This window comes from Parambassis ranga, chromosome 17 (genome assembly GCF_900634625.1).
Source record: "Parambassis ranga chromosome 17, fParRan2.1, whole genome shotgun sequence".
Lineage (NCBI taxonomy): Eukaryota > Metazoa > Chordata > Actinopteri > Ambassidae > Parambassis > Parambassis ranga.
In genome coordinates, this window is record NC_041037.1 from 1,395,126 (window position 1) to 1,456,073 (window position 60,948).

The 60,948-nt window shown below is 42.5% G+C and overlaps 1 protein-coding gene across 1 annotated transcript; it reads left to right on the plus strand.

The window, feature by feature from the left end:
• Nucleotides 1–14,316: 14,316 nt before the first annotated feature.
• On the plus strand, nucleotides 14,317–60,723 carry LOC114449619 (contactin-associated protein-like 4). Its single transcript, XM_028427428.1, has 24 exons — nucleotides 14,317–14,335; nucleotides 14,713–14,823; nucleotides 22,332–22,525; nucleotides 24,588–24,735; nucleotides 26,445–26,651; nucleotides 30,212–30,387; nucleotides 30,470–30,610; nucleotides 32,308–32,566; nucleotides 32,999–33,136; nucleotides 33,351–33,522; nucleotides 37,792–37,898; nucleotides 39,328–39,447; nucleotides 39,965–40,165; nucleotides 41,168–41,330; nucleotides 42,339–42,466; nucleotides 42,909–43,079; nucleotides 45,399–45,617; nucleotides 50,791–51,030; nucleotides 52,058–52,282; nucleotides 53,697–53,830; nucleotides 55,650–55,737; nucleotides 57,907–58,125; nucleotides 58,895–58,966; nucleotides 59,587–60,723. The coding sequence occupies exons 1-24, from the start codon at nucleotides 14,317–14,319 to the stop codon at nucleotides 59,781–59,783; spliced, it is 3,849 nt and encodes a 1,282-aa protein (XP_028283229.1). The 3' UTR covers nucleotides 59,784–60,723.
• The last annotated feature ends 225 nt before the right edge of the window (nucleotides 60,724–60,948 follow it).

The window sequence follows — 60,948 nt, forward strand, 5'->3', positions numbered from 1 at the left end:
ATGAGGGAGACACGTGGTTAAAGTCTCCAGAGATGAGGAAGAGGGCCTGTGGGTGCTGTGTCTGCAGCCTGCTGGTGACTGAGAGCAGGGTGTCACAAGCTGTGTCGGCGTTAGCAGAGGGAGGGACGTACACCATATAACACCATGACATATAAACGTGACATTTCATGTACAGTAACTGCACATTTTAAATTGATCATATGTTATTTGGTGCCGTTTTGTGTGCGCTGGTGTGCATTTTGCACCACATGTGTGTGATCTCAGGCCAGTGTGCCAGTGGTTTATACAGTTCTGTCTCTTCTTGCTTCCTTTCTTCACCCCTTGTAGGTCTTGGCACGGATTATTATAGAAGAAATGTCTATAAAAAGCATGCTTTCACCTCTGACCTTAGTGTAAAGGTGACTGTGTGCAGCACTGGGCTGCACTGAGCACCAGCAAACCAGCAAATGTTTGTAAGTCTGATCAGAAGTATCAGGTAGCATAACTTTGCAGTCGCAGACCTTTTTTCATCTGGTGGTCATTGTGGGCAAAGTTGAGAGCAAAACGGGGTCAAGTTCCGATCAATAGAGGAGCTGTCATTTATTCACGTCTCTGGCAGGCTCTGCATTGGAGGGAGTGAAATAGTTTTCGTCTGCTAGTTCATTAATCACATTCCTCATCATCTGGCTGTTGACGATTGATGGGTGCTTTCCTGACATCATCTTCAGGTATGTTCTTGGCCTCACCCCGTCCTTCTTCCTCCTCTCTCTCTCTCTCTCTTTCTCTCTCAGCCTCATCATTCTTTCTTGAGGTTTTTATCTCCTCTCAGAGCTGATTCAGAGCCACTGGAGTGTGCACTATAATCATAGCCTAATGACAGATAATCTCAAGAACACTAAATGACTTTAATCTTAGCGTAATGACAGATAATACCACGACACTCTCACTATGTGGATGCTGATTTGCATTTTCCCCTGGGTGTTTAAATGATGGTGACTCGGGTTCCTGTGGCCTCGAGAGAAGTTTAAAACTTCAAGCTGTTATTAGTTTCACTTTCTGCATTGTGACATGTTAAGTCTCGTCTGGCACCCGACTTAATAATTGAAAGTTTTTTGTTAATGTTCAGTACAACACCTCAACATCCTCTCCTCGCCTTAATGTCAGACATTGGTTTTTAAAAGCTATTCAGGAGTCGGGTGTTTTGTCAGAGTCGGCTGGGAAACTCATTCATATTCAGACTTTGCCACCTGCTCCACATCCACCGGAGACCACATTAAACAAAAAGTCTGTCATGACAAGCGGCAGATTGTGGTTTCTTTGTCTTGGTACTGTTGTTCCTGCTAATTACTTCAAATTAAAGACAGCATGTTTTGCTTGTTGTCACTAAATTTTGTATTTTGTAAGTTTCCTTGGGCAGAATTGCACATTTTGGAGACGCAGAAGTTGTGCGTGTGCAGGCGGATTATTAGTGGAGTTTGATTAAGTCTTATAGTCTGTAAAATGTGCTATGTTTCTTACAGGAAAGTGGTGTAGATTCATCATATTTCAGGTGTGGCACAGTCTGGTCTCAGGGGAAATTACTGCTTTGCAATGAGCTTTTCTTTTAGACTGAGAAGAATATAAACATTTAAATGTGGAACTTTAGGCGTATAAATGTGGTGAAACCTGAAGGAAGTGAGGCAGAAAGGGAACAGAGCAGAGCACAGATCTCATATTTCTTCTTTAGAGCAGTTTTATGGAAATGTGTGCAGGCAGTGTGCAGCCATGAATGGGATCTGATGAAGGCAAGGTTAGAGAGCAAATGAGAAAGCACAGTCATGAATCTGGATTTAATAACCCAGGAACAGGTAGTTACTGTAAGCTGACGGGACCATGGTCCGACCGCTGCATGTGTTCAAGGCCGTCTTTCAGGCAAAGATTCCTGCAGCCGTAGCGGAAGGGTCGTCATCATTTCAGATCACCTCTTGTAGCTTCACATTGTGGATCCACTTCATCTGTTGAGCTCACTGTTGAAGGATGAGAGTGAGGGACTCCCTGTGGTGTTTTCCTCTGTAAAAACTGCTCAAAATGTTCATTTGAGTTCATTTTATTCTGAAAATCAACAATGAAAATGATTTTTTTAAACATTCAGTCATAATTCAGATGCTAATGACTCATCAACACAACACTGCAGGATGACTTGTGATCTGCTGACGTGCTGATGCTCCATTTGTTCACATTTATCTGCTGTTTTATTCATGGAGTTGTGGTGCGTTCAGACAGATACTCAGCAGCTGCTCGTTCACTCATATTTAAAAAGTGACAAACAAATGACAGAAACTATGAAATATTGAAAGGAGCTGGAACTTCCGTTAGGTTTGGTGAACCAGGAGGTTCAGCACATTCTCTGTTTCTGCTCTTTATTTGTTAGGAAACTGACAGGAAACAGGCATCATCAAATGGATTTTCCATCCATTTTAACACAGCCATGCAATTTTTAATGTATTTGACTGAGACGTTTGAATTGAAAAAGTCTTTGATGCTTACACCACATTTTTCTAGTTTTTTTTTAATTCACCAAAGTTGACATAAAATTATGACTGAAAGTGTCAAAGGTTTACTTTGATAATCAAGTTCAAGAAGTCCAGAAGAAGAACCATGGCAAAGGAATCTAAATGAGCATGCAAGGCAAAAATCAATAAATAAATAAAGATAGATAGGTTAAAACAAGCAAAATCAGTGCTGGGACTTAAAACAGAGAAGCAGCAAAGAGGCGAACAAGGAGGCTAAATACACAAAGAAGAGACAATGAGACACAGGTGAGTGACATCAGGGCGGGGCTAACAATCACACAGGTGACAAACATGAGGAGGAGAGGAAGAGAAATAAGCCTAAACATGAGGGTGTGATAATAAAACTAGAGAACATTTGTTTTCAGTCATAAGACGTTTGTGCACAGAACAACAGAATAAACGATTTGAGTGTTCTACATTGTTGTAGCAACATTTAGGTTCTAGTCTTGGAAGCCTCACAGAAATGATGGCGGACAGCCGTCTGACAGGTGTGCTGTGGATTCGATGATGAAGCACTGACGGGTGGGGGTGTCACTGAGTTCTGCAGACTGCTGTAAGAATTCTAATGTCATTTTCATTCTTCTTCCTCACATTTAAATAAAAAGTTTCACCTTGAGAATCTAAACGAGGCGTTCTCTTTACTACACTTCACATGGCCGGGGCATTATTCCACATCTTCTGCAAGGTTAATTATTTAATGTCTCTTACACGTGCAGGACAACTTCATACCTCACCGTCCAGCCTCTAATGTGCCCTCGTTACAAAAATAGATGCTGATCACACTGTGGCTGTTGTGTATTTTTTATGACCGGCCTGCTGCTCTGATTTTCTGCACCGATGGTCAGTTTGTGTTGAGGAGGACGGAGCTGCGCCAGTGGTCATTAAAGACAGCAGGATGAGGCTGAATTTCAATACAACAAGACAGCGGTGAATTACAGCCGAGCAGGTGAAGCTGAGGCGGGACGGTCGGTGTGCATAAACTTCAGTCTGTACTCCAGTACTATTCCTTTTGTGTTTCTCAATGCTGCAGTGACATTTTCCACTGCATTTCCCATTTTATCCCTCACTGACTTCTGCTGCGGGAGGCCACCATCTGCTTGTCGTGATGCAGACATGAGTTAGAAAAAGGAGGAGGAGGATGGCAGGTATGAAAACACTAAGGAAGGAGGACGAGGTACAGGCAGCAGCGGGGCTGAGGGTGAAGGGAGGAACATGGAGGTGAAAGAGGAGGCGTTAGTGGGTGAAAGAGGAGGCATTAGTGGGAGGAGAGGGTGGTTTGAATTCAGCAGTTTCCTCCTGCCTGTTCCACTGCAGTGACATTCTCAGCTTCCTCCATAATTTCACCCCCCGCTGGCTTTGCAGAGCGTGTGTTTTCATGTTCAGCTCTCAGCTTTGCGAAGCCCTGCAAGTTGTGAGTTTTTGCAAGAGTGCATTGGTATAAATATTAATGGCCGACAAAAAAAGAACAATTATTATTATTACTTCATCATGAAGCGGACTGAAGCGCTGTTTCAGCTGTTCTTTCAAGATGTAAAGGTGTGAATCTTCATGCTGAACTCCACCAGATCTTTGATCTTTATGCAGCCCAAAACAAGGCCAGCAGCAAACTGCAGTGCAGTTATTTCTACAAGATCTTAGACCTTCAGTAATGTCCACAGCATCACCCTAAAGAGTGTCCGTCCAATATGTCACTAAATCACCACCAGCACCATCAGTCGGAGAAAACATGGCGTTCTGGCCATCTGTCATTATAAACATAATTCTGAAAAACAGTTATGGCGGAGGGCTGTACCTCCAGAGTGCTGTGCTGGTCCTCAGGGAGCAGAGTGTAGCTGCAGGAGGTTTTCAAGCTTTGTGCGGTCATATCACAGCTGTGTGATGGATTTTATCCCTGCATACCAGCCAAGGAAAAAAAAATTGAATTTCTGTGAAACGCATTATCAACACAAAGATAAAACACTTCAACCTCCAGAAAAAAAGATTACATTCAAGGCAGGCTGAGGACAAATGTGTGTAATACTGGACTGGAGCGATGCCACCTACAGTCCTCCGCTTCTCATAACTATCATCATCATCAGGACCAGCGTTTTTCTGGCAGGCAGTTTATCAGTTTGCTTCTTTTATACCAGAGTCTGGGTGAAACAAGACTCTTATACTTAAACACGCGTGATAAGGCGAGCAGGATTTTCTGTCTTTTTTCTAACCAGTCCTTGGCTGAGTTCAACACAGACACATGAACAGGACTTAAAGTCCAACATCTTGGAGGACAGCCTGTCCCCAGCATGTCCCACATTTCTGAGCTTTTGAGTAATTGGTGTGTGTCAGCATTTTTTCATCCCCCGTCTCTCCCAATTACACTGTCCTGTAAACGTTCTGCATCGATGCTTGTCTTTACAGCTTTGCCTAACTTAAAGGACAGAAGCTCTTCTCTTTGTTAGTCAAAGTAATCTAAGTAGCCTTTACGTTCCCACCCTCAGGAAAGCTGAGAGTTTCAGAGGCGGAGGAACTCAAATTATCTGCAGTTTTTTTTTTTTTAAAGAGCACTTGTCTTTTAATGTCTCCTCGGGGAAGATGGCTGTAAAGTGAAACTAAGTAGATGCTGAGGCTGCAGCTCCTGCTGTGGTTTATTGAAGTTGTGAAGAGGCTGTATGCAAATGCACACAATGGACTAAAGGATGGAGTCAGTCTCCATGAATATTGCTGCAGCCTTTTTTTTTTAAACACGAGAAAGAGCAGTGAACTAAATATAGAGTTTTCTTAAGAGTGTTCAGTAAGATGTTACAGGAGTTTAGCACTAGCTGCATTAGCATCTTTGTTTTAAGGAGACCGGCTATATTGGCCACGACTTTGAATATCTATTTCTACATTCTGCCGCTTACCTGAGGTCAGGTCGCTGGGGCAGCAGCCCTAGCCACTTCCTCCAGCTCCCGCTGGGAGGTACTAAGGCGTTCCCACACCAGCTGAGAACCATAATCTCTCCACTGCATCCTGGGTCTGCCACAGGGTCTCCACCCAGTTGAACTTTGCCAGGGAGGCGTCCAGAGGCCACACCTTCACACCTCAACTGACTCCTCTCAATGTGAACATAAGATAAGATAAGATAAGATAAGATAAGATAAGATAAGATAAGATAAAACTTTATTAATCCCGAAGGAAATTCTTGTGCCAGAGGTATTAAGTTACATTAAATGCAGTTAAGTACAGAGTATAAGTGTCACTATAATCCAAAAAGAGTACAGTACGCGGTATGAGCACAATATATGATACATGGATACAATATGGAGATGTAAGGTGCTAAGTAAACATAAATATAGACCAGTGGAGGGAATGACAGTGATGCCTGACATGATTATCTAGCACTTCTCCCTACAGAAAGGGGAGGAGTTATACAGTCTGATGGCCACTGGCAGGAAGGACCTCCTGTGGCGTTCTGTGCTGCTCCTCGTAGTCTCAGTCTACCACTGAATGTGCTCCTGTAGGACAGCAGTGTGTCGTGCAGGGGGTGAGACGTGTTGTTACAAATACTGGAGGAGCATCAGCTCTACACTTAGCCCCTCCCAGATGACCTAGCTCATTTCTACTGCTTGTATTTGTGATATCCTTCTTTCTGTCACCACCAAATGCCTTCAAATCCACAAAGCACATGTGTTCGAGCAAACTCCCACAAACACCCTAAGGACCCTGGTGTGGAGAAAGAGCTAGTCCAGTCTTACATGACACAGACTAACCAGGGTTCACATCCTCCCTAACATATGATAATTTCACCTCACATTAGCTTATTTAGCAATTTTTAGCAATAACCTGTACTTAGTCTGTCTTTACTGCCTGTTTTTCAGTTGGATCAGTGGCACAAAACAGTCCTTAAATTAGAGTGGCGCTTTTTTAATTTTATGAGTCCACTGTGTCCCATTTAATGTCCCACTTTAAAATATTTTTGTTAAGATGCCTGCACGCTGGGAATATTTGCCTGAATGACAAATTACCTTTTTTTCTGCAGAGATGTGTTGATGTTTTCAATTAAGAGGCAAATATATTCAAATCATTACTTACTGCAGCTAACGGATTAGTAGATATTTTATTATACACATCTCCCCCTGGAGTCATTAGTACGAGTGATGTTGCCTGCAGCACTCGCTCTGATCTACATAATTCTGGCATTATGATTCACAGTGAATGTTGATCCGAACTCTGGTGAAAGTCTTGATTCTCAGCAGCTTATGCAAGTTGAACCTGGCAGTTTAAAGATGAAGAGATGTCGTCGTCTTGATCACTGGGTTTTTGGTTGGTGTCTGCCTCCCACACTCACTCAGCGTGACGGCGCTCGGGAAGGAGGATGATGTTCTCTCCTCTAAAAGGCGGCAGCAGATTAGTGTAATGCAGTGGTGTGTAAGCATTAGGGGGCTGTTTGTGTGGGCTGCTCCCTGTACACATGCATTAATGTGCGTTTATGAGCCCTCTGATGCTGACAGGTTTTTTTTGACGGCAAAGGAGAACAGCTATTATTAAACTTAGTCTCTCTCAAGAGGACTGTTTCTTCTCTGCAGCAGGAAGATGAGCATCTTACCAAGTTATTTTGTCATTACTGCATAATGAAGAGGCATGATATCTATAAAGGAGCACCTCCTCTAACACATCAACCTATCATTCCAGACTTCAAGGTGGGGCAGAAGTTTGGACCAATCAGCGTCTTTCTGGTAATATTAGTAGAGGTTTATGTGTGGCCACCGTGAGAGGTGAAGTAAGAACATAATCCACTGTGAGTTAACCCTGACATGTATGACAGATGGATGTATGTCAGCATTTGGCCTGTAGGACCCCGAGAACAACAGGCAATTTATAGTCTGCTGATGTCAGGTTTGGTAAGAGGGGACTCAGGTGCAGGCAGGGGGTTCAGCACACTAGGTGAATTTTATTGTAAAAGAAGAACAACACAAAAACACAATTCCAAAAACACAAGTCTAACAAGAAAACCCAACTAAGAAACAATCCAAGAAACGTACAAGATCCCAGGGAAACAGAACAAACCAGCAAACAAAAGAGAATATACTCGCAAAAATAACAAGATGATCCGGCACAAACAAAGGGACTCACAGGACTTAAACAGACTCTGGAACAAGACACATGTGAAACACATCAGGGCGAGGCAAACAATCACAAAGGGGGGCGGGAACACAAGGGAAGTAATACACATGGACAAACACAAGGGAGACAGGACTTTCAAAATAAAACAGGAAACAGGGCAGAACCAAAAACTGGAATCCAGCAGCTGAAACATCAGTCGGACATACTCAGATGCTGTATTGATGACTGACTGTATTCAATATTTAGCATCTTTCATATCAGGTACATGCAAATGTACCTGATGCAAACTCTTAAGTGGGAGTTTTGAGGATCACTGTCGAGTCCAGCTGCTTTTAGATTAAGAAGACAATCATTAGTTTCACTCCTGTTTCCACACTGAAGGCAGCCATGTTGCTGCTTGTTTGGCTACTCGGTCTGAGTGAGGCAGTGCTCTAAATATGATATATCTGTTATCATCTGCATTAAAACCAAAAGGTCAAAGGTCAACTGACTTGACATCATAATCCTGTGGCTGGGCATAGATACATAAAGCACAAAAGCAGTACAGTTTAACCCTGAGCCTCGATGGCCCCGGCTCATTTTATGAGGTGCCACAGAACACATTTTCATTGAGTTCACACTGTGCACACATTTATTATTACATTTTTGGTCCACTGGAACTTCAGGTAATAAAAGTGTGGCTGAGAGTAAACATATTTTAATAACATTTTTCATACCTGGAACCAACGTCTGGCCCTAAACAAACATTTTTGGAAAAATATAATTGTAAAGCAGACAGTGAAGGAGAGAGAGAGCTGTGTGTAAATGAGACGATTTCACATTCGTTTTGATTCGAGTTCATTCACCTCCAACTCTGCAGAGCCTACACTTCTTTTTCTCCCAGCTCATCCATATTTTGTGTTTCCTGCTCAAAATGCAGCATAGAAATCAAAGTTAGGGTTTTAAATATGTAAAAAGATTCCTTCAGTGTCGGTAGGTGCACACTGTGAAAACAAACTGCACTCGGTGACTGATTGAGTCGTTCGCAGCTGTAGGTGGTAGGGTAGGTGCCATATGCTGGTCTGAAGCCCGATCAGACTTTCTCATCTTGTGCTATTAATTATGTGTCAAAGCAATGCTAATTAAACCAGGAGAAGAGTGCTCCTGCCATGTCCGTACCTTCAGGGTATTAGTTAGCACAGTACTCCGCTCTGCATTTCAATTAATCAATTAACAAGTCGGGCCACAGGCAGCTTCAGAGCTGATACTGGCTGCCGATGAATAATGCAGCAGTTTTAATCAGCTTGTTCTATCTATCATGGCCAGAATATAAATCTGTGTGTAAAGCTAATAGAAAAAAAAAAAAGATAGAGCTGCTGCGGTATTTATTTTTTATTCAATCTTCATCTTTACAGTCAATGCATGTTGTCACCGACTCTTTAATGAGATCATTATTTTTGTTTTCCTCAATTTTCCAGCCAACTAACCACGAAGGAAACGTCACGTATGTCAATCGATTTATTTTTAGACCGGGATTTTAATATGCTGACAAATGACATGCTGCTCTTTAGTGTCATTAAGGTGAAACTGAACATCTGAGTATGAAACTGAACATTTTAAAAGGCTCCAGCAAAGATTCAGAATTCCCCACTTTTCAAATAAATCCTCACAAATTTTAGGTTTGGGTCACGGAGAAGGATTTTTTTAATTGATTATTACCTCCCTCAGATATGACACACAATCATGTTGGATGTCCGAGTGAGGCAGAGTGGACGTGACCCATCGTCACCTCGGCTGATAGAGTCTGGGGTTGAGCTTAGGCATTAAAGATTAATTAATGTTAGATAATAAAAATAGAGTTAGGCTGAGGTAAAACACACAAATGTATAACTTTAAACATATTTTACAAGGAAAAGCCTTCCTGTCTGTCATTGCGGACATTTACCTTCAGTTACGATGGAGATGAATGCCATCCCCAATAGCACACTTGACATATGTGTGCTGATGTGTATAAAGTGATTGTTTCCAGGGACTAGAAATATTGATCTCGTGTTTTCCCGGTGATGACAGACTGATTCAGTTCCAGGCTGAGCTAAAAATAGTTGCATTGTTGTTGCATTATACGTTAAATTCCTGATTTCCTGTGGGGCTCGTGGGATAGTTTAATTAAAGAAAAAAAGACTGTTGTACATGATTGTACATTAGATTATTTAGTAATCAAGACTTAGTGTGGACTTCATTAATTTATAATAGGAATCGTTTGGGACCTTATCAATAGATCTGTGAAGTCAAAAACATTCCTCTTCTCCGCACAGACTCAGCCTCAGTGGGTCTAACTGAAGGTAGACAGGGTGCAGCTTAGTAAAATGAACATTGACATTTTCTGCTTGAGGATGATTGTTAGTCTTGTGGAGCACAAACAGCCATAGCTGGAGCCTCGTTAACCCACGTACTGCGACATGCTCTGAACAGATAAACATCCTGGCTCCGTCCGCGCCGAGAAGCCCTGAACTCCTGGTGTGTGGGGCTCATACAGAGCTCTGAAGTACGGGACCTTCTGTTTGCCGAGCTGATGGATGGAGCTCATCGGTATTCAGGGTCTCCGGCTCTGTCATTGACTCTGTGGGCACTTTGTTATTCAGTAAAACAGTAAAGAAGTGGACAATGCAGGTGAATGAGCCGTGGTCTCCCTGCCTGACTCTCCACTGCCTGCTATTAGTGTGCCTGTCATGTCAGTCGTGATTAATTGTGCTTGACATTGCCAAGGCCTCAGCACTCTGGAGACTTTTTTTTGTTTAAAAAAAAAAGGATCTTTTGAGACTTTTTACTGCTGTCAGAATCACAGTTTATTCACCCTGAATGATAAAACTGACACAGTGGATGGATGGATGGGCTGCAGGAGAGAGCCCGGACTCTTTAACTGCGTCTAAATCCTCCTCCGGCAGCATTAAACTTTGATTTGATGGGTGGATATTTTATTGAGAGGGAAAGTATTGTCCCATCACTCATAAGTCAACATAACGACATTCGGCTCTTGTCTGTGGAGTTGTTCATTACGCTGGGATTTTCCTCCTTTTATTATTGTCACCTCAGGCAGAAAGAACATGCCTTTTCCAGTGAACGGTGTTATTTCGAGCCTCTGTGTCTTGTGTTGTCTTTTTTTTTCCCAGTATCTCTTAAGTGCTCTTATTTCTTGAAGCCCTTGACTCCTGACTGTCATTCTCCATAATATCAAGTGTGAGCTTTTATGTGTATTATGGTTCAGACACATTTAACTGTGTACATCTGAAAGCCCGAAATGTAAATGTCAGGAGAAGACTGCTGTTTTCTGAGCTGACCCTCGATTATAAGGCGCGCTTGTTTTCCAGGAAGGTACAGCAGATTAATATTCAGGAAGCCTGTCCGTCCAACACAGCCAGGGTCAGCGTTGGGGTTCATTGGCTGCAGAGGCCGGCAGGTATTCAACATTTAGCTCCGTTTTCCTCTGAGCTGTCTGTGTTTGTGCTCCACTGGTCACACTGTCAGGGACGTCGGCTCTTAAATGCCAACGCTCCGCTGAGGAAAACTGGCCCGGCGTTTCTGAACTCTCTCTCTCGCTGCTGAGTGTTGTGCTCTCACCGCACATTATCTCCTCAGGGATTACAGCACTTTGTGTTGGAGAGCCGTCTCTCTCATTTCAACTCTTCAGACTACTGCAATTCACCTGCTTTTCACACTGAGTAACAAGTGTCTGCCAGAGCGAGGCCTGCAGGGATAAAGACAGAGAGAGGAACAAAGAGCTGGAGGCCTTCTGATGGCTGTTGGGATATTTAATCTGTGGGAGCCTTCAAACCACTCTGTTATGAACATAAAGTGCACTTCACTTACTGTTCTGTTCAGTATAACAAACTGTGCTCACTGAATATCAGATAATGTCACAACAAATGAGAAGATTGTCAGTGAGTCTGTGCCACTGAAACAGGGCTTTCTAGTGTTATCAAGCTGCTTGACTCGTGCATCTTTCTAAATAATCAATAAACCACAGCCACATCCACACATACTATAATTAGTATGCAGCATGCAACTCATTTATAATTTACATTTTATTTAAATCACAATCTCACAACCTAGTCTGTAAAAAGAAGTGTGAAGAGAGTGTTAGGGTCACGGTTGTTAGCACCCAAATGCAGACACGAAGGCAGACAGAGGTGAACCGAAATTGAGTTTTAATAAGAATAACCAAAATCCAAAAAAACCAAACCAGACAACTAAGGAGATCTAAAAGGGAGGAAGGAAACACACGGGAGGGCTCTGTACACAGAGGAACACAGGAGACAACACCGTGGACAAGCAGACGAGCCGACAAGAACAAAGGGGAGCACAGGACTTAAAGACACAGACAAGACACAGGTGAACACAATCAGGTGGAGCAGGCCATCACACAAGGCGGGAAACAACAGGAAGTAAAACACATGGGAAACACAAGGAAGACGAGACTATCAAAATAAAACAGGAAACAAAACTAATCCACAGGAAACATGAGAAACTACTACAGAGCCAGAGACACTGAAAAACACCATGAAAAACACCAAACCCAGAATAACCGGAAAACACAGGGTTAACTCAGAGACAGGGAAACAATAACAAAGAACTCAGGATCATGGCAGAGAGGCCAGAAATCGATCCATGTTTAAATTTTTCTGTGTATCAGCCCTGCTACTGCTCTCTCCAGTTTTATGTTATTTCTGTTTTGATAGCAAGTCCTAACAAATGAAGTCCTCATGCAACACCTGACCTCTGGTTGGAAAATCTTCTCTGCCGCCTCTGGCCAATGTAGAAAAGTGAAGTCAAAATATCCTGCACGTGGAACCAGAGTCAGAGCAGCAGAGGTCGTGAGGTCCATCCAAACACTCATCTACTCTGACACCAGGTCAGCATCCTGGCTGCTCTGTTGGCTGCTGACCACAACTTTACCTCCTCACCTGGTCATAGACCACTTTAAGCTGGGTCTGGGTCTCATCCTCACTTCATGGGTTTTTTCATGTTGTCTATCTTTATGCAGTCTATGGTTAACATGAATTGTGAATGTAAAGTTATGTTTTGTTGGAAATCCAGTGAACGGAGTGAGATTCTTCTTTTAAATGATCGGCCCAGGGTGAATCGAGAGGCTTGTGTTGAGATGAAGTACGCAGATGTTGACAAAGTAATCGAAGCTAAAGCTTTGTTGTCAGACTCGTGGGCTCGGATCAGACTGCAGTGTGAATCAGAGTAATTGGCTCTTGTCTCGGTGGTGGAGAACAGCATCCATTAACAGAGAGAGGCTTTAGATAGCAGCGCTGTTAGTTTGGCTTTAGCTTACAGTGTGAAGCATGAGAGGAAATCTATGAATATTTATAAAGCTGAGGTTCATGAATCTGCGTGTAGCCGAGCTGAGATACAGTTACAGAAGCACTCATGCAACAATATTCATTTCTTTAATGGTGTTTTATATTATTTATCTATGTCTGCAGTCATTCTGCCCTGATTAACAACCACATGTGAAAAATACACAACACATGCACACTAAAGACAAAATTAAAAAGATAATTATAGCACATGCATAATGTATAATATATGGTGTTTTTATTGCAGTCGATTACCCATAAACCAAAGGTGCGAGGGTTTCCTCTGACAGCACTGATTCATCTCCATCAGTACCCAGCCTGTAATGAGTCAGTCGGGACGCCATTCATCTCCACAACATGACATGATTACAACATTCATTTATCCACTCACTCCTCCAACTGGACATTATTACACTGTTCATTCATCTAATATGGTGCCATTACAGCTGAAAGACCTCTTCCCACCTGGGGAACATTACACCTGAATGATTGGTTGTAATATTCAGTAGGAGTCAATGGGAACGATGAGGTGTTTGCTTCTCTGAGTGTTACCAGATGGATTTAAACACCTCTTACTGGATGAACTCTTAAAACACACCATGGTCAGGCTGACGCCGTTCCTTTGATCATGCACAGGTGATCATTTGGAGATAGAAGGCAGCGCGCTTCCTGCTGCTTTTAACAAGCATTCGAGCTAAGAGTCGGAGAATTAGCCATCTCAAGCTGCGTCTGATGTTGCATGACTCGCATTAGGTTTGTCCTGTTGCTCTCGGAAGCAGTCAGCTGTGTTTTTCTCTCAGCAGAGGATGTGGTTATACAGTTTTTGATTTGTTGACACAGCGACTGGAGACTTCTTTTCACTCACTCGTTGATGATTGTTGGTTTGCACTCATTTGAATATCCAGCTTGTAAAATGTCTTGGTGAATTCCCAATGGTCACTTTTCAATGAACACTGATGTGTTTAACATCTAAACTTTAACTATTACAGCCTGTGTTCATTTCATGCCTATGATGCCAATGAAGCCAATCGTTATATTTACAGGTTAAGTCTGGGCACTCGTATTGTGCCGAGTTAAAAAACCTGACAGTCCAGGTCTATTTGCAGACACCCACCATAGGCATGCATGGAGCCTGTGACAGTCAGCCAGAGTTTGGAAGGATACACCATGGATGCAGCCCCTGAAACGCTCATATGAGCCTGTATATATATATAAAATTATTGAGTGGTTGGCAGCATAGACTGTATATAAAGGAGAGATGACATGACAGCTCTGGCTGCAGTATTAACCCTGCCTCCTCCATGTTAGTGGAACAAACACAGACCTAACAAAAACCTCTCTGAAATTAGTTCTTTCTCAAGATGGTTGGTGACTTGATAGGTAGAGTTATCAATCACACATCTGTTTTTTATTGATACGCTCATAATTTACTTTGGCTAAAACAAAAAGAGGAGACAGCTTGGCAGCCAATGGAGCAGCCAAGCTGTGCAAAAAGCTGAGGGAGTGGTGTGGTTGACACAGAAGCAGGTGGGTGTTTGGGAGGAACAGCCATGATGTGGCTTCACATCTTAACGTCTACCATGCAGACTCTGGTTCCAAAATGGTGTCTTTTTGTCTACACGGCAGCACCACAGCTTACATGTTTGGCAGAAGAACACAATCTCAGGGCAAAGCCACAAGCAAAGCTAAGTGATTTCCAAACCACTGTATGTGATGTTCTAACTGTGTTTTCTCTCTGCTTTGTTATTTGTTGACAGAGGTGTGTGACAGCCCGCTGGTGTCCAACCTTCCACCATCATCCTTCAGAAGCTCCTCCCAGCTGTCCAGCAGCCATGCACCAGGTTTCGCCAAACTCAACCGGAGAGACGGTGAGACAGAATTCATACATGAGTGTGAGAGTGAGCAGATAATATTAGAAAGATGGAGGAGTTCCCCGATTGTGTGACACAGTCAGAAGCTGAGAATATTGACATTTACTCATCCAGCTAATGTGGATGAAGGATGTGGTGCTTGTGAGGAGCTGCTCTGCTGCAGCGGAGGTTTGAAGGTATGAAACACTTCATTAAGCACAAATCAGCACAAAGTTTCTCCTGGATTCACTCAGACAGACGACTCACAGGTGACACGGGAGCAGGAATAATTGAGAAGAGACGAAATAAAGTGAGAAGAAGCGACAACAGTCGCTTTGCCTTTATACTCTGTAGGTTCTCTATGTTTTGAAGGCTCAAACGAGAGATAAAAGTGACAAAATGAAGACTGCAGTTTGTTGTGGAGCTTTTATTTCTTTGCTGCTTTGTCTCCACATCAAAGCTCAGAGTCATGAACAGGGTTTAATCTGGATATGAATGATTTTCACCACCTGGAAAAAACGAACGAGAAGCAGAGCATGAAGACATTTAGCCGCCAGCTGCTAAACGCTGCTCTATGATTAGATCTGAGCCTCTGTGGTGCCCATGTTCAAAGTTTGTCACACACATTTTTATGTATTCTAGATTTCCTGAAAGGGTGTAAATGATGATGATTCAGTTTTATGCTGCTGGCCCAGTTCCACACTGTCATAGCAAAACTCATTTTATTTATTTATCTGCTTTTAATGTCTTTCAGCTCATTGGTTTTTTCCTCCCTGTGAAACGTGGATGGATTATTTAGTGGGGAAACATAAAAAGGGGCTTTCTCCTGAAAGGGACACAAAACAACTTAAGAAGAAGACGTAAATATCACCTGAAACAGACACCATTACAGTAAATTCTTATAGCAATAATAAATAAACAATAAAAGTGAAATCAGTACAAATGACACGGTATCATGACTTTTAGTCAAAACTGGTATCAATACACATAAAACAAAGAGACAAGCTGATCAGATTAATCAGTAGGAATCACGTCAGGATGACAGCAGACTTTTAGAAACCTCGCTGCAGTTCCTGGTGGATCAGGAGGATGGCGGATCAGTAGTGTCATGTTCCCTGCCCAGCTGCATTAACAGTGTAAAGCCTGCTGGATCCCAGCTGTTTGCTGTGAGAATCGATGAATAAATGAATGCCTCCATCTCATTTATAAGTCCTGCTGCTAATACTCCGCCTGTTCTCAGAGGAGCTACTTCACGTTGACTTCATTTACTCACTAAATGAGCAGAGATTATCAGAGCTCCGGAACACCACCTACAACATGCAGGTATTATTAAATGTGGGCTTAAGTATCCGAGACTTCATCTCAGAACAGAATCCTGCTGTTTTAGCTTGAATGTTTTTGCCAGATGAGGGTGGTTTGATTTGATTTGACGCAAGGGAGACATTGGCGACGTCTGAAAGCACCCACTCACTCCCTGCTGACCTGACAGTACAGTGACCTCGTCTGGAAAGTGAAAAATACATTTTACTCTCCTTGTTTTCTTGGTTACATTCATTGTACCATTTTCACATTGCTGGCAGCTGCATGATGTCGGTTTTTATGCAGTGACCATTGTTTGTTTCCTAATATACTGAGTGCACTATAAAGAGGTTTATTGATTGTCACTAACTACAATAGGATTAGGGGGTATTTTTGGACTGCTTTTGATGCAGAAGGAGATGAATGTGCGGGCAGAACGTCCACAGCAGCTTCACCTCTGTGCCGACTGTGCCCCAATGTCAACCACCATCATCACACGTTCCGGTTTTCTTCGCCTGGCACCGGCATCTTCCTCCAACACCTCCTCTTCGTGTGCCTGCAGTTTGTGGAAGTGTGCTGAGACTAATAGTGTGCTGAGCAGATAAAAGCTGAAGCAGCCACAAACTCCTCTCTTTGTGGAAGTTCTTATTATTTGCCACATTGTTTTATCACACAGAGCTCAGCTGAGCAGCGAGCGGTGCGTTTATGTCTGATATACAGCATCCAAAGCACATTCAATATTTTGCATTCACATCAGTTTTACATCTGAAGCTCTGGAAGCGGCTGAGAGGAGATGAATGTCTTTCTTTCCAGCAGCCATGTGATGAATCACTCACTGCTTTGGTGTCCCTCTACCTGACTGTGGATATCCTTCATTTTGATTTCCTGTTCTTACTCTTTATCCTTCATTTCTCCCACAGCTTCTTTTTACCCTGCTGCTGTTTGGTTCTCTCCTTCTCAGTCTGTCTGTCTTCTTTGTTTTAAATGATTTTCTTCTGTCTCCTTTTTTCCTGTCTGGCCCGTTTGGTCTGTTGTAATCATCTATTTAATCTGTAAAAAGCAATTTAGTCGCCTATGTTTTCATGCCAAGTGTTAATAACAGACTTTGTGTTTAAACGTCTTTTTCTTGGGCAGCGTCAACAATTATTAGTGATGCTGCTGCTGCAATTATGCTGGAACAGACTTTGAAAGGATTTAAAGAGCAGCAGTACTCACTTTCTAAATGATTCTAATACAAAAGTGGAATTTAGAATTAATTGGAACCTGTTGTTGCTGCGAGCACGGACTGCCAAGTAATCAAGTATTGATTTAAGTCTGTGTGTTCAGAGTTGAAATACTGAAAGCTTGAGAGAGAAGCGTGTTGTATTTTGCCTGCAGCAGACATCCGATGTCTCCCATCCTGCTGCTGCATCCAGCCCATTAGGCTCTCTGTCCGTCTGACATGTTATCAGGCTGCTGAAATTACCATCCAGCCTCACCATTCTCATGCAAATGATGAGCTCTCACTTCAGTCTTTCCCTTTCAGCAGCCCGACTGACTGCAGCACTGCACTTTGCTCTCTCTGCAACGGCCTGACTCGCCATGTCTCTCTCTTTGTATGCTCCTGTACCTGTCAGCTGGAATATCAGTGCATTATTAATGATTCAGCAGTCTTTTCTTTACTTATCCATCCATCTGTTCCTTATTGCAGAGGCTTGGTCTCACTTCAACAGTAAAGCAGAAGGAGAGCTCTGCAGCCTGACCGGCTTTCCCCTTCACCTGTTACACACACACACACACACACACACACACACACACACACACACACACACACACACACACGGTAACAAAAGAGAGGGACAAATTGAAGTTTCAGGTGTCAGAGTCGGGGGAGAGGAAGTGGATCACTACAGTAAATATGACTCACTTTTAAAGCTCAATTCCAGTTGATGAAATCCAAACAATTACCACCAAGGCTTTGGTCTCTTTTTTCAGTGCACCTTATAAAACAGTCAAGATTGTGTTAAATTACCTCTGATTGCACAGGCACCTTTTAATACAGTGTGAGGACAGATGCTGCAAAATGAAGCACATGAAAGGGACCGAAGAAGTGTGCTGTAGATTACATTCGGAAAAAAGGTTTATAGTGACACACAACCTCTATGAAACAGACCTGTGTGTGCACAAACCAACTATTTTCAAGGCTGAGGCAGAGATGAATTTTTGCAAGATCTCACTCTGAGAGGAGTATGGACACCACTAGAGAAATATGTAAATTTCACACAGTCTAGCAGAGCAGGTTGAAGTACAAGAGATTTTTCTTGGCAACACAAAAAAGGCAAAAAGGTCTGACAGAAAAGAAGCAGAAAAGCAGGTGATAACAGAGCAGCATTTTCTGTGGAGAGCAGAAACAGACTGAGAAACACTGACAGAGCTGAGAGGGGAGCCTTATACATGTACTGAGGCATGATGGGTGACAAGAGACAGGTGTGGGTAATGAGAGCATGAAGGACAGGCGTGTGAGCAAACTCTGAGGACATCTGCTGGACAGGTGGGGAATAACAAACAGATACAAACCAAACAGATTTTTAATTTACTGAATTTCTTATTGGCTGGCAGAGCTGTGATGTCATTCTCCTCACTGTCATTAAACGTACGTGTTTCAGTGGGTGTTCAGTATCGCTTCCTTAAAAGACACTGAGAGACAGAAATCATGGAAATGTCTTTGATTTAAAGCGACAGCCGTGACAGAAACTGTTCAGACCATCAGCCATCACTTCCCCTCTGTTTCCATTCTCTCTGACAGGGTGGACACAGTAAATCTCTGTAACGCCTCTTAGTCTGCGAGTCCTTCTCTGATCTCTTTCTCTTTTCCTCTACAGTCTGATCGTCAGGAGTAAAGGTCAGAGTGTCGTTCTTTTCTGTTCTGCTGTCACTGGACACGTCTGTTAGTCAAGTCCTTATTAGCTTTGGCCTTTGAAGATCAGCTTCCAATATCCACCAGACCGACACTGATTTATTTTCACTTTTCTGCTCTGCCTGTCATCGTACACACTGCTCAGAGTCCTTTTTCACCGTTAACAAAGGAAATACTAAAAATATCCATTTTCACCACCATACAAACAAAACTTTAGTAGACACTCAGCCAACCCTCAGATGATGAACTGAGTCTGTGAAGTGGATCTGAGATGTAAACCTTTCCCTGTAGGTTTTCAATATGCCTTTGTTTTTTTGGCATTTAGTCTTTATTGAACTTTTTGCAAAACAGGAAAGACAGAAAATCTAAGTAAATGTCATGTGCTTGAACCAGCAGCACCGCAGTCATGCAGGATTTGTCTTGTGGGGATGTGTTAGAGCTGAGAGTGTGTGAAGCACTGGTTATTGAGGAATGATGCTGCTCAGTGTGCTGAAAAGCTGAGTAATGCCAGGGTGGCTCCAGTAGACTGATGAATGTAAATCCTGTCCTACTTGTGGGAACGACCTCTGATGCAGGAGCACTGTGAGGTCATGGAAGCTGCTTCATTAAGTCTGGTTTGGTGTAGAAACTAACCTGTGTGTGAAGTTATTAAGTTTTCTGGGGACTGTCTTTTAAGCTCAGTCTAGAGGCTCAACTGTGTCTTACCTATAAATCACAGTTCATCAAAATTCGGGCCATCAGTGGAAACAAGTGAGGTGGGTTGGGCAGGTTTTACTGTAACTGTGAGGAACTGCATGTCTACGCTGGTGTATTTATTTTAAATACCAGGCGGAGTAGTTTCAGGTCAAAAAACAATCCAAAGCTATACACTGAAGGCTATCCAGAAATACTAGGGATAGGCTCAAAAACACACTTAAAAGGTCATACGGAGGTTTCTAAGGGTTACAAGAGGTCCAGAGGGCTGGTAAGGCTTGGAACAATTCACAAGACAAACTGGCACAGAGTGAGGGGAAGACGCACATGATACACAGAGGGGAGAGGCAATGAGGCACAGGTGAGACACATTAGGGAGGAGCAGGTAATCACCAGAAAAGGAGGGACCACACGAGGAAGGGGAAGACATGACACCTGAAATGAGAGGGAGGTCAGTGATTTCAAAATAAAACAGGAAATAATGCCAGCACAATAAAAATACTACACAAAAGCCCTGGCTCAGGTGAAACCCTGACAAGTGCAACATGTTTATTCAGAATAATCCCAACAATGCCCTTAAAATAGTGAACATCAACAAGAGCTCTAGGATGCAGCCCAAGAGTTTACGACTTAGGGACACACTAGAGGCACATATACTCACAGCTGAGTGCAGAGGACTCCAAGCCTTTTGGTTTGATTTTGGCTTCCATCAGGCCTCCATCAGCCTAAAGATGGATGTTTGTGCCCAGATGTTACTCTGCTGGAACAAGTGCTCCTCTGAGCATTAGCCAAGACACCGAAAAGTTAACAAGGTAAAACAGAAATGAACCGGCAGTTTGGTGCTGATCGGCACAATGAGTGTCACAGTAAACATGAAGCTGAGCTTGAGCTTCTGTATTCATACACTGGAGTTGTCTGCATACTGGACCCACATGACAATGTGTGTGACGGACTGCCATGTCAGAAAGGCTTTATTTGTCCAGGCCTGGCCTCCAGCTCTGATTTCTGCTGCTACACCAAAATTAAACAGCTCAGTAGTGTCCTCTCGAGACTTTGAACGAGTCCTGTTTGGAGCTTTTTTGGCATCCTGCCGCTGAAACAGAGAACACACAGCGGCTTAGTAACATGAGGAGGAGCGATATACACACTGTGTGTTTGTTCTTTGAATGCTTTTAAAGAGCTTGTTGACTTCAAATGTTTGTGTGTGCAGCACCTCTGTATTTGTATTAATGGGACTTAAGTATTCTCTTTCTAACTGTGTGTGTGCTGGTATTACTCATGCTGTGGTGACATAAAAATGTTTACTCAATCAGATAAGTACATGCCATCAGGATGTTGACATTACGTATGGTTAACACAAATACTGTGTTTACAGTGTGTGTGTGTGTGTGTGTGTGTGTGCATGCAGAGTGGAAGTCTGATCAGCAGCCTCCCTCAGAATATTTTATGTGGTGTTTGAGCTCTGATGCACACACACACACACACACACACAGATTCAGTAATCTTGTACCACATGTCTCTGTATCTGCAAACACATTCATTTAATGGCAACAAGCTTGATGGCTTATCAATAGGTCACAGTGCTGCCCTCATGGCTGCTGTTTTCGGATGAGACACGTTGCTCCCAGCAGAATTTATTAAAACAGTAAAATCTTAACCTTAACGCATTTTGATTTCCTCATCTATTGACCTACAATAGAACCAATCAGCATGCTACAACAATCCTCTTTAATATCAGATCCAGATGTAAGACCTGCACAGGTGCTGTAAAACGAATCGTTGCTCTGCACCATATCCTCTTAGCGATGACATTTTATAGAGAAAGGGATCAAACCTTGCAGGCAAACTGTAAATCTAATCGATCAGATCACACTAAGGCTTCTTAGCAGCACTATATTCGGGAAAGGATGCAAATGGTCCGGCTTTCTGTGCAGCTAATCAATGAATCACAGGCACTGCAGCCCTTTTATTGATGTGTGTGAAATGATACACAGAGGCAACACATCAGGAATCAGCTGTGAGGTTAAACATGACGCAAGTATAGGAACCTGCTCAGAGGGTTAATAAACTGATGCAGCGTTTTTGTTTCTTTCTTGAGCTGCTAGCATAGCTGTAGGTCTTCAGAATCAGAATCAGAATCAGAATCAGAAATACTTTATTGATCCCCGGGGGGAAATTGTCTTCGGTCCTGTCCTGCTATTAAACAGTTTTTGTTCATTAATATATTTTCTGTGTCATGAGAAGAAGGCTCCACATCATCATGCAATACATTTCTGTACAATGAAAAGTTTAAATTGCAGCTTAGCACTCTGGTAATAAGCTGCTTTCATGTGCTAAGGAAGTGAATGAGTAGGCGGAAGATCTGTCATCTCATACAACAGCACTAAAGAAGAACAGACTCTCTGTTGAAAGATACACGACAAAACACACATGAGAAGCTGCAGGGGCTGCATGTGTGTAAGTGGGAAGATTGTTCAAAAATGGCAGCAGTTTTTTTCCCCTAACATGCACTAAAAATTACAACAGCAGTCAACGTCTGTCATCCTCTGTATTCCCACAGTAAAAGAAAAAACACAACACTTTTGCATTTTTTATTACCATTAAAGAATAATTCATATTTTTCCTTCTGTGTCTGCAGGAGCTGGTGGTTGGTCTCCTCTCATCTCAGACAGATACCAGTGGCTGGAGGTCGACTTGGGCGAGCGCACCAAGATCACAGCTGTTGCCACACAGGGACGCTACGGCAGCTCTGATTGGCTGTCGTCCTACCTGCTGATGTTTAGTGACACAGGACACAACTGGAAACAGTACAGACAGGAGGACAGTATAGGGGTGAGTCCACACTGAAGCGTCTTCTTTATGTGTTAAATATTATAAATCAATAAAAGAAACAGATAGGCTCATGTATTAATACTAACTGTATTAAAGATGAGCTCCATTCAGGCTTATTACAGCTAATGCTCCTGTCATATTTACAGTGGGTGTGTTGTTTAGTTCTGCAGAGAGGAGCCCGTCCTGCTGAGATAATCAGAGTCATCAGAAGCCTTTGACTCTTCATTAATAATGCATGAACCAATGAGAGAGCTCTGCTGACTGTGCGGACCTGTTGCCAAACCACTTAAACTGCTGCTGATGGACACACAGAGGCTGAGACGGTGCTCTGTCAAACTTAAAAAAACCTTAAAACTTTAATGCTTTGTCATTATGATATGTACATAATAGTAGTGGGAACAAAGGGAACGAGGTTATAAAATTGACATAAAGGCAGTTTTTTGTGTTTTTTGTGTACTACCTACATTGCACTAGGTCTCAACAGTCATGGAGCATCTAGACGACATTGAACCTGGTGCTTAACATGTGGAATATGTCATACTAATCCACAGAGAGCTGAACATTAATGCAGGGTGGAAAGATGAGGAGCTTTTCATTGCAAGCCGGGTGGAGGCAATTTCCTCATGTGAAGGAAATCCAGCTAATCTCAGCACCGAGGATGTTCTCTGAGAGCGAGCAGCTCCTCGGAGCTTTAAAACATGTTGATGTGACGCTCTGCATAAACTCTGCAGATCATATTTCAAAGTGTTTCCATGAGTCAACCAGGCTTAGAGAGAACGTTGATGGATCAATGGCAACATATTTTTCTAGTAGGCTTCGTCGTTCCTTTGCTACCATGTAATGTCTTTATAAATTAAGTACGCTTTAAAACACTGAAATAAAACAGCTGTCAGGTAAAGATGTGCGTTCATAACAACATTAAACACACAACTTTCTCAGCAGAAACTCTGCCTCGTTCCTTATGAGACGCTGATTTGTCCTCAGAGTCATGAGCTGAGCTGAAGTCTCATCAGCGGAGTGAAAAAGCTGCGTTGGTCTAAAAAGCCTCACCTCCTAACCCATCGATATAATCCATACTGTACACTTACATATGTACACACATAATACACAGCTGACTAATTTGTGTACCCAGCACTGAATTTAATTTGTATGTTTCAGCAGAAGCTCTTTTTTATGCAGACATAATTAGAATCCACACAGCACATATTATTATTATTATTATTATTTACACAGCACAGTCTTTGTTCATTACATGAGATTAACTGTCCCTTCTCCTCATTACAGAGGAATCAATAAGTTAATTATGTGCTAAGTTTTTTTTCAGTGTGCTGGGAGAGCTAGTTAACCTGCATGTCATCTTCAAGAAAGGCATATAATTATGACAGATGGCAGAGATAAAGCGAGTGATCCATCAGGCGTTCACACTTCATGTTCACACTCTGGACTTTGTAAGCAGATGGTTTGTTGTTAATCCAGAACAGGGACTTCCTCTGTTGGTCCACTGCTCCATCTCCTTTCCTCAAAAATCCAAACCATGAATGGATGAATGTGTTTGACTTTGAATAGTTAACTTTACATAAGCATTAATGATAACAGGGTTCTGATTTTCCACCTAAACCCCTGGTTATCCCCACATATGGTCTATGGTTATTCCAGATACAGGCAAAGAGGTGAAGCTGAGGTGGATGGGCAGCTTTGTAAGCAAAAGACCTGAGGCTCAATATAATTAAAACAAGACAGTTATATAAAATTAACCCATAGAAAGTCAGACATTCTAACATGGAGGTCTAAGGGGATGGACTCAGTTTTGGAGCCCCTAGAGGCTGCAGGGAAACTGCAGTTATTGACACCTTGGCTTCATTCACAGTCGCTTCCATTAGTGTGCACTGCACATTTAATGGACAACATTGCACATATTATACCTGCTAAATATTAGTTGTCAGGTGTTTAATGGCACAAACATCACATGCCTCATTAATGGATAAATGAGTTCATTTAGTTGTGTCTGATTGCTTTTTTATGTAAAATAATGTCCATGTTCTCTTCTGTTGTGTGTCTTCAGTCTTTTCCAGGTAACAGTAATGCAGACAGTGTGGTTCAGAACAAGCTGCAGCGGCCGGTCATCGCTCGCTTCCTCCGCCTCATTCCTCTGGACTGGAATCTCAGCGGGCGGATCGGACTCCGGCTGGAGAGCTACGGATGTCCTTACAGTAAGTCTCATCGTCTGCACCACTGTGATTGCACCTTAATGGGGTTTTTTTATGGTCCAAAGCTGGAGCTCTTACATCACCATGGCAACTGATGCTGCACACTTAACCTGCAGCACCACCTTACATTTAGAAGAATGGAGCTTTCTAAAGGGTCCTGCTCTCTAAAAGATTGAAAAGACTTCCAAACCCAGAACCAAAATATTGAAAATGACTCAGACAAGTAATAAAATATAGTGTACAGGAGAGAGACGGTAATATAATATAAATGATCTAAAAGACCAGCAGGGCCCCTTTGATTAAAGTTATTAGATTTATGATGTAATCAAACTGTCAGGTTCCAATTAGACTATCAGCTTAAGTGAAAGAGAAAATGGGAAAAAGATTAATTAAGGCTCCAGCATGGTGTTGCATACACAGAGCCACCTAATGTGTGCAACTGTCTGCTGAAAAACCAAACTTAAGATACTCCTATGGGGTGTTTGGTCTCTGAAAACCTAGACCTGGAATTTCTTTGTAGTTCTCAAGGTGCAGGAAACCAAGGTAAACAAAAAACAGCTCCCGCAGTTCCCCGAATGGCCACTTGAGGGTGGCTCCATAAGTGAGTCAAATCGATCTAAATTATGTTGTGCTACTTGGACACAGCTACTTCGACTCAGTCAGGGGGTGATTAGTCCCTGACTTGTGTCAAAGTGGCTCACTACAGCACGTATACCCTCTCCTGATCTAAACAAAAGTGCCAATCAATTCAAGTACTGAGGGTCTGTCAGAAATAAACATAAACTTAATTTCCTTTGGCCCATTTTCTCCAGGAAAATGCAACACACGGTCAATATTTCAGTCACTGAAAATGGAACATGTGTGCGATGTGGTCCGGCTGCGTTTTAACGTGTTTATGAGGGAGGGTAGTCGAAAAAAGGCGACCGCACAATGAGACGGTTTTCCTACTAAAATGTGTTTAATGTTATGATTCTGTGTGTTTTAATATGCCAAATCCAATTGCAAAAAAAACAAAAAAAAAACTAAGTGAAAACCAAACAGCTCCCAGTGTGAGGGGGGCTTGAACTTCAGACTTCTGAGGTCTGCTGCATTGCATGTACCCCGTCCACCCAGTCCCAACCTGCCCCCTTACTCTGACGTTTGCGGCTGTAAAACTTTGTGATTTACTTTACTGGTTCTTGTTTCACTCTCCTAGCTTTGCACCTTTTGTTACATAACTTTGTCTATATATTAATGCACCACTCGCCCACCAGCTGTCATCTTCCTTTCCCATGTTTTTATTTTTAAACTCTTACCTTTGTATCATTTAACACATTCCTCCGTTAAACCATACACATATTGTGTTAGCAGTGTCAGCGCTAGCATCCGCAAAGTGAAAATAAACACACTTCTCTTCACACTTTTAGATGCAAAAGCATATGTTTAACTATCGCACCTTCATTTTTCACATTATTATTCATGCTCCCACTGGATATACATTTAGTTCGGCTTTACCATCTTCTGCTTTCTGAAAATAAAATCACATCTTCAGGGTATGGTGTTGCATATCACACAATGCAAAGCCAGCCATACTGCACAAACAGGCAAGTATACTAAAAAATGTAATATAAATGTATTATTTAAAAACTATACATTTACTATTCATGATTATGGCTCGCCGTCTTATCGCGCACTCTAACATACTGACATGTTTTTGTTTTTTTTGCTCTCAGCCTCCGATGTGGTGAGTTTCGATGGTGGCAGCAGCAGCGGTCTGGTGTACAGGCCAGGGCAGAGGCGGACGTCCAGAGATGTTGTCAATTTGAAGTTTAAAACGCAGAGAAATTCTGGGGCGCTGCTGCACGCAGAGGGACGGGACGGACTCTGCCTCAGTTTGGAGTTAGAGAGAGGGAAGCTGCTGCTCCTGCTGCTCAGAGAAGGTACACCAACACACAACATTCAAATTAAGCAGCAGCTTTATCTGTAGCATGCTGTTGGCTGTAAGACATTCAAACTGGGATTAGTAAGTCACATTGACGTCTCTTATAAGAGTAAAAATGAAGCTACATTTTCTCCTGACATGAAACATACTGCTTCCATTTGTCCAGCGGCTGTTTTCCAGGAACACTGAGCTGAAACTATTTAATAAGCTCCTCTTCCAGTAATTACTTTGTACATTTTGACACAGAACATCTGTAAAGGTTGAGGACGATATAAAACACTCCTGTTTTTTAGTGGTTGTGATGGCTGCCACCTGAGTGGTTTAAATCTTGGCTCCCCCTGCTGCTGTGTCTCTGTGTAGTTACAGCTGTGATGGATGGCAGCCGTTCACGGTAGCATGTGTTAGGACCGGACTCTCTGAGGCCGGATGCATGGCAGGTGTGTGTGTGTGTGTGTGTGTAAGTGGGGTTAAAGCAGAGGTTGTCAGGCTGAATCATCACCATATGGCACACCTCTCATCAGGAGCTCCATCTGGGCTGCAGGAGTTCCTCACCCTCCTCCCCCTCTCTGTTCCCCTCTCTACATGACTCCTCTCTGGATCGTTCTCTCTGTTATCTAATGAATATAAAAGTCGAATATTTGCTCTCCTTTCTTTGCTGTTTTTGGTCTCCACCGGCTCTTTAAATGCCTCTTTAGCTGCTAAATAATCCACTGTGCTCATCATCTAATTTCATACCTGTGTGTCTGCTGACGTGTAAACAGATTGGTAACAAAAACACACTGAATATGGAAACTGCATCAGACCGAAGTGAATAAGTAGTTTGGAGCTAGATAACTCTGAGTGTGTGCAGGCAGTAAAAAAGGCTGTTACCAGGAGATGGATGAGGGAAAACATTCCCCAACAATTCCTGAGTGGTTAGAAGTAGTTCAGCAAACTGCAGAACAATTATTTCTTTGAAAATGTGAGAAATACTAGAAAAATGTTTTATTTGGTGCATCCTGGCAGAAGCACGGAGCTTGTCCACTCTCGTAACACTCTTGTGTCTTCCTGTTCAAACGGAGTTTTTCCTGACACTGCTGCTTTTAAGGGGCTTCAGGTTCCGGGTCTCTGTGAAGCGCCTTGAGACAATTCTGATTGTAAAAAGCACTTTATCGATAATATAGAATTGAACTGAATTAACCTGGTACAAAAGCAAACTTACTTTTCACAAAAGCCTTTATTCTGAAAGGAGTACAGTAGATACTACTGATCTATGATCATGATGTATGCGTGTTATTTTAAATTGGTTTGATTTGACTGCTCATCTGATTTTACATGGTTGGTTAATAATAATTGTTTATTTTAACCCTTTAAATCAAGCCTGAAAGATTAAAGAGTAAATCCTGCCCACCTATTTGTTTCCACTCAGCTTAAACAATCAGCATCATCTTCATTAGAGTCACCTCAAAGAAAGTCTGTGTTTAAGAAAAAGGCTGTGTCATGATTAAGAAAAAGGCTGTGTCATGATTAAGAAACAGGCTGTGTCATCGTAAAAAAGAGACCGCAGAGGAAATGAAAGTTCTTTTCTCTCTTCTTCTTCTGTCTCCTCAGCTTTCCCACTTATTTTTCACAGAAGGCTTCATACTCATCATCGTTCTGTCTCATCTTTTTACGTGTATTTTGGTCTGCTGTTCTCTCTCGGTTGGATGCCCTCCATCTTTCTGTCTCATTAGTTCTGCCTCCGTATCCCCCTTCACTCCCTACTTTTCTTTCTTTTTTTGCCTCACGCTGACTTTTTAGGTTACAGATGTGTGTAATTTTGTTCATCTGCTGTGTACTGAACCTCAACTCGTGCACAGATTTGCTCTGCTGTGCTAACACTAACACGTCCAGGTCTGACCTCCCCTGGAGCAAACGCTATGAGGCAACACTGAGTAACAGCAGCACCGTCCTGGAAAACAAACACTGAGAGTTAGTTAGAAAACTTTTCATGAAGTTGATTCAAGCAGCTCGGAGATGTGGCTAAACATCTTTAAGGAACTCTACATTTGCAGCAGTTTTGCTTATGTTCTCTGTTTTTCTTTGATTTATGGAGCCTGTAAAGGACTGTCAGCTGCAGACACTACAACATGCAGGGAGGCCATTTCCTTATCTTACAGTGATTAGCTTCCAAGTCCTCCCACCTCCCTTATCCGAATGCAACAAAATGTTGACTTTCCCAAAGTTTGAAAATTACATTTGGAGCTGATTGCTGTGGCAGCAGCTCCTGATAAAGCATGTTTGTGTCGGCCTGCGTAAATCAGATTTATGGAACGGCTGTAATGAAATTGTGGACAGGAAATGATACAGTGTTAGTCTGAGGAGAGGCAAACACATCCAGGCGGACCCTCCTCTGCATTAATAAACATACTGTGGCCATTAGCAGTTTTATATCTCTGATACAGGAAATATTGCTAAGTTTGCTAATGCTGTTGTGGCTTTTTAGACCCTATGACCATCCCTGTGTGCCACCTTCACACCCATCGTTTGAATATTTTTCATATCTTCTTAAATTTTTCCTTCATGCTCCCAGCCAGATGTAATAACCTATTGATCTTTCCTGACCCCCCCCCCATCACACTTCAAACTACAAGCTAGCTCAAGGACTCGTTGACTTGTGTATTTCAAGATTCTTCTTCTTCTTCCCCATATTTGTATTTAAGTGATGAGCTCAGTGATAAAAAGGGAGGGACCATTAAACAAAGACAAAATAGGAAGAGCAGTGTGTGTGTATATATATATTTTAATTGTATTTGTTTGCATGTGATTGCTTCATATTGATTCCTGCTTATTCTTCTCATCAAGCTGTAATCAAAGCATCCATCCAGTGAAACACTCTCACTCTTCCCTCTTACAACGTAATAATTGTTCCATTAAATCTATGCCATTAAAGACTTCTTATAAGTTGTGCTATCCTTCCTCCTGTATTGATCGCTCTGCCTCTTTGCTTGTCCATAAGCCGTCAGAATAAGCGTGTTGACAGTCGTACTCTGGATCCTGAGGTCTCCTTTAGGGAGAAGTTGTTTTTCTCAGTAAAGTAACGCAAATATCTGAGACATTTGTCCATCATCTTTCAAGCTGTGTTTGGTTCTGTGAAGTTTGAATTGTCTCTCCCCAAAGAATTTCTAATACATTTTTAATGACTGTCTGTATTCAGCTCTTTCAACGCTTCCTCCTCTCAGCAGAAACACAAAGTTTCTCCCACAGTTCTTTGGGGGATGCAGAAATATATCCACTAATTTGGACCTAGTGCTCATCTATCATTAATGATGCCTCCCTGTGTTTCCTCTGCAGATTTTCTGATCAGGCATTATCACATATTTGGCTTCGGTTTTCAAACGCTTGCATGCAGATGTATTCAGCTGTCCCCCAGTGAGACAAGTGAGCCTGACCTCAGCATAGTCCTCCCTGTGGGATGCTGGGAAAATGATTTTAATATTCATAGCTGGAAAGAAGCTTCTGTTGGACGCTGGGTCAAATATCAGCTCTTCTTTGTCCTCCTAGTGACTCTTTTGTTTCCTCCCTTTTCCTATTTTCCAGGTACGACTTCATCCTCCGAACCTCGGCGTCTTGCCTCGCTCGGCAGCCTGTTAGATGATCAGCACTGGCACTATCTGGCACTGGAGCGGCGCGGCGCTCACCTAAACCTCACTGTAGACAAACACACAGAGAGGGTTCAAATCCCTGCAGAGTTCAGCCACTGGGAAGTCCAACAGGTCCATAAAAGCACCACAGATTCACAGCAGATATTTGCATTTCTAATATTTTGTGTGACTGTGTATCATTGTCTCCATACAGCTGATTGTGGGAGCAGTTCAGGGTCTTAGTTCGAAACCAGTGGACTCCAAGATGAGCTTCCATGGCTGCCTGGAGAACCTGCTGTACAACGGCCACAACCTGGTCGAATTAGCTAAACATGAGCACCAAGTCACTGTCATGGTGAGTTCATTTTGGCTGAACACACACACACATTAGTACACAGTAAATAGTGCTTTAAGTAACTATTGATTTGCAAACTTCTGCAATTCTCATCGCTCGTTGGCTAGCCTAGTTCTTTCACTGTCTTGTACAAAGATTCAGGTGACACAGGCAGAATGACATCCAGACTAGTGTCAACAAACAACATCTACAACGATGTGCAGTGGAGTAGGCACGCCAGTCAATGACTGTTGTTGGTTTTACAATAAAAATGTGAAAATCTAAGCTGTTCTTAGTAATTGTGCAAATATTTTGGATTTCACACAAAGCCTGTGCCATTCTAAATAGACTGTTATGATTGATGTGGTAGTGTTTATACTACACAGAGCTGGGATTCCAGACCCATTTCATGTAGAGAAGGGAACAAGAATGACCAGTGAATATGAGGCACTCTCACTGTGATCAGACCATTTGTGCTCTCAGTGCACTCATTGGCTTACTGAAGACACTTTAATATATCTATAAGCTCTCTATTGCAGTGGTTACTGTGGTATGGTTCAAGTTTCCTCTGTTATTTTACACATCATGTACAGAGAGCAGCTGTGTGTGTTTAAGCATCAGTCACTGGAGCCAAAATCAAATTTAATTCAAAATGCAGATAAAACATTTCGCTTCATGCTGTTTGAGGCGTCTTTATTAAATATTAGAGTTGTTCATCAGAGCAGTATTACACAGTTTATCTATAAATTCTGTGTGTTTTATTTTCCATTCCGTTGGGACAGAGATGGCTGATCTGGGCTCTGGTCTGGTTTATGAAGAAAAAGAAGTGTATGGTCCCTTCTCATCATGTTCATTAGGACCTTTAGGTTTTTGTTTTACAGACAATGAGGGGCTTATCAGATCAAGTCTGTGAAGCACTTCTTGAAGACAGTAATAAAAAAGGCTCTCTCATTACAGTAAAAGATCCAGCCAGCAGAAGCAAACATGAATTCTTTGTGAAGAGGCTCTGAGATGCACAGCTGAAGATCTATTAGAGGCCATTTTTGTGGCTCTTAAGGTGCTGCCACAAAGTTATGGTCCAATTTAACACAGAGATTAAATGGTGCTTCTTACAGCTCTGTGAGGGGTGGGGGTGGGAGCACAAAGAAAAGTCAGGCGTGGGCAGAGGAGGATTGGCATGTCTGTTTCAAAGCCTCTGGGGGTTTCTAAGGAAACTTTTTACTTTGTGTTGTGCAGCAGAACAGCATCAATTATTGGACACCACTTTAAGTGTACCACAAAGGGCTTTGAGATGTCATCTGAGTTTCTGCTGCTTGTAAAGATAGCAGGAATTCCCAGCGGACTTAGGACTGTAATGTATTACTGCTGCAGTCTTAGAAAGGGGCCCATTGTCATTACCACCACTCAAAACAATGGAGGGTAGCAGAGATGTCAGGATATTGCAGTACTGGCTGCGTACTCCCCTCAGTACGGCTCAGTCTTTATCAGTTTTACCTCTAAGCTCGGTGACTTTGGTGTTTTCAGTCTGCTTTCCTAATCTTATCCTGTGCTGTTATCATTATGGTAATACCGATGTCCTCTTTAAGGAGACTTGCTGATGAGATCACTGTGACATGAGGTCACATCGACACGCCCTCTGCAACTGATTAATATTCATGTTTCATGTTGTTTTATCTTTCCAGTAATCATTTTTTTCCTTCTCTCTGCTTCACTCTCAGGGCAATGTGACCTTTTCTTGTGCTGAGACAGTTTCGGTTGCCATGACGTTCATCGGCCCACGCAGCTTCCTTCAGTTGCCGGGGACGACACCAGCGTTCTCTTCCATTGGCTTCCAGTTCAGGACGTGGAACAAGGCGGGGCTTCTGCTCACCTTCAGCATTCCAGAGGAAGGGGGCATGGTCTGGCTGTACCTGAGTGAGGCCAGAGTCCGGCTACAGATCCACAAAGGGGGCAGGGTGCTGCTGGAGCTCATTGCAGGTCAGTTTGTATCCATCCATCCATCCAGGTAGTGCAGTGCAACATTTAACCCTTTAGTCCAACATCCTTTGTGAGCACTGAGCAGTGGAGGGCTGAGAGATAACTTCATGAGCAAAGCGCTGCCAGTAAGAAAAACAGAGGAGATAATGAGATATTGATCTATTCCCTCAACTCCTAACAACATACTGATCCATAAGCGTGTCTGTACCTGATACAGGTCAATCACACGGAGGATGTCGGAAGGAACTTGCCTGCTTCAGCAGTCACTTTGTACCATTTTAATATATTATAAAATAAATCCAGCCTCTGCTGTAGAACTGAATGATTCGACTGTGAACACAAGAAAAATCCTTTCATCACAGCAGTGTGCAAAACGGCCTGAACACAGGCCGTCAAAGTGAGAGGAGGTTTTAATGGGTGTGTGGTTGGCAGGTGCTGCTCTGAATGATGGTCAGTGGCATTCGGTGGAGCTGAACTTCAGGAGAGGTCGTCTGAGCATCATGGTGGATAAAGAGGAAGGAGGCAGCGCGTCGTTTCCTGTCGCCATAGAAAGTCACCTCTTTTTTGGGGGTAAGAGTAGAACCGGTCGGCTGTATCTCTACTCTGCAATTAAACCCTGCCAAGCGTCACAGTTGTTAAGCAGTCAGCTGTGAAAAGCATCTAAAAATAGATGAATTACATTGTTTTACCACCGACTACCTCAAACTCTGTTTTCTCTAAAGATGTGCCTGTTTGTCACTTCAAGTTTTTAACAGTGTATTTGGACTCATTGTGTCCTGTTCAGGCTGTCCTGCTGAAGACAACAGTCAAGGATGCAGAAACCCCTTCAATGCCTTTCAGGGCTGCATGCGTGTCCTGACTCTGGACAACCAAAACATGGACCTGATCATGGTGCAGCAAAAGCAGCTGGGAAACTACAGCGACCTGCAGATCGACATGTGTGGGATCATCGACAGGTCAGTTCCAGATTACAAAAACTCAAAATCCCCCTGAGGCTTGAACTCATGAGCCCATTGAAACTGAAGTCCTCTCAGCCATCCTGGTTTTATTTACCATCATGATTAATATAAAGTTTTACAGTTTTTTTACATTTTTCACACAGCTGTAGGTCCAGGCTAACAGTCCCTCATATTATCATTTTTTGAGTTGATATGGTGCTTTTTTACAATCAGAACTGTCTCAAGGTGCTTCACAGAGACCCAGAGCCTGAACCCCCTTAGGAGCAACAGTGTCAGGAAAAACTGCCTTTGAACAGGAAGAAACCTTGAACAGGACCCGACTCAGAGGGAGAACCTTCCTGCTGACAGTCGGCCAAGTAGAGGAGGAGAAGAAGAGGGAGACAGGACAGAGAGGATGAAGGAGAGAGAGAGGAACATGAAATAAATATCATACATTACAGAGAACAAACATGACAGGCTGTTGATGCTGTTAAGCTGAAACACTATATTATATTATAGTGGATGTATATATCATCAGTTAATAAATAATAGAAATTAAAACAAAGACGATATGGCTAACTTAAGTGAGCCAACTGTTACTCACACATGGAGTGTTTCAAGGATAATGACTCAACAAAAAAAGTACACAATCCTAAACCAACAACAACCACAACAGAGAAAGAGCAGACAAAGAGCTAACCCACAAAAAAACAATAAACAATCCCAAAAGGCATGCATTGCATGTTTCAATGCAAACATTGAAGCTCAAAGTTCACAAACAACCACTCACAGACAAGAAAACACAACAACACAATAGCTGGACTGAAAACAAGCTGGTACAGAGCAGTGAACAAGCGGGGTCCATATACACAGGTGGCTAATTGGCTGATTACACACAGGTGAGTCCCAAAAATGGCGGGAAACTAAACAAAGGGAGAGGAAGCTAATGAATTTCAAAATAAAACAGGAAGTGGACAGTCACAGCTCACCCAGAACATCACATGGAGTGACTGTGTGTCCAATATTGATCATACTTTTAACCCCATCACCTCTGCAGGTGGATTAAAGAACATCATGAGCTGAAAACAAAACCACAAAATAATACCAGCATAAATCATTCTTTAAATGGTTAAATTAAAATGATGTGATCCATATAAATACATATCGATTATCACAGCTCAGAGACATTTCAGACCTCATGATGAATACTTGTTTTGTTTGCTTCATAGATGGAAGATGGTGCAGTGAAGTAGAACTGATGTGCTGAATATCATTCAGGAGAATTTATATCTGAACCTCAGACACACATGAAGGAGAGCAGAGCCTGCTGTTTGCACAGTGCAATTAATGAGACAATTACAGTGATTATAAACACGTCTCCAGGGCACAAGGACACACACACACACACACACACACACACACACACACACACACACACACACACACACACACACACACACACACACACACACACACACACACGCGCACACACACACACACGCACACACACACACACACACACACACACTGTGTATACAGTAAACTGAATTTAGACACTAACATTCACACAAATATTGAACAAACCACATATGTCAGATTAGGAGCATCAGCGCGAGCAGTTTTAATTAAATGTCTCCGTGTTTCTGCGTTATTTTTCCTCCACAGATCCGACTGCTCACTGGAACAAACCTAGAGAAAAAAAATCTGTAAAGACAGAAGAAAAAACATGTCTGCCATATGTTCTGTGGCTGTAATCCTGCTGATTGAATTTTGGGCTCCTGGGACACATATTATACTGTAAAGCCAGGTGGAAAATGGACTCAGTGACACCGCTTCAACATGGCGGTCATACTTCAGAGCAGGTTATTACGCTATACATGCTGCTGCTGCTGTGTGTGTGTGTGTGTGTTGTCGCCAACAGCAGTGAGTGTTATTAGCCAAAGCAAACACTCCATTAAAGCAACAAATGGAGTGCAAACCCGCAAAGGCCCCAACGTCAGCTCAAAGCCTTCTGTTAGAGCAAACATAAGAAAATACGTTTAACAGATTCAGTTTTTCTCTTTTTTATTTAAAGTAGCAAAGTATAAAGAACAACTGAATTACAAGTAGTATAAATTATGTTTATATTTCAAATGCTTTTGTTTCAAAAATAAAATACAATATTTGGGGGAAGTTTGAATCATAAAGCTCCACACTCAGCCTTTCACACTTCCATTGGGTGACCTGCGGTATTTGATGGCTGGTGACCCTCCATTCTCCTCTTGATTGATTTCAGATGAGTTCAGGTCTGTGGATTGATCAGGTGATGACACATGTTGGTCCTCCATCCACAGCTTAAATGACTTTGCTGTGTGGCATAGAGCTCAGAGGAGAAGAAAGGCCAGGCTTGTACGTGACATGAATCATGCCCTCTGCCTCAGATTATCACAGATTACCCTTAGGTTAGTTACATATTGGGACATTAATGTGAATGCTAACTAGCTCCCTTCAGATCAGAGCAGCACTGAGAGAAACATGGATTAAAAAACAAACTGAAGCAGGCTGACAGGCTGCTGAATCACAGCTTCTGTCTACAGCAACAGCAGGGTGCAGATTCTGTGCAGTCATCTACTTTCTCTGCAGTATCCCAAACACACACACACACACACGCACACACCCAAACACACACAGTCACATTTAGTATTCAATACATACATTTCTTTAATATAATGACATAAACATATATGTGGATATATATATAAAATATGTATTGAGAATCTCCTGGTGGTTACAAGCAAACACATTCACACACTCACACACACACACACACAGAGAGAGACAGAGGGAGGTCTGCAGTGAAACATATAGGAACATTCAGGATCTTTTCTGATTGTCTTGTTTGGGTTTGTTTGCTGGTTGAGGAGAATGAGGTCACGTCTTGTTTATCTTCCCACTGACTGAATACCAGCTAAAAAAATACCCTCGGCTACATCTACAACAATCTCAAGGAAAAAACAGGAACAATCAGATCAAAAAATGATGATCACTCTGTCTCAAAAAGGTTTTGCAGCAAACAAAAACAAAGTCTCAAAGTCACAAGGTAACAAAAACGATCCAACACAGACAAAGGGAAGCCCAGGAATGAAAAGGACAAAGGCAACAAGACACAGGTGAACACAATCAGGGCGGGGCAGGCAATCACAGAAGGTGGGAAACGAGGGAATACACAAGGAAGACCAGACTTTCAAAGTAAAAAGAGAAACACAAGACACAACTACAACACAGCATAGACAAACACCACTAAGGACACAATGATACACTGAGGAGTAACACAAACAGACAGCTGTGTAAAAATGCCAGTCCACCACTCCGAATCTATAGATGGGTTAAAAAGTTGACCGTCCTGCACAGACTCTTTGTTTACAATCAGCTACACAATAAATACAGTCTCTCTCTTATTGAGAGGACCAGATGAAACTCCTGTTGTGTTCTCATTTTCAAAACCAGCCTTGATATGTTTGATGTTCTGAAGGAAAGATTTCTTTCAACAACAAACCACAGGAAGAAAAGAAATGTAACTGTTTCTTTTTCCAGTCCATGTTTGAACAAACTTGTTCCAGTGTTTTTTCTCACTTCATCAGCCTCCCACAACATGTTGCTGAAATGGAAAACATGACCTCCTCTAAATATTAAAACAGAAATATTTTCCACATTTTTCCTGACCCTCCTACACATTTGGCCATGAAGCGAATAACATGCTTGAGTACACATAATTTCAAATGCTTTTTATCCATTTAATGAAAAAAGCTTTATGTAACAGACTCATTTGGGAAAAATGATTTCAAGTGTACTCCATTTTTGAGAGGATACTGAGAGTTTGAAAGCCTTTCCCTCCCCGTCATCAGGATCCAGTATCATCGGCTGGGTGAAGTAACTGCGACGGGTCAGAAGGTGAGATTCTGACAGATTGTTTGTGCTGTCAAAGAGTCCATAAACACACAGAGCCTGTCTGCTCATAGGAAGATAAGTGACTCAGCTAAAAGGATGCTTCGGCTGCTGTTTCAAAAAAAAAAAAAAAAAAAGGACAAAGACAGATGAAAGGCGTTTTTGGCATCGTCAGCTTTTGTGTTCTTTGAGAGGTTTTTCGCAGTAAAAACATGGAGAACTCTTTCCAAATGTTCGACCTGCCAAAACAAGCAAATGGATTTCTATCTCGGCCAATAAAGCCCCACACCCCCCACCACCATCACCCAGCACATCCATCATGAACAGAACGTCTTGAGAAACTTTTCTTCCCCTCTCTCTCAGGTGTTCTCCCAGTCCCTGTGAACATGGCGGCCGCTGCAGTCAGTCCTGGACCGTCTTCCATTGTAACTGCTCTGACAGCGGATACAGCGGAGCCACCTGCCACAGCTGTAAGTCACCTGACAGACCCACACTTTCTAATATAACTGATGTAAATACAAGTTAAATGGTGTAGCTGGATATTATGATACAGTACATTTTAATATTTAAAACACACATTTTAAATCAGCTTTGATGACCTTGCTCCATCTGTGACGTCAGCCATCACGTCCTTGTTTGTTCCATGTGTAGCTGCATTTCCATAATCCTTCACTCCGCACGCACCAATGAACACCCAGCTAATTAACTACCAGCTAATCCAAAGTGGTCACTTGAATATGTGAAAGTTTAAGATGTCATTTTTAAATATTATGCACAGCTGTCATTAATGCGATACTGAAACATGTTCCGAGCTGCAAATATGTTTATTTCTGCTGTAAAGTTGGACATTTTAACGTGAAGGTGAACGGGATTGGCAAAAAATAAATTAAAGCAATTGTAACAGTTGCAGCTGAAATAAATGAGAAATGTTATATATGAATGTACATACAAACCTGAGCAGGGGGAGGTTTAAAGGAAGAGACAGGAGAGTAATAACACCAGATAATGAACATCATTTTATAAACAGTAACTTGCAGCAAATGAAAAAAAAACACTGAAATGAAACTAAAGTGGTGTGAAAACGAGTGAAGCAAACAGCCTGGAGACTGTTAATAATGCGCTGCTTTTCATGTACATGTCAGCTCCATCCTACTCTCCATCATTCATGTTAGGCTGTTTTTTTTAAAGCAGCACTAAGAGACTTTTCAAGCTGGCAGCTCCGACTTCAATACCCAGAAAAGCTGCAATTTTAAAGGGTGCCAATCACAGGATGCTCTCACCAGCCTGTAGGCCTCTGTTGAGTAATTACAGTGGTGTGGGTTTTTCTCTCCAACACAGGAGCTGCAAATGGAGTTATGACAGAACAAAGAGTTTCTCTTTTGGCAACCCGAAGATGCTTTTCAAATAAATTGACACCTTTAAGAGCTTCCTGTGGTGTCTGTCCAGGCCTCTTCCTCCCACCTTTGTGTTGGTGTGTGACTGATGTGTCAGTTTAATACTGAATACTGAATAAATGCAATTATGGAGATACAGAGAGCTCATAGGGGGAAGGTTACTGGTTCTCTCAAGAGTGAACTACACACACATGATGAATGGAAGTCCTTCTTCAGAGCCGACTTCAGGGCATAAGAGCAGATGGCAGGAAGACGTATGGAGGCAGAGAGGAAGAGGAAGGGCTGATAAACGTTTATTTATTGTGTGTGTGTTTGCCCATCAGTCCTCACTGTCCCAGTTATGTGACGCTGCTGCAGAAATGAAACCTGATAGTTTTCTTCACTGATCATGAGACATTGTGATGCATACACATGAAGCAGCACCTACAGCGTGTGATCTTCATCCTCACACGGCTCCTGTGTTGTCAGCACGCTGATGATGTTCATCTCGTTATTTTCCTCCCAGCTGTGTACGAGCAGTCCTGCGAGGCGTACAAACACAGCGGCAACACATCAGGACACTTCTACATCGACGTGGACGGCAGCGGACCAATCAGACCGCAGCTGGTCTACTGCAACATGACAGGTGACACACACACACACACACACACACATCATCATCATCATCATCATCAATCAGTATGTTTTGGCTTGTTAATATTGTAAATGATGCTCTTCACATCATTGCTTACATATCACACATTTGTCAGTGAGCATCAGAGCTGTGTTGTTGTGTTTGAATAATTTTGTGATGATGAATATTAATGGTTATTTTATTCTGTTGTCTTTTGCACACCATCTCCGTCCATTTGCTTTTTTCATGACATGTTTGTGGAGACAATAAAGTCTCCAGCAAACTTAATAAAGACTAGAGGTGTTTAATCCCACCTTCCCACCATTAATCCCAAATGTAGACAGACCCACACAGACCTTGAGCATTAGTCTTTAGGCTTAAACTATTTGAGGAAAAACAGGTGAGCCAACTGTTATATATATTAAAAAAAAAATGAAAACACTGATACAGAACAAGGAAACTAAAAAATGTAGAAAAGTTGCTGTTTGATGTTAAAAGTAATCTGAAACAGAACACTGTCTGTTTACAGAGGAGCACACATGGATGGTGATGCAGCACAACAACACCGAGCTGACCCGAGTCCGGTCCTCTCAGAGTGGAAACCAACTCTCAGTCCACTTCGACTACTCGTCTGAGGATGAGCAGCTTCTGGCCGCCATCAGCCAATCAGAGCACTGCGAACAGGAACTGTCCTATCACTGCAGGAGGTCCCGCCTCCTTAACACTCCAGGTGGGCTCAATTATCCTTCACAGAAATTCATCTTTTCTGATATGAAGTGTGTCGATAAGATTATCTGTGGACTGGTTTACGAAGCAAAGAGCCAACTTTGACAACTCTCAATAAAAGTGGCACAAATTAAAACGAACAGGCAGACAACAACCACAGGGAGCAGAAACACTGCAACACAAACACACAATGAAGAGGTTTATATCAAGAGACGAGCAGAGAGGAAACAGGTGAGCTGGTAGGCAGCAGGTGAGGAGGGAGAAGTCATCAGAATGAATTAAAACATCTGTAACACAACCTCAAACTGTGAAACTGTAACGGCCCAATCACCTTATTTTTGTTTCACCGTCACATTTGATAGGCGTCATCAGGTGTTTTATCACTCAGTACAAAACAAAGCTCCGGAGAAAAACATTCCCTGCGGCTCCACAAATGTTTCTTGCTCCACTAGAGGAAACACAATGATTGTTACGCTCAGCTTAATCAGCATCCAGGGACTTTCTTCCTGTTTACCAGTCAGTCCGACTAATGGATTGTGAACAGTTTGTTTAAATGCCTCTTTCTTTTAGACTTTAGATTCAAGTCTGATCACTCTGTGTTTATTTTAAACTATTTAAATTTTTTTCATGGTGTTGTGATCATTAATTAAACCAAATGCTGCCAGTTAAATAGTGTTTAAACATGCAGCAGGAAACTATTTATGTCTCTTGTTAAGTAAGCATTATGTCGAAGTCTGTTTTAATGCAAGAGGAATTTACATCTGTGTGCACCATCTGTCCATGTTCTAATGATGCCTGTGAAACAAACTCTCAATGTTTATTTAATATAAAATAATCTTCTGTCTTTAATAAACTGTTATTTGTTATACCACAACTGAGGAACCTACATGTGCACATATCTGCATCTTTCTACTCCTACTCTGTGACCGCAAAGAGTTAAACCAGAGTTCACACTGCTCTGAACAGCAGCTTGTAACTGATGTAAGAGACTGTGTGTGTGTTTCAGAGGGCTCTCCGTTCAGCTGGTGGCTTGGTGGTTCGGATCCAGGTCGTGTCCAGAACTACTGGGGCGGAGCTCAGCCAGGCAGCCAGCAGTGTGCATGCGGCCTGCAGGGCAACTGTGTGGATCCACAGCACTACTGCAACTGTGACGCCGACCGCAGGGAGTGGTTAGGGAGTGTTTTAAATTAATGCATTACATAAAACACATAAGGTGCAAACACATGAAAAAAGGTTAATGAGGAGGAGAGGCTTCATAGTATTTATAGGGTTTTTTTAGCCATTATATAATAGCCTTTATGTCAATATTTTAAATCTAACAAAGAAGAACAGGAGCAAATATGAATAATGCATATGTGCATAAAAAATCCAGGGCTTAATGAAGACAAATTAAAATTTCTTTGCAGCGCTGGATTTGGTGAATGTAAACGATGGAAATCGGTTTTAAAAAGACCACTGACCACAAAATCAGGCTTGGAGAAGTCAGCAGTGGGAACACACACAGGAAAAAAACACACGTCTGGCTAAATTTAACCTCTCTATTCAGACATGTTGCTGTGTTTGACTTGTAACTTTGTCAGTTTAGCTCCAATATGACGGGATAAATTGAGCAGAGGAAAAACCAAAATAGTTTAACCTTTCTTCATGTAGGAAGCCTCAGTCTCTTCCATCATTTCCCAGTTCAAACTGTTTGTGTAATGCAAGCTCTATTTTTACAGAATGAAGCTGCTGCAGCTGCTCCTCCTCAATATTTCATCAGACCCACAGAGTGCTGTATACGGTCCCTGCTTCCAGCCCTGGATGTATTTTTATGCACAGTTTTCCTCAACAAGAAGGATAACAGGCAGATTATCTAAAGTGCATGAGGCTGGATGTGGGCGTACACGGACAGGCAGTGTCTTGTTTGGGGCGCTGCGGCTCCAGAAACTGCCAGGAAAGGGAGTTTTTGACTGGCAGGATGGTTATAATTTGATGTTGAAATAAATAGGTCCCCGAGAGATTGCACCTACACACTGCAACGTTTGCATCAGAGTGTGTAATATTATCACAGGAGTGATGCAACATCTCAAACACACACACACACACACACACCAAAAACCTGCACCAGCAAATGAGGATAGTTTATCAATATATATATATGTTTTCTTTCTCATCTTTTCTGCTTCTCCTTCCTTCAGGACGGACGACTCGGGCCTGCTCACACATAAGGAGAGCCTCCCTGTCAGGTCCCTGGTGCTGGGTGACATCCAGAGGCTGGGGTCAGAGGCCGCCTACAGGGTGGGGCCGCTCCGTTGTCATGGAGACGGTAAGTTTGGTCCAATTGCCTGGTTATGCACGCCCTTGTCTTCATCAGCAGACTTGAGGTGGAGCAGCCTCAAGTCTTATATCCTCATCAATTACTCGTCATCAGTTTCACCAAAACTTGCAAATTCAGGGGGCCAAGAACAAATACAAGCAGAAATGTACCATCAGTTTTTGATGCTGATAAAATGAAAACATACTTTTCTTTTCATTTGAAGCTAAAGCATAAAGAACAAAAGGTAAAAAGGAAAACAAATGTTTCCAAAGTTCGCTAATTAATGTGTCTAACCTTCACAGCTATGAAAACTCTTAACCATTGTTTCTTTAACCTTTAAAATCGTTTTATAATTAAAATAACAGTTTTGACAGAAATGTCAAAACACAGTCAGTGTATTTATTTCATGGCCTTTTATTTACCTTTCATTTGTTTTTGTTGTGTTTCTCAGAGAACTTCTGGAACGCTGCGTTTTTCGATAAGGAGACATCGTACCTCCACTTCCCCACCTTCCATGGAGAGCTGAGCGCAGACATCTCCTTCCTGTTTAAGACCACGGCCTCCTCTGGCGTGTTCCTGGAAAACCTGGGCATCAGAGACTTCATCCGGATTGAGCTGATCTGTGAGTACTGACGTGTGGTGGAGGATCAGCTTAGACTGGATGAATATTAAAGATGAGCTGACACTGATCTATATTCATTGATGATGACAGAAACACTTCTTAGTCTCATTTTAAGGTATTGCTTACAAATTATTTCATGTCTCTGTGTTGCTGCTCACAGTCTGTTTTCTTCTTGTACCGATTTTGTTTCTTCAGTATTTCATTCTGCTTCAGGCTGCATTGTTTGTTGTTTTCTGATCAGTCTTCACCCCCCACAGACTGCAGTTTGAATGCATGTCACACTCCTTGCTGTTAATATATGATGAGCCACAGCGCTGCTCACAAAAACGTGAACAGGATTAAACCCATAAAAGGCAGCCGGTAATTACTGCAGGCACTTTATCGTTTTTAATTTTACAGTTGTTTTATGAACTCCCGGGAGTATTTTCACCCTGACCCTCCATTAAATCCTCTCTCTTGTGTAATGCACACATTTATGGGCACCGCAGCCGGTGATTTAGATTATGACAGCAATATCCAACAGGGAGTTATTTAGTTTATGGGTGCTGTGGAATTGTGGCTGGGTGTTAGATGTATGTTTACAGCCTGCCATAGATTGTGTCATTTAAAATATAGCTGTATTACCCAACAAGGTGTCCTTGTGCCTATATGGTTATGGCAGCACTGCGGCGGAGCACGCGTATATTGTGCGGGCTTTTAGAGAAGCTTTGAATCATCTGTGGTTGGGTTTGGAAGCTTTTTAACCTTACTTTATCTTTGTTTTGTTTTTTTGAAGTTGTTGCAGATGTGGGATTTAAGGGACAAACACACACACACACACAGGGAGAATCTAAAACAGGGACAGCAGCATCTCTCCTCTGGGAAATCACTGAACACTGCTGCTCTGTTTCCAGCTGCCTCTGATCGCTATGTAACTGCTGTAGTCGGGCCTGAGAACAACATCTAAATGAAGTTAGCGCAGGATGCTGGGATATTGTTTCATCTTGTTCTGCACTCCCACAGTGATACATCCTCACCTTCCAACAGAAAACACATCAGAGCTGGAGGTTTGTTTCGTCTGTGCTCCCCTCCCTGCTGCTGGAGGAGGAGCTGTCCGTGGTGCTGAAGCAGGGCTGCACAGTGGATGGGCAGGAGCTGTCCATGGTCCTGATCCTGGAGCTCATACAATCTGTGCTTAAAGTCAGAAAATGAAGTCAGATGTTCATCACAAACACACAAAATGTGTTTAAGTTGCACAATATAATCACAACAAAACAGGAACTTCCACAAATTAATACAACCATTTTTAAGATCCTATGTGTAGGAGGATGGTGCCGCGATCAGCACTGATGCCTCACAGAAAGAAAGTTCCCGGTTTTGGACATTTATTCTAAGCATTCTTACATAACTACTCAACATCTGACAGGTGTAGCAGAAGAAAGGCGTTTTTATTCTCCACTGATCACAGCAGAATAGTTCTTCTTCTTTTGCTCCCAAAGGTCTCTGCAGTCTGCAGTCAATTTACCTTCACAAGAGCTCCGGGTTCTGCTGCAAAGAAACACACCTGTTATTATTTTCAGCGGTAAAATATTGGCTATTATATGGCTATTCTCCTTTAAAAAATACCTGCAACATTTTAGTCATGATGCACTGATCACTGAAAAGATTGTGATCCCTCTTTAAAGTACAATCAGTAAATCCTTATCTGCTCCGCTCTGCAATAAAGAACCTTCTAGAAATCTGGAAAGAATCAGCCTCTGCTCTAGTTTTCCCTGTAATCAGCACATAGGCGTTGTCTTTTGTTTGTTATCCCTCTGAGAAGCGTTCCCAGTCTGCTCAGTTAGAAACTCTGTTGGCTTTCCTGTTTGTTGTTTTGTTCTGAGAGAGTAATTAAACTTCATTCCAGGGACCCCCGCCCCCCCGCCGGCTTGTTTTGTCTCCACACACTTGAGTCAAACCTGCTTGTTAAAGCTCTTGTCTCTGTTTCCTTTCGTGGTGGTGCTGGCAGGTTTGAGGCTGAATGTGGGAGCTGTGTGGGAACAGGCAGCCACGAGTGACGACTCATTCCAGCTGCACTTGGCAACAATCACCTGTGTCCTCAAACTAAACATCCACAGAGGCTTCAACAGAGATGTTTAATATTTTATATGCTATGAATGAGCTCAGTTTGCATAAATATAATGCTGAGGTCGGGTCTGTTCCTTTCTGCGTTCATGTCTTCTTCATTGATGCAACAAATGAGTGAAAGTGGGATGACTGTTGTCCCCGGGAAATCTAAAATAATTTTACTTCTGCTTCCATCTTCATCTCTCCCCTCCTCCCATCATTCCATCCTCCAAGCCTCCACTCAGGTACTTTTCTCCTTCGACGTCGGTAACGGCCCGCTGGAGGTCCATGTGGAGTCGAGCGCCCCGCTGAATGACAACCGGTGGCACCGAGTCCGAGCCGAGCGGAACGTGAAGGAGGCGACGCTTCGACTGGATGAACTTCCTGTCGCTACGCAGGAGGCTCCTGCTGATGGACACTTCCACCTGCAGCTCAACAGCCAGCTGTTCATAGGTGAGGATGTTTTATTCTGGCACTTTGTGAATCATTTCTCCCTGAAACACAATGTTCTCTCATGAATCATGATTAAATAATCTGCTGTTAATCTTTACATACATTAAACAGGCATTTTATGTTCAGTAGAAACCTTCTGTATTCACTCATCTGAACCTGTAGACTACGTTCTAGCTCAGGTTTATTTACTGTTTATCACAGGCAACAATATACAGGTAAAAAAACTAAAGTATACCCTACTTAACAAACATCCTCATGTTCACATCCACCGTTTCTTACCAAAACACACTTTGGGTGTATCCCTAAGGCCTGATGAAATATGTTACATAAACAAAGCATCTAAAGGGACTGTTTTTTTTCAGATGTCTGTATTGTTTTCCTGCTAGCGGCCTCTTTCTACTCCGACTTGGCAGGTTACTGCCGCCAGATATTAATTAGAAACAAAGAAAACAAGGAGCCGCTCATGTAGAAACGTCACTGTGTGGAAATAAGAGTCAGATTAACCAGTATGAAAAAAAAAACACACATCTGTCAGGGTTTGTGGATAAGACACAGTTGCAGGACGCAGAGCGGTTCAAAGTTCAAGAGTCTTTTATTTCAGCCAGGAGGGCAAACAAAACAAACTAAAAATCACACTACACGTGGCAAAACTAGACTAAGAAAAACAGGCACATGGCATAAAAAAAGGCTAGAACAAAAAACAAGGCATGAACGAGGCTTCTACCTGGAGCATGGTGAGGTTAGGCAGAAGTACATGACATCGAAGGCAAGGATCAAAGCATGGCATTGCATGGACGAGACATGGACAGACACAACCCTACACCAGACGAGACGAACTAGCAAGGACAAAGGGGAAGACACAGACTATATACAAGGGGACCAGGGAAGACAACGAGGCACAGGTGACACACATGAGGGCAGGGCAGGTAATCATACAAGGAGGGAAAACACAGGAAGCAAAACTCAAGACAATACACGGGGAGGACAGGACTACCAAAGTAAAACAGGAAACACAAGACAAGACTAGACAACTAAACACAAACCCAGGAAAACAAAACACCAGAGCTACAGGAAACAATAACTAAGCACAGATTAAACTAAAAACCCAAAACAAGGAAAACAAAACCATAAATAAACACCAGGTCGTGACAACATCTATATCATGAATATTGAAAGATAACGCCAACTAAAATCATAATTTACAAGTCAGACTGAAAGGATTAGAGATTAATCATCTTAATCTGAAGACATGAGTCTGTGATATGAACCAAGATATGAACTTAATCCTTATTTTTCAGAGCTCATTCAGAAAGAGAAAGCATGGATGGAGGCCAGCAGACACATATAGTTGAATCAAGCTCAGGTGTCATGGTTGTATCTCCGCCTACATGATTTAAAAATACACAGTAACAAAATGCCATTGGCTAAATGCCACCAACTAAAGGGTGTGAAAGTGGCGAACAATAATCACATCCAATAAATACGTGTGCATGAGGGAGCAGTGAATCCTAATCTGTGAGTTCTTCATTAGCTCCGTCCAAACGTCATCAATACTGCAGCTCTGCTTATCTCAACCTCAGTTCAACAATTCAAATTTTCTGTTTGACCTCTGAGTCTGTTTGGCGGGGAAAAAAACTGAAATCCATCCGTTATCATCAGGATTTATCGTTGTGTAAATATTATGCATGTCACTTCATATCAGTAAACACACACTGGAAGGGAAACAAGCCGGCAAACATTGATGAGATTGGACGAAGGCGGCAGCAGCAGCAGCAGGGAAATTGAGGTGAATATTGATTTGCTCAGTGTGTTGAGCTGATAATCCACTGTGAATGGCCGGCAGGTTGCATAGAAGAAGTGTGTGTTTACATCTGAATTATCAGCACGGCACACCAGAGTGAGGATTTCCACAGTGTTATTACATAGAGTGATTTAGGAATATTTAGGCAGAATTTGAGATTCCGTGCCCTTTTACTGCCTGAAATATGACGTATATGTACACCTGTGCATTCCCATCAACTCAGCATATTATTGTTGAATTTTATGCATGGATTATAATCCTGCTTGTGTGTTCCTTATCATGTGCAGCACACAGATGTATGAGTACCTATGTGAATCCCTATATGAATTAACAGGGTGCAAAGTTGTCTTCTTTAGATTCATAAGCCATAATTTCATAAACTGTGTATTTATGAGCCTTAATTATTCCTTGTACGGATTTATAAGGCAGCAAATCACATTGTTTTGGATTAATAACCCGTGTGATTGCCGTGCACAGAGCCATAAGCCAGTGCTTTATTTGTTGGTGTAAAATATCCACACACAGCAGTTTCCAGTGAAAGAATTTTGCATTCATTGCAAGTTGCCTTTCACATTACTTGTTGTATTGCCTGGTTTGGGCAGATAAGCTGCAGTTTATTGGTGCTGAGCTGCCATCAGTGCATCCATATATTTGTGTTTTGCATATACGGTGCCTTTAGACACAGTACAGGTTTTTTTTTTTTGTAGAAAAACATGACCTCAGCTCAGGCGGTTTTCCTCATATACTGTGTTTATATCTGGTAATCTAATTGTTTCTTTGGGGATTTTGTATGTTTGTCTTACATCCTGCAGCAAACATGTCTTTGTTGTGTTGCTGAGGCAGTAAGAGAAAATCAACATTTATATGAATTCTAATCGGGAAATAAACACTCTGCTTCTGGTTGACGGTGGCTCCTGATGGTGGATTCATCCACATGAACATGAACCAGTGCTGAGAGCAGCCTTTAGCTGCCTAAAGGTGATCCTCATGACTCCACAGACTATAACGCCTTTCATTTTCGGAGTGATCTTTGTTGGTTCAGCCACCGCTGAGGCGGGTAACAGTGGACTCCCTCTTCTTGTATTTAATCTGTCTCTCTGTGAGTTTATGTAGTGCAGACTCTGTAGTAATGGTCATATCCATGTTGTGAAGATCAGTGTAAAGTAAACGGGACACCCCCTGATGCCTTTCACTCATTTAAAACAACTCTGAACAGACTGCTTATAATTTAGCCTTCAGATTACCTGGACGTTCACATATGTCCCACTACAGATAAGAAATATAGAGTTCTTTGTCTGCTGGTGTGAAAATGGGCTGATGTCCTCCTTACAGCCGCCCTGCTTGGGTGCCTAATTATTACAGCTTAAGTGAGGATTTAGTGAAAATCATTAGCTGTAATGGTTATTTTGATCTGTACTGTATCACATAATGGATTTATTCATGAGTGTTCTGGCTCAGAGCAGAGGCCGCTCTGCTGGATCCCTCCCTGCCTGAGCCTGCAGGTGGATGTTCGCTGCTTTTGGGCTACATACACCATCTTTGATGATGGCTTTGATCTTCATTTCACAAATTGTTTTTCCCCATTCTCTCCCCTGTGATCTCAGTCTGTATGGTTACACAGTGTGCTCTCCTGTAGAGAGTCTGCAGCGGTCTTGTTAGGCGTTGTATATCAGGTCGAGATTCTCACTGATCTTGAATCTTCTCGATGATGCGCCCCCGGTCACAGCTGGAATTTATCTGCATTTGTCTCTTGTTTGATCTTTGCTCCACAAATCCTTCATTCTACTTTTTATAATTGACCTTACAGTCCCAGAAGTGCTTCATGTAAGCAACATCTTGACTTAAACTGAAGCTGCACTGTGGTCAGTTAGGCAGGTGCAGCTGCGAAGCTACCCATCGTACTGTTTTCTATAGTTGTTTGAATAGTGCATAGACTTTGAAGGTTTCACTCTGTAACAGAATCCAGAGTCTTACCCGACCACACTTTTTGAAATTAATGAAAAACATGTTACACAAAAACAAAGAGCACCTTTGTTTGAACTCATTATCAAACAGGCTTTTTAACATTTCTCACAAGGTCGTTTTTTTGTGATGCTAAAACATCTCACCAGTGTCACAGCAGCGCGCTTTTATGTTTTGATGGTCACATAAAAGAGTGCTTCCAGTCGCCTTTAACACCATTTAATTTAAAATTATGACATTTCAACACAACCACCAACCGGCACTTTATTCTCAAATTATTGTTCGTACTGAACGTTAAACAGATGTTAGCCTTCATTTAGTGCAGTAGTGCAATTAAAAACTATACAGAGAGAGAGGAGGACGTTAGGACATTAGGGTTCAGAGTGGGAGACAAAAAGCAAACTTAATTCAACCAAAAGCTAAAAAAATCAAACTAAGAGAACACACCAAGACAAATAAGGAAATAAACAGAGTGAGAACAACAATCGAATTGATCAACAAATAAACAGAAATACTGAATGTGGGGAAGCACAGGAAACAAACCGGAGGAGAGGGAGCACAGGACCTAAATACACAAGAAGGTAACAAGACACAGGTGTGAGCGATCAGGGCAGAGCAGGCGATCAGCGAGGAGGGATCCACAAGAGGAGAATGCAAATTGTCCAACTGACACACAAAATGGATTTTGATAATTGTCTCATTCAATAAAATAAAATTGTTTTTGTTCATATGATCACTTATAAAGCCAAGTAGAACTGATTCTAGAAGCTGTAGACTGTTATCATTCACATGCTGCATCTTGAGTTAAACAGCAATTAATTTGCGAAACATTCACCTCTGCATTGTTGCTCCCTTCCGGTTTGAGTGAATGTGGAGAGCAAAACACTGCAGTACAGTTTCAACCTGTCATCTTTGAGAGGTGTGAACAGACAGTGTGTGTGTGTGTGTGTGTGTGTCTGTAACACCCCTCAAGGTTTGTAGCCATAATAACAATTGTGTCAAAGGTGTTGTATTTGAGAAAATCTGCCTTCATTCTACACACAGATGTTTACCCAGACATGCAGTAATTCAGCAGAGCTGACAAACTCCTATTGACCAGTCAGCTGCTGGAGTGATGCTACACAGACAGATGATGATGAAAGTCCCTGGATCGTCCGTCCACCTACAGTGTGTTGCCTTATTGCTTTTTCATGGTTGTGTCACTTCATAAGAGGACTGTTGACAGTTTGGAGCTTCTGGGGGAGCTGAGACGACGCATGGATCTGCTGCAGATGACAGCAGGACACAAAATGAACAAGCAGACAGAAAGAAAACTTGTCAACACGCAGAGCAATAAGAGAGAGGCAGGGACAAAGGAGACAAACAACAAACGCACAATAAGTTACATCCCTGTCATGTCATGTTTTCCAGGTGGCACAGCCTCCAGACAGAAAGGCTTTCGAGGCTGCATCCGCTCTCTGCAGCTCAACGGCGTCACTCTGGACCTGGAAGAGAGGGCCAAGATCACACCCGGGGTTCGACCCGGCTGCCCGGGTCACTGCGGCAGCTACGGCTCGCTCTGCAAGAACCAGGGTCGCTGTGTGGAGAGAGCCAACGGCTTCCACTGCGACTGCAGCCTGTCAGCGTACGCTGGAGTCTTCTGCCACACAGGTACACACACAGATACAAAGCTCACACTCAGCAGGTGTTGACATGATCACACAAAGTTTCTTGGTGAGCTTTTATGAAAGTCACAGCTATAAAACAAAGCTGTCACACATTTGCTGAAGGGGTTATTCTATCATGTTTACCTTCACTTCAAACATTAATGCTGCCACCTGCCTTGACCCGTCTCTCCAGCAGACCTGTCTCACCGCTTCATGCCTCGCCTCTGTTTACACAGAGTCATAGCTCATATATCTCACTAGACAAGGTTGAAGCTGTTGTCATGTGTCAGCTTGCAGTCCCTTCAGTCCTTCAGGCTGCGTTCCAGTGTCCATACTGGTAGTGCACACTCTGAAAAAGTACATACTGTTACAAGAGGTTTGCATACAACAGTTTACAGCAGGGTTGACGCGTCTGTAAGCTCATTTCCTGGTTTCCTTTTGTTCAGTAAAGTCATCTTGAACAGCACTATTATGATGTTTTAAAACCTAATTACAATCGGCAGTAAAACAAATTAAAAATTGATGCTACAGTCATGACACCAACAATGTGTCATCACAATGACCTTTGTGTCCGAGCTCAACAGCTTCAGCTGATTTACTCTTCGTCCTTATCGACATGGGAATAATGCAACTTTAATGTCACTGATGCATCTGTGAAAAACATACAAGGCTCTAAAGTTACAAGAAAACAGAGCTGAACTTGTTAAACAGTGTTTTCTGTAATTATGTCTTGATAATTATTCTTAAGTTCAGCCTGGTGCCTAATTATAGACAGAGATATTTAGAAGCTGTAATTATTCTAACCTTAATATAAACCTGCAGTAAATTATTACATTATTGAAACATTACTGTTAAGTGTTTGTTGTTGTTCCGTGGAAATGTTGAAGAAAAACAAAAAGATGTGGAATAAATCGTCTTCATGCTTCACAGCACAGTGTGACAAATAATAATAACAACAAAGGTAAACAACTTTGCTGCTTTCTGATTTTTCAAAGTAAAAGTCTGAACTGTTACGTCTCTGTGCCCGTCAGAGCTGTCAGCCAGCTTCAAGTCAGGAACGTCCGTCAGCTACACCTTCAAGGAGCCCTATGAGCTGAGCAGGAACAGCAGCGCTCTGCCCTCCTCCATCTACTCCGACATGACGCTGCGAGGGGAGAACGTCTCTCTGAGCTTCAGGACCAATCAGAGCCCGGCTCTGCTGCTCTACGTCAGCTCCTACTACAGAGAGTACCTGGCCCTGCTCATCAACAAGCACGGTGAGGAGGAGGGGCTTTTATTTTGAAAAGAGGTGTCCTGATTTGTTTTAAGCCTTCTCCTCATCCACCCACATCTTCTGTTTCCTGCAGATTTTATTTATTTCTTTAACAGGCTAAGCTTCGGATTAGTTGTTTTTTTAGGTGCTGTGAAGCTCTTATTGTTCTGTCCTTCAGGTCAGAATGCTTTTATTTTTATTTTTCCTCTTCTTAATTTGACATCTCTTCTACTTATTGCTCTGGTTTATTTTTATTACTTTTGTCCGTCCTAAAATGAAAAAGACCTTTCATTTTCAACAGTCTTCCTCCCACAACTTTTTCAATTACAACTCTCCCGTCTCGCCTCCTTCTGGCTTCTCATCTCACCTCTCCTCCCCTCTTCCACTCATTCTCCCTCCGGTTGCTGTCATCTTCTCCCGTTATCGACCTCTCCTCCCCTCCGCTCTCTTTCTTCTTCCTCTGCTTTACTAGATCTATCAGAATCTGTCAGATCTTTCCTCTTTCTCTGGATTCTCCCCCGTCAGCCTCCACTGCCTTTTAATCTGTCCAGCCTGGCTGACCGTTATGTTTTGTCTCTGTGTTATTTCTGATTAGCCCGCCTTCAGGAGTTTAGTATAGGCTGCTAATGGGAGGCAAGTCATGGTGCTGGTGAATAAAACAGCTCAAAACACGTTAAAATGTAATGTCAAATATTCATGTGTTGCTTTTAAGAGTGGCCGCAAAGCCACTTTGGATTTAGAAATATAGTTTGCACCATTCAGAGCTTTGATAAATTGGCACTTTGCTGCCAAATTGATTTTCTTCCTGCTGTTAATGACTCAGAGGAAGCTGACGGACAGCAGGGCATTAAGGTTTAGTGCCGACCGTGGAGCTGAGTGGTAAATGCACTTTCACTACAGTGACCATTATTTTCTATTTTTCTTTCTACCTTAGTCAAAGATCTTCAGCACCAGCACAGACACTCACATAAAGCCTTGTTTTCAATGACTCGAGAATCCCATCTAGGTGAATGAGCTCCTTCCAGAACATGGTGAACCATCGTCAGAACCTTTCATTATAATTGAAAGTTATAATAATGATCCACATTTGAAGGACGGCGTGTGATCCGTTATCCTTCCTTTAAATCTTAAAAGCCTGAAGAAATAAGAGCGTGTTCATTTAATCTGCTCTTAATGCGCTGAATATTAGGAAAATTAATTAGATTTGGAGTTTTGTTATTGATAGGGAATTACCTCTTAATCCTCTTAGCATGGAAAGCTTTATTAATCCAGATACTCATCATTCTGATTCATCACAGAGGTGAGGAAGCCATCGTTAAAAAAAAAAGAAAGAAAAGGAAAGGATAAGACACATGGATGTTTATCATGACAGAAAGAAAGTTTAAATTGGAAAAACTTGTGTGTGTGTGTGTCTGAAGATAAGCTGGAGGTGAGGTACAAGCTGGACAGCAGCAGAGAGGCTGAGGTGCTGAGGAGCAGAGTGAGGAGCCTGGCCAACGGACAGCTGCACACACTCACCATCAGGAGGCTGACGGACTCTGTGAGCGTGCAGGTAACATCACAAACAGCATCGATCGATATTTTCAAATGGTTTAAAGGAACACAGAAAACACTCAGGAGGCTGTTCATTAAGAGGGAACAGAACACCATAGATCTACCACTGTGGTCCAAATGTTCACCTATGCACGATAGATAAAACTGTGAAGAATTTGGAGGTCAAATGTCAGATGTCTCACGTTGATACCATGGAGTGTTCAGAATATGGCCGAACCTTCCAGCCATGTTACAGACTGGTTTCTGAAGAGCTGGTCGCCATGTTGGCAGCATCATAACTGCCCTTGTTCTAATCTAAACACAGGCAGCGAGTAAGTGGAGCTGGTCACAGCAGTAATTATATATATATATATAAGCATATTGTTTTTTGGTTTGTGTGGTGAAAAGATCAGGCAGGAACAGTCTCACCTCTGCACTGATCTGCCGCTCCTCTCAGAGAGCTAATAAAGCCACTTTGATCAGAGCAGGAACAAACGACACATTCAAACAGCTCCACATGAAATATGAAGCAACTTAATCGTATCTGGATCTACTGAATCTTGTTAACAGCAGCCAGAGATGATGTATGAGGCAAACTTCAACTACCCAGCAGCCTGAATGTCTCTATAATTATCAGCACCCTGAGATGAACAAGGTGACCTCGGCTGGATTCACTGCGTTGTGGCTGCAGTGAAATATGAGGTGCATCCCATCTCGCCGGTTTCCATCACCTTGAATCATTATATTGTTAGCAACACGCTCCAGGGACATCAGGCGAACTTCCATGCAAGTTTCACATCGGACAACCAGCGGTGTGCGGCCTCCGCTCTGCCGGGCGCCATCACACGGTCTCCTCTGAGCAGGTGTCCAGTTGAAAAATGACTCACTCTGGGCAGCTGCTGCCGTCTGTGGCGGTGCAGTTATCAAAGAGAGGCCGGGGTCCAGTGCTTAGCTTGGACACTCCATGAGAACAGCACATCACTCTTTGTCTGGGACTTACTCACATGACAGCGGAGGATAGTTCCTGTTTGGACACACAGTCTAGATAATAACTACTGGCAGAATCAGAGAATCAGAAAACTTTATTACTCCCAGGGGGGAATTGCTTACCTAAAACACAGATTTATTGAAGTCACAACTGTGTGTGTGATACACTGTTCACTTAATGTAGGTTAAGTTTAGGCTAAATCCATTTTTAAGGAAGGTGGGTTTAGGCTGTGACTTCACTACTTTGATGTCAAATGAGCATCATCAGTGTTCACTCCCATATAAAAGGCTGATAGGGCCCCCCCTCTACCTACCGAGTTTAGTTGCTAATACATGGATACAGTTGCATTATTATCCCGATGAATGGATGTTATCGTTGCTTCAGATCACTGTTAAATCACCTGAAATATATATGACGTAAAACAATATCCATACATTCATATTTACATTCTTTATTTCACTCAGCTAACATGGTAAAAGTGGATGTAAGAGCCGAGTCGATGTGGCGCAGCTGTGCTTCACAGCTGTAAACATCACATTTGTATTACAGTAAAAACAATAAAAACTGAGTAGCTCTCCTCTTCACAGCCACATGGTGAGACTCTCTGCAGAGGAGCCCTCATTAAAACAATCTCCAGTGGAGAGTTTCACCCCGGGTGACTGGTTCTTTTTTACTGCATCCACGGACTCTGTTGCTTCTTCCTCCCACTGAGCTGCTGAGATGAAAGAGAGTAAAAAAGCAGCTATAAACAAATGCAGAAATTCAGACAACAGTCAAACTCATTCTGAAGTCACTGACTTTTCTTTAAAAATGTGATTACCATGTGTTTTTTTTATTTATTTTTTGCCAGGTTGACCAAAATGCCAGAGAAGACTTCAACCTGACATCTGACGGAGAATTCAACGCCATCAAGTCGCTGGTGCTGGGCAGAGTGCACGGTGAGTGCGGGGGCAGTCAGAGCAGAGTGGAAGGAGGCCTTTTCGGTCAGCCAGCACTCAGACTTTCATTTGAATAACAGCTTGGAGAAGTTTGGCCTCATCTGACACCCAGCATGTGTTGAATAAATGCAGCCAACGTTGTTACAAAAAGATGGAAATCTCAGTTTGTCAGACAAAAACAGAAAACTACAGTCCTCCTCATGAATATTGGAACAATAATATGATCTTTGACCTTTGCCCTCTGCACACCACCACTCTGAATATAAGAGAAAACACTCAAGATATGACTGAGTCAGACTGTCTGCTCAACATGAGGACTGAACAGCAGCTATGCTGGGTAGAGATCAGGTGGCCGTGCAGTGAAGGATCTTCCAGTTCTTTGCTTTGACAAACTCTTAGCTAGCTGTCGCTGTGTGTTTTCAGTCATTAGATTCATACACTCCAGAATTCACATCATCAATAAACAGCAGCGAAAACTCTAATGTTCCCATCATTATGAACCTGACTCCACAGACAACACTGAGGCTACAGAACAACATGCCATGAGCAGCTGTAGACACAATGTGGAATCAATCGTGTCCAAACACCACATCTCAGTGCTCATATTGGATATTTGCTGATTGTTGATCAACTCAGAATCTATAGAACGTCTTTCTACGGGTACATTTATAATATTGAAGAAAAGCCAATGCAGAGCAATTAGAAGAAGACAGCAGCTAGCCGTTTGAGACTTGATAAACCTCCACACACTCGTCCCTGTTATGTTTTATCGACTGTTGTGACTTGTATGAACTGCACTGTTTGGTCACATTTCAATACAAGCCTCTCATCAGAGCCCTCTGATTAGATGCAGGTGTCAGTTTCAACATGTCTGTTAGTGAGGAGTTCAAATTGGACCCAAATGCAGACAACCAGGACAAGACAGGAAATTAACAGTGAGCCTTATTTAAATAAAGACAGGGAACACATCCGCCAAGACAGGTAGACTAAATGTCCAAAAAACAGGAAAACCAAAACTTCTAAAAAGAAGATACAAACTAAAAAGCTAGGAATAACCAAAGAGCAACCACACAAGAAGAAGACAACTCAGGAAGTCACAAGACAAGACACAACGGCAACAACAGTAAAACAACAGTAAACAGAGAACTGGGAGCACAGGGGTTAAATACATGAGGGTTAACAAGACCAAGGTGAAACACATTAGGGTGGGGCAGGTCATCAACAAGGAGGGAAACACAAGAGGACGCAAATCGCACAGAGATACACAGGGTGGACAAGACTTTCAAAATAAAACAGGAAATACAAGGACTACACATCTAAAACTACAAGAAACTAAATAAAGAAAACCAGAGAAAAAGAATCTGAGGCCGTCTGCCTCTCAGTCCTGGAGCTGAAAGAGGTGAGGTGAGGACTGTCGTGACTTATTCATCTTCTGCTGATAAAACTGAGACACAGCTGTATGTATACAGCTTAAGCAACAGTGTGTGATTTTAACCCCGTCATGTCAGCATGTGACCCCTCTGTCAGGCAGAGAGTCCAATCAGGATCAGAAAAGCAGCAGGAAAGTGGATTTTCTAACTAATGGACCCAGAAGGAACACAAAGAGAGAGAGAGAAAGAGAGAGGTGATGGAGCTGACAGGCTGCAGTAATATTTCCTGCTGCTCTCATCAACATGCAGATGTGCACTGTTAAAACCACAGTCACCTCTCAGTCATCTGAACAGACACTGATGCAGCTGCTGGCGGCGCTAATGTCGGCTCTCACAGCTGCTGTTTACACGGCTGTGAAGGAGCCGAGGTGAGCGATGAAGGTTTCAGTCGATGAAATGAACAGACAGAGGTGGAGAGCGCACATCTGTCTTATGGAGTGACGGGTGCAGAATAATTGGCGGTCTGTCTGCAGTGATGGAGGGCAGGGAGTCTGTTTGGCTTTTTTTCTGATGGTGATGAGCCTCATGGATCCTGAACCAGCAGCAGGTGAACAGTCAGAATTATAAGTCAATTAAATATTCAGTCAGACCAAGTTAATGTTCTGATGTTATCATGGGAAGACACATCAGTAAAGAAAGAACATCCCTGCCCCCTTTGCCTTCCAGTGTGCCTCTGTTCTGATCTGTTATTAGTATCTCAGCATGACACACTGAGGGGACTTCTCTCTCTCATTCTCAGAGTCTGAAGACTTGGATCCGGACTTGGCCAGACTGGCCTCTCTGGGTTTTGCCGGCTGTCTGTCCGTGGTTCACTTTAACACCATCAGCCCTCTGAAAGCTGCTCTGCTCCACCCAGACACCAGCCCTGTGGTCATCACCGGACCTTTAGTCCAGTCCAACTGCGGCTCTGCAGCGTCAGCCAATCCCTACTCAGCTGAGAACACACACCACCTGTCAGGTACGAGGGGATGTTTTACTAAACCAAACCCGGCTCAACCTAACCAGAAGTTTAAAATTCAGCTGGTTCATACAGTAGTGGAGGAGGCTGTAGGAGGCTGTAGGAGGCTGTAGCACCTTTTGAGCTTTAAACAGGCTGACACAGACACACACACACAGACACACACACCTTCTGGTCAGGTTTCAAGCAGTTGTTTGTTTTTATTTTGGCCTGTGCATTCATTTTTAAAAGAAAGGATGTTTTAAAGTTTAAGTACACAAACACAGAGCCTCTTATCTGGATGACACACACACATTAAAGATGAAGCCTTTCTGAGTGCTGCTGGCAGCATCAACAACAGCGGTGCAGCTTCATGTGTTGTTGTGTTATCACTGCTAGTTTTTACTGCACGTGACGCTGCTCCATCATTCAGCCTCTGATTCCACTTCAGTGTGCTGTCATGAGGAACCAGCCGTAGTTAAAGCCTCTGCGTGACCACAGGTTGGGTTTTATGGGAGACTCTTTCTCTTCCTGTCTGCTCTGGACTTTGATTATTCTCTCCTGTTGTCTTTCCTTGTGGGGCCGAACTGAATGAAAAGGCGGATTATCCGCCTCATTAGGCTCCTTGTTTTTGGGGAGACTGATGATCAATTGTCAAATGAATGTGGAACACACAGGGATTCCTCTGGGATTTCCTCCCTCTGGGCTCCTTTCTGAGATGCTAACTTCTACTCTTCTCTCTTGTTCCCCTGTTCTTTCTGCCTCCACTTCCTTTCCCTCTCTGCTGTAGACCAGTCTGGCCCAGTGGGCTCAGGCCAACCTTTAGTCAATGCCATCAGGACCGACTCGGCTCTGATTGGAGGTACTCCTGTTTCTCTGTACTGGATCCTGTTCTTTCATATTTTACTGTCTCTAACATATAAAATACTGAAATGTATTTGTAGGTTTATTTGAATGAACAAAGTTGGACACAGACTCCAAGAAAAGAGCAAAGTGATGTGCCAGGCAGGAGTCCTTTAACTAATTTAAAACTTTGTTGCTCTGCCAGCACACATTGATTCAGAGCAAAGACTGAAAAGGTCCAGTCTATAATTGTGTAGATGGAAAAAGAAAAGTCATTTAAAAGTGTCTGTTGAACTGTGCGGCACACAAAGGGCAGCTCGGCTAATTAAAGGCATGATCTGCTGATGGAGAATCTTCATCTTAAAAAGCACATTCTGTGATGAAACGTAGTATTAAAATTGATTTCAGAAGGATTTTGGAATTCCAATTAATTGAAGCCTGCTCTGTTATTCCCCAGTGAGCATGACCGAGCAGAAGAGCCCGACTTGAAAGATGTGTGAAAGTTAGATTACAAAGATAATCACAACCTTAGGAAACACAATGACTGTGCTACAGAGGAAAGATAAGCGCTGAAATTAAAACAAGTATCTGATCTTTCTGCCCCCCTTTGAGGCCTAAAACCTGAACTCTTCCTTGCAGGTGTCATAGCTGTTGTCATCTTTGTGATTTTGACCGGTCTGGCCATAACAGCCAGATTCCTCTGGAGGAGGAAAGACACGTATCGGAACCGAGAGGTGAAGGGAGTCAAACAGGAGGACAGCCCAGATTTTCCCTTCAACAACCAGGCCGACTCCCAGAATCTCTCCACTGAAAACCCAAAGGAGTACTTCATTTAGCCCGATGACCCGATGAGCTGCTGGGTTTTGGAGCTGAGGAGCATCCTGACACGCTCCCTCCGGGCTTCACGTGAGCCACTCGGACACTTGACGTGGCTCAACAGCACGCGGGAGGCGAAGAAGAACTGAACTTCTGTAAAATTGTGAATATACTGATACAAACAGGCAGCAGTGTGGGACTTTAAGGTGTTGGTATACTTGTTCCTGCGACTGTAAATACTGAATTCATGTTAAAAAGCTCTGGCTGATGTCACATATTGAAGAGTTGGAAGGTGTCAGTATTTTTATTGTACGTGTGCAGACAGAACAGGAAGCTGTCGTTCCACCTGGAGGAGATGGAGGTGAGCTCCACATTAGCAGAATGTTACTTTTTTTATCATCATTTCCTGTGCGAGGTTGTCGCCCCTCTTTTTACACCCTCACCCGCTAACATCCATGAATATTTTATCCTGAACCTTGTTTCTTGGCCATTTTTCTTATTGAAGTTTTCACTTAGGTGTGTGTGAGGTCTGTGGTGTGAATCACATGGAAGACACCGCGATGTTCAGCTTGGTTGTGGATGTAAAGCTAAAATGATTAATGTTAGATATTTAACTGTATCAAATGACACTGAACAGTCACTCCAATCTGCAGCGTCTGAGCTAAATGAAGGTGCCACCTGCTCCAATGGAGCCAACATGACAAAAAAAAACAAATGCAGTTCCTTAAAATGACCACTTGAGGCAACTACATCACAGTGAATAACAACTTCACATACATTTTGCACAGTTAAATAATAAGCGGGGGCTGTTGTAGTGGATCAACTTCTCTCTCGCTGGCTTGGAAAAAAAGGAGGATAATGTCAGAAAAAACAAAATTAGCAACAGTCATAGCAATAAATAGCCGCTTTGATGCTACATTGAAGGAACTCGAGTACAGCAACTGAAAATACTATGAAACTTCACAAAAATGATCCTTATTAGCTTTGACGACATTGAATAAGCCCATCTGAATATAAACTTTCAGTTACAGTAGTGGGGCGTCTGCTGTGAAGTCTGTAGGTGGCGCTACAAACCACACTTTAGACCATGCTAAAATAATGGTTCCTCTGTGGCAAGAGGTAAAAGGAGTTACTGTATTATCCCGTTATGTTATAGTTTGCTTGTTATCACTCACCCTCTGCTCC

Bases quoted from the DNA above. Each gene is read 5' to 3' on its own strand.
- LOC114449619 (XM_028427428.1), top strand. The intron at 26,652-30,211 runs GTACACCAACAC...CCTATTTTCCAG, and splicing joins GCTCCTGCTGCTCAGAGAAG to GTACGACTTCATCCTCCGAA. The intron at 32,567-32,998 runs GTCAGTTTGTAT...TGTGGTTGGCAG, and splicing joins GCTGCTGGAGCTCATTGCAG to GTGCTGCTCTGAATGATGGT.